We start from the raw sequence: 71855 nt of genomic DNA, 5'->3' as shown, positions 1-71855 counted from the left end.
CGACCTAGAGATGTTATATATATATATATATATATATATATATATATTATATATATATATATATATATATATATATTTATATATATTTATAAATATATATTATAAGTTTGCCCTCGATGGACTGGCGGCCTGTCCAGGGTGTCCCCTGCCTTCGCCCTATGTCAGCTGGGATAGGCTCCAGCGCCCCCGCGACCCTAATGAGGATAAGCGGTATTGAAAATGGATGGATGGATGGATGGATGGATATTCTAAGTTTGCAACAGGAAAGTAATGTGATGCCTCATCGACATAATGAGGTTCATCAGTAGGTGCTTCATTTGTATTCCCAGCAGTACCCGTTTGGGCAACTCAAGCAGGCTCGATGTCGTCGTGATTGGGTTCTGGGCGCTCGGAGCACCTGGTTGGGACGAAGGGAAGTAACTGGTACGTGTTCCAGACAACAAGTACCTCCTCCTTGCATATCAATGTGACTTCCTGTTCAGTAGAGCCAGACGTGCCTCGGTGTGCACGGGTCAGACACGGCTATGTTCTCTCAGCAGCATCTTTCCACACATTCTCATATCACCCCCCCCCCCCCCCCTCCCCTCGCTGTCCTCCAGATGCCCTCGGTGTGTCCCCGCCTCTCCGAAGCACTTCCTCTCCCCGCCCCTACGCACACCTGCTCCGCGTTACCCCATTAACTCCTGCGGTATAAATACCCGCTCCTTTGCCTCCATGTTTCTGTTGCTTCGATAGCTTTACGGTCACGCCTTTGTGCCTCGCTGGTTAAATCCCTTCAAAGGTGCAATAGCTGTTGGGTTTTCCTTCAGGGGGGGTTGCCACTATGACCTTTTAAATTTAATTGGCAAACATGTTAGCAAACAGGTGCCTATTTATTGGTCACTAAGCACATGTGGAACGACGTCAGCATGCATGTGGATGTTTCTGGCAACCTGATGACATTTTGACTGTAACTGTTTCAGTAATATCCGTCTCTGTAGCGGCTGGATGCTCCACTATCTTTACTAGACAATCACTAACTTTGTCTTTTTTGCCATTTGGTGCCCAACAGGTAGTGTAATCAACTGATATTAATCTTTATTGAACACACATTTAATACAGAGCTAGCATTTAAAACTAAAAACATTAAACCTTCTTTTTACAGAGCATGCTTTTTGTTAGATTTTAAGTTTAATTAAAACATGTCAACAGATGAATTAAAAACTGGAAAACATTTAACATTTAAAATGATAAATATTAAAGAAGAAAACAAACTTTCCTTTCTTTTTTCTTTTTTCTTTTTTTCCTCTTTTTGTCAATTCTGATATGTTGTCGCGTTTTTTGTTCAGTGAAACAGCAACTGAAAAAAAAAAAAAAAGATAAATAAAGATGTATTGACATGTGTTTGATTACATAAAAGATCATTTGAAAGACAGACGTGGGACTATGGGGAATGCACATAAAGTCCTTTTTTTTTTTTTAAGTAAAGGAAAAGAAAGGCTTATACAATGTCAAATGTTAAGATATTGATCCCAGCGTGTGTCCTCCCTCCATCTGCCTGTTCCTAAACTACCCAATGATGATTGTATGAATGTCCTCGTGATAATGGAACCCACTAAATCAATTCTCCGTATGTTTTGTCTTGTCTCTGGACATTAGTGCTTCACAACATTCAGTGCAAGGGGAGTCGTTATGTAGCGCTGCACATCTGAAGGTTTGCAGCCTTTCAACAGTGTTTAAAAAAATAGATAATAAACAAGGCCATCGAGAAAAGCTTTTTTTTCTTCTTTTTTTAAGCTTTGGGGTGGAGTCTTCAGGCTGAATGATGATTGAAGGCCAACTCTAAAATAATCATTAAAAAATGCACCCGCATTGTCGCGTACATGGCCATAGAGAGAGGTGTACTGTATTTGTGTCCGTTTGAAGGTGCATTACGGATCTATTGTCCATCAGTGTCCTCTCTGCTGCCTTCTCCTCCTTTGTCCTCCTCCTTTTGCTCCGCGTCCTCCTGAGCCACTTTCATCAGGGTCAAAGGGTCAAAGGGAGCAGCAGCTGCTTTGAGGCTGTTTAGGATCCTGAGGGTTTGACCTGTGACCTTTTTGTGCTACGGCACCGTGCCATCCATTTATGCTCAATTTAACACAGCAATACGAGAGAAGACGGAGGCGAGCGGCCGGGATCAATGAGTTCTGCAGCAGGGCTTCATCTCTGCACCATGAGGCCGGGGTCTGGTCGATGGGAGCGCTTTTATAGTCCCTTTTCATGTTTGAAAGACGGAAGCGCTCAATATCAATACATATTAGCCAATGTTTTATTCAGTGTCATTACTGATAATTAATTCATTATTTGTAATTCATCGAGCATCTCACATTTTTTTTAATTTGCAGTCTTTCTCTGTTTTGTATAATTGTGAATTCAATATCTTTAGGTTTGGGGCTGTTGGTTGGACACAATTACAACATTTCAAAGTGTAATTTTTCCCTGTTTTCTGACATTTTATACACTAAAAGATGAAACTATAGGGAAACCAAGAACAGCATGCTAACGGCTCTGTCTGGCCGTACTCAGGCCCGGTGATGCTTAAAGGTTAGCATGCTAACATTAGCTGATTAACACTAAACACAAAGTACAGCTGAGCCTGATGGGAATGGCATTAGTTCTGCAGGGGTTTGGTCATAAACCTAAGCAATAGATACATTTTACTTTGACCAGGTGATAAATGAGAAGTTATATATAACAAAGCCATCAGGATTCATCGTCTAGGAACCATGAATGTCTGTACAAAATGTTAATGTTGTGCAAGTTAATTTTGTAGATGTTGAGAAAGGACTGAAATCTTCCAAAATCACAAAAAAGCATCATTGTGGGGCGATCCATACAATAGTTGTTGTGATATATTTGGTCAGGACCAAAGTGATGGACCAACCAGCTGACCATCCCTAGAGCCCATTGTTATTTTCAACACCCCCCCCCCCCCCCCCCCCCCCCCCCCCCCCCTAATATCCTGGTCGAATATCAGGTGTGTTTATCCGTCCGACCCCAACCCTGACCTAACCCTAAAGGCTTTTTTTTTCCTAAAGCCCTTTAGATATTGATTTCCCAGCTGTTGGGCTCCTTTATAGTCAAGTAAGTAAGTTCTGTCAATCAAAGATGATTGTTCCCTTCTAAGATTCACCCATTTCATTTGTTTTTAGAGTCCTGAAGAGGTAACACGGCAATATTTAACAAACTGATTTGAGAAAGAAAAACAGACATGTTTTCATTTCAAAGAAAGCTTTTCCTTCATCTCTCCCGTCTCTAATCATCTCAAGGCCCGTCAGATTTATATCACAGGCCCTCAGAGGTTCCTGAGCCTCACGTTGGAACCCACTGGCCTTAGTATGTATGCCTCGGGCGGTGGTTTATTTTTGACTGCATCACACACCTCATCAGGGCCCAGACTGCATCACATATTGATTCATTTAAGAAATTAATCTCTCTGCATGGTCTTGAGATGTCAATGTTAAGGCGGCTAATTTAGAAATGTACTCAAAGGAGAACTGAGGACCTCTTGAGCGTTTTGACAAAGCTTCATCTGCCAGATTCAATAGAGAAACGAAGCCAGGTGTAAAGTGACGTTCTTTGTCAAGCCCACATTGTTTTGTGGTATTTCTCTGTCCAGTGCTGAAATAGAAGGAGAGATATGTGTGTGTGTGTGTGTGTGTGTGTGTGTGTGTGTGTGCGCGTCTGTGTGCTGCAGATCCTGTTAGAAATATAAAGTGTATTGATGTAGTCCAAAAGCAATATGACCTTTTGTACGTGCACTTGATCTCACTCACGCCACAGGATAATTGGGCCTTTCTTTACTTCTTTTTCTTTATTTTTGTTATTATTAGAAGGGGTGAAATATTTTGAGCACAGGCACAACATATTAGTTCGAAGCCAAGAATATTGCAATCTAAAATAATAATAATTTTTTTTGAAAAACAGTTCTGTGTCTGTGTGTAGGTGTGTTTGTGTGTGTGTGTGTGTGTGTGGGGGGGGGGGGGGGGGGGGGGGGGGGGGGGAGGGGGTTACCAGGTGTGAATCACACAGAGATGCAAGAAATGCACAAACACGCGCATATGGCCAAAATCTCCAGAGTCTTTCATATGCACATGTGTAAACAGACACCATGCAGCAGGAAATCCTACTTCCTGAGAAATGTTGAATTCGGGGGGGGGGGTAGTTGATTCTGTTTCTTGTTGAGGGACTCTTAAGAACCTTTCTTAATTTTTTTAGATGCGATAGCAGTTTTCTGTGTAAATGTATAAAACAGACAATCCATGATGAGCAGTGCAGTTACAGAGAAGTTGTTTATCCTGCTCATACTGTGGCCACTAGCCAGCGATCAATATTTATGTAATGTTTCAAGTTTTTGGGAATAATTATTACTGCGGCGAATGGAAGCCAGCAAAGAAAGCATTCAGAGCAATGATACAGAAGCACGGAGAATGATTTTACATTATTTATATCTCATTGGTTTGCTGGTGTCTGTTAAAATCTGACACAGGGACCTCACAGCCGTAGTCCTGGTGGACAGTTTCACCACAACTGCAAAGCATTGTGGGAAGAACATAACCTGAACACTGAATTATGCAGGTCAACTGTCAGGACTCAGCCAGCCGGACTCCCTCCTCAGCCCGTTCACACAGTGACACCCGGTACCTCAGAGCGCTGCCAGGGAGCTACGGGCTTGGAGGCGGGGCCAAGCCAGGTGAGCTCCAACTCACACCTGAAGCCACTCAGCTCGTCCCACAGCTGCAGCTCGTCAGCTCGTTGTCTACATAGAATAAAGATCAGGACTGTCTGTGCTGACGTTGCGAGTTCGTGCCATGATGTTTGTGGCCTTGCGCTCCTCGGGTCTTTGCTGTTTTTCCTTGTGTCTTTGCTGAGTATTTTCTTGGATTTTTTGTATAGATTATTTTCTGTTCGACTATCAAGTGGATTACCTTTTTTCCCTTCCCCTGGAGAAGAGGAGTTTTTTTGTGTTTCTTTTTTTGCTCAAATAAACTACGCCGTGTGTTCGGCTAAGACTAGAACCTTCCTGTTGTCGAGACAAACCATAACATCAACTTTGAACATTGGATTTGAATTGGTCATGGTGATTAGCCACAGTAAGGTGATGACAAAGCACTGACATGAAAGGTAATGGACTCAAAATGCTCGAAAATGTATCCCAATTTCGTAATTAAATAAAGGTTAGGGGTTGTATATATGTCAACTTACCTCCATTTGGAACAACGTATGCATTTAAAAGTCAAGACTCACTTGTTGTTGACATAACTTTGATTTTTATGCCGGAGGAATTATGTTTTCTGGATCATACGTTTGGTCCATTCTGGTGAAAGGTGATATCTCAGGAAGGCCTGGAGGGAATGTATTAAAATGTGGCCAAAATGAGGATGAACTGGTCATAGGTCACCGTGACCTCACACCTGACCCATATCTCAGTAAAAAGGCCTTGAGCTAATGTCTTTAAAGATGGCTCAAATGGTCACTTGCAATCAAGGATGAGCTGATTAGAATTTGGCGGTCAAAGGTCAGAGGTCACTGTGACCCCACAAAACAAATTGTCTGGCCGTAACTCAAGAACTGATATGCTAATTATGACAAACAAGTCAAACAAATGTGTAATAGGATGAAATGATGACATGATTTTACATTTTGACGTGATGTAAACCGCAACATGAGTGGTGGGCTGTAGTTTCTTTATGTGCTGATAATTCATATGTTTATGCCCCAACAACGTGTGCTGCTTATTTTTTCAAAAGAATGTCCATCCATCCATCCATTATCACCCGCTTATCCGGGGTCGGGTCGCGGTGGCAGCAGGTTCAGCAGGCCGACCCAGGCTTCCCTCTCACCCGCAACACTTTCCAGCTCATTCTGGGGGATCCCGAGGCGTTCCAAGGCCAGCCGGGAGATATAATCCCTCCAGCGTGTCCTCGGTCTTCCCCGGGGCCTCCTACCAGTTGGACGTGCCCGGAAAACCTCTAATGGGAGGCGTCCAGGAGGCATCCTGACTAGATGCCCGAACCACCTCAGCTGACTCCTTTCGACACGAAGGAGCAGCGACTCGACTCCAAGCTCCCCCCTGATGTCCGAGCTCCTTACCCTATCTCTAAGGCTGAGCCCGGCCACCCTACGGAGGAAGCTCATTTGGGCCGCTTGTATCCGAGATCTCGTTCTTTTGGTCACGACCCAGAGTTCGTGACCATAGGTGAGGGTTGGAACGTAGACCGACCAGTAAATGGAGAGCTTTGCCTTCCGGCTCAGCTCCCTCTTCACCAAGACGGACCGGTACAGCGCCTGTTTTACTGCTGCAGCCGCACCGATCCGCCTGTCGATCTCCCGCTCCACCTTACCCTCACTCGTGAACAAGACCCCGAGATACTTGAACTCCTTCGCTTGGGGTAGGCAGTTTGCCCCCACCTGGAGGGAGCAATCCGCCGGTTTCCGGCAGAGCACCATGGCCTCAGATTTGAAAGTGGATGAGATCCGCCCTGAGATGCTGAAAGCGCTGGACATTGTTGGGCTGTCTTGGTTGACACGCCTTTTCAGTGTCGCATGGGGGTCGGGAACAGTGCCCATGGACTGGCAGACCGGGGTGGTGGTTCCCATCTTCAAGAAGGGGGATCGGAGAGTGTGCTCGAACTATCGTGGTATCACACTGCTCAGCCTCCCGGGAAAAGCTCATGCCAGGGTGCTGGAGGGGTTTTTGTGGGGGGTGCTGCGGGAGTATGGGGTGCCGGACCCGTTGGCACGGGCCATCCGGTCTCTGTACGCCTGCAGTAGGAGCTGTGTTCGTCTCCTCGGTAGTAAGTCAGACACGTTCCCGGTGGGTGTTGGCCTCCGCCAGAGCTGCCCTTTATCACCGGTCCTGTTCGTGACCTTCATGGACAGGATATCTAGGCGCAGCCAGGGGGCGGAGAAGATCCGGTCGGGAGTCTCGGGATCGCCTCTCTGCTGTTTGCGGATGATGTGGTCCTGTTTGCCTCCTCGGACCGTGACCTCCAGCATTCACTGGGGCGTTTTGCAGCCGAGTGCGAAGCGGCAGGGATGAGAGTTAGCACCTCCAAATCAAAAGAATGTGAATTTACATTTTACAGAGGTTTGCCCGATAATAACACATTCACAAGGAATTCATGATAAAATTAATCACAATGTAGATGCTGCACAAAACACAGGAGGGTTTTCCTTTCTCTTGTTTTTTAATTCACTCACACACTTTACAGAAATCAATATAAAAATGTATGTATTGTCTGGTTGTAGGATAAGGCATTCTTTAATTAAAATTAACACTGTGTCTGACAGGAGCACAACGGGCTACAATGAGCTCAAAATGTGCTACAAAATAATTCAAAAATTCCCAAACTAATAAATATATAACAGAAACAAGCTGTGAGAAGAAGGAAACGCAACACCTACGTAAACAAATGAGAAAAACACAACAAATCCAGTCAAGTCACTTTTGAGGAGGAAAGAAAAGTGGAGTAAAGAGATGAGATTTTTAAAAATCTACATATTACTTTTTACATTTGGCATTAGTCTTTTACAACAATATTTAAGAGCAACAGATTTACACAAAACGCACAAACAAACGCACCCTTTCATCGGGTTTCTCTCTCTCTGTTGGGTCGAGCATCGAGCTGTCCCGCTTAGGGCTCCCCCTAGAGGCCTGGAGGACTTCAGTTGTGTTCACTGGATGCGCAGCGTTTTTTGCATTAGCTGTTAACGTATTGGTTTTCTTTTTCCCTTCCAGCATGTTGAAGCAGTTGTATTCGTTTTGGGATCATGTGTTTCTGAATTGACACTTGACATGATACGTCAACACAAACAAATGGAGAGTCGTGTTTGCTGTGAAAGTCAATAAGTTTGACTTCATCGCTTCATCATGAAAACAGGCCATTAACCGTCGACGGCAAGCCTGTGGTCTTTTAATTAACATGTCTGTGTGACAGTGGAGCATGTGTGTGTGTGTGTGTGTGTGTCTTTGTGTGTGTGTGTGTGTGTGTGTATGCTGGCAGACGAGTGTGAAATTGGCTAATTAGAGTGACCGCCCTTTGATCCGGGAAGAATATACATTATGACATCTACATTTGGGTGAGTCTGAGGGATGGGCGAAAATGTATAAAAGTGTGTGTGTGTGTGTGTGTGTGTGTGTGTGTGTGTGTGTTCCCAAGCTTGCCGCAGCTTTAAAAACGTGATTTAAACTTGTCTTGACTCTCGAGCTGCAAAACACTGAACGGGAGTGCGCATGAGTTGTTGTGTAAACCTAAAAGTTCAGCAACACAGAAGAGGAAAAGAAAAAAGAAAGAGTCCCCTTTGATGTCCTGAATGTTTTTATTGTAATTATTGCAAAAGAACAGAAAAACAAAAAGTCTAGTCATGGCAACCATTTATTATTCAAAGGCCTCGTTCTCCTATGATGAATACAGTCATGCGAGAATGGATCCTAAAACCAGCCAGTGAGTCAGAGGTTTTCCACTCGTCTTGAGCGTCAATTAGTTCAATGGTTCAATAGGAAATATTTAGCAATGACAACCTACAATTATCTGGGTTGCATTTGTACCAACAGCCAAACCTCTGCGTCATGACCGCGGTCAAAGTCAGAATAAAGAAATGCTTAAACATGTGTGGTGTTGTTTCACTGTAAAATGGATATTGGAGTGAAGCAACGTGGAATAAGAGGAAACAATGAATTAGGATAATATTCAGTGGAATCATTATTATTATCATCTCACTTAGATTTGAGATGGTGTAACATTTTTAATCCGACCGAGGCCAGTTGAGCAGGCATTAAGGGAAACGAATATGTTTGTGGTCATTTCTGAAGATGGCAAAAGCGAAAAGCGAGTGACTATCTGAGAGGAAATAAGAGGATGTTTGCCTTTGCTGTGTTATGTGGTTATGAGTATTACCTTTGTATTGACTCTTTGTAAAGGACAGTTAAAGATAGAACGGTGTGTAATAACAATAGTTTCAATGTTTCAAAGATGAATTTGGACTAATATCCAGGGGAAATAATTGCTGTTAAATATTTTTTTAGAGTAGTAACCGGAGATGACCTTCAGGCCTGAGAAGTGAAGCCAATGCCGAAGTCCCTTAAACTTGTATTCTTTCTAATGGCCAGCAGGGGGACACTTTCAGTTTATGAAAGTCAACTAAGGTCTTATTGGTCGGTTGTAAAGTAACCACAGACATAGAGAAGTGGGCGTCGTCGCTGTGACGTCAGTGATTGGTTTGTTCAGCGCAGTTTGGAAGCCTCAAGGTTTTTTTGTATTATTTGAAGCAGCTGCGAGCAAGGTTTCGTGGTCTGGTGTTATTCGTAACTATTACTCTCTTTTCTTTGGCATATGTCTACAGTTTAACTAGGCATACTGTGCAATAACAGGTTGCAGTTGTTTTTTATTTCTATATTTTCTTGTATTACATTGACTTTCAGCGTAACTCCTGTCACATTTCACAGTTTCCTGTCCTCTGCTTTTTGTATTTTTCGTGGGGCCACTCCGCTCACCCCTCTTTCCTCCTCCTCTACTTTCACTGTCCCTCGTCGCTCCTCTTCCATCCTGTCCTCTCCCTCACCGTCCACATGTCAGTCCGTCCGTTCTCATCCCGTCTCTCTGTCTCTGTCATTTCAGCTCTTTCCTGCAGTCTCTCAATGTCTCTTTCCGGTTTCTTCACCTGTGTCACACCGAGGTCTCTGATCTTTCTGTCTCTTTTCTTTTTCTGTTAATCTCTCCTGCTTTCTCTGAATCCCCCCCCCCCCCCACCCCCTCTTCACCCTCCCTCGTCTCTCTCTCTCCCTCCCTCCCTGTTCCCCTTCATCACCTCCTGGGTAATGACAGGGAGGACAGGTGGAGACCAGACCATCACTACCACCAGTGTGTGTGTGTGTGTGTGTGTGTGTGTGTGTGTGTTTGCCTGTGACATACACACAGATGGTGGACAGGGGTCCCTGCCGGCCAGCCTGTCTGTCTGGTGATGGGGTGTTGTTGTTGTTGAGTGCACTCAGCCACACATGATTAGCTAGACAAACACACACCCACACCCACACACACACATTCCCTTCTACGTAGCACATATGGGGCTCAGCACCAAAACAAGTCACCTGCTATTCTAGTCACACACACACACACACACACACACACACACACACAGACAGAAAAAGGATCAAAGCACTGTGGGACTGTCAGTACTGAGTATGCATCATTTTGTTTTGTGTGTCTCTGCTTTATATCACATTATCAGTAAACTGTTACTAGCATATAGTCATATTTTCCTCTTACATGGGAAAAAAAACCCACAGTAAAACAGTGTTCATAGTCCTTGTTTTTACCATAGCCCTTATTGTTTGGTGCTCTCTCTCTCTCATCACTGTGTTGGCATATTGTTGTAACAGAACACAGTTTCATGGACTGTGAGAGCGAGGACGTTGATTGGTCCTAATTAGGGAGGGAAACAGGGGAAGGCTGTGTTTATGAGTGTGTTTACATGTACTTCAGTAACCGGGTTACAGTCAGCCAGCTCCAGTAAGCTGATTAGCTTCTCCTGGAGAACGACAATTTCACTGCCATGTGTACAGGTGACAGGGTTTCTGGTTGTCTTTTTACAAACACGCGCAAATACAACAGTGATTTTGGGGATTAGGGTCTGGCTCAGTTCCGGTTCATCCCAGAGGGGCTCGATGGGGTTGAGGTCAGAGACAACTCACATGTAGTCAGTTAACGAGCTAGTTTAATACCGATAGAAAGCCAAATCATTGTCGGCCAAAAAGCCAATGGGTTCCCAGTTTGCATTCTGGCCCATAGACAGACCGTTTACCTGCGTTCAACCAAAGCCTGCTCGAACGTGATTGGTCAATTCTACTCGGACTGCAAACGGAAGCCGCGAACGTTTCAGATGCCAAACTCTTGTCCAGATTCTCCACGTGAATGCTGCAGCTGTTTATAGAAATCAAGCTCTTACAACCCGAACTGGACCTGGCTTTGAGCCAACACATTCTTACTCCCGGCTGGTCAAAACCAGAGGCTTGGTCAGTGCTCCTAAGCATCAACGTTTGAAGCCCTAGGTTACCCCCTCTTGTGTCCTTTCAGGGACGGCGTGTCAGTTTCCACTCATTACATGTCTTTTCAAAAATGAACTTCCATCTTCACAGGAAGTTAGTTCGAGGCAACAAAACCACTCAATTAGGTTTAGGAAAAGAGGTTAACGTGAACTTGACTGACTCGCGACTCGGGTGTCTGCCGACTGACTAACAAGGCACGAGACTAGCGAGTGACTAAAATAACCGGGGTTTCCTGGGTGAAGGTCCCTGTGTTTGTTTCACCCACTCACCACCGAGGTGAAAGTGGGGTATGTCGCACGTCGGTTCCTTCTGTACATCGGTATCGGCACTGACCAAGTGGATGTCATGTTGAAACAGGAAGGGGACAAACTGGTGACAGGAAGTGAAAAGGACTTCATCACGTGACACAGAAACCGATGCGTAGGATAAAACGGTCACTTTTGAAGGCATCGTCATTTTTCCTTCTTTCCAAGGGGGAAAAAAGGGAGACGCCACGGACGGTTTGTCGCCTTCATACAACAACGAGAGAGAAGAGAAGCCCGGCCTGACAAGAGCGGTGATGGGGACTGATGAAGATAGACTTCTGTGTGTCTGCTTCCCGCTCTGACGATCAGATCGAATGCATTTTTACAAGCATCGGTGACTGCAGCACGCTCATCAGTGAGCAGGTGCACGACACCCGACCGACGTGTCACCTTCACGTCATAACTGTTGTCATGGAGAGGTGAGAGCACCTTTGAGTAATGGACTTCAATCCACAACTCTGGAGGAGAGGCTCCGTGGACGAGAGATGAGAGTATGGATGTACTGGGAACTGGTTCTGAAAATTGTTCTTAGTTTTCTTGTTATGAATACTCCAATCCAATAGTGTTTCACTGAAGGGCTGATGTTGGTAAGTGGCGTATTAAAATCACTGCACAAGCCATGTAGTCATTGTTGCTTACATATATTTGCATTCTATGTGTAATTTGTTTTGTCATTTGGATTGTGTGAACTGTACTGTATTTCCTCTTGTTGGTTGTTATGCACAAATGACATCTACTGCAGAACTTATTACATTGTTTTTCTTTTACTTGTGTCGCATCATAAAACTTGTTTATTGTTCCAATAATTTACGACCGTTTTGATGCCACAGACGGATGATGTCGATTGAAAACGTTACAAATAACATATTTTGTCGTTTCGTGTGAAGGATTTTTCTTCTCAAACCACTGTGCGCCGTTCATTTAACCACATATCAATGCCCCTCCTGGATTTTAGTGAAACATCCCAGAAATCCTTAAAAAAAAAAACATCTGTGGGATTTGGGGGCGCTGCAACGAGACAGGAATGATGGTGTGTGTGTGTGTGTGTGTGTGTGTGTGTGTTTGTTTGTGTGTAGCTCCTATCTCTTCTCTCAACGGTGCATCAGCGGGAGCTGTCAGATCAGCATCAGGCCTTGCCAGTCAGATTAAGGATGTTACAGCAGCAGCATCCTGGCCAACAGCCGAACGGCTGCGGATAGATTTCACATAACCCCCCTTATCTCTCCTCCGTCTCTGCCTCAGTTTCTGCCTCGGTCTCTCGGTCTCTGTCCATTCGTTTCCGTCTCTTGGTCTCAGTCTCTCAACCTCAGTCTCTCGATCTCAGTCTCTCAATCTCAGTCTCTCGGTCTCTGTCCATTAGTTTCTGTCCCTCGTTTTCTGTCTCTCGGTCTCTCAGTCTTTGTCCTTCAGTCTCTGTCCCTCAGTATCTCAGTCTCTGTCCCTCAGTGTCTCTGTCCCTCAGTATCTTAGTCTCTGTCCCTCCGTATCTCAGTCTCTGTCCCTCAGTGTCTCTGTCCCTCAGTATCTCAGTCTTTGTCCCTCAGTATCTCAGTCTGTCCTTCAGTCTCTGTCTCTCAGTCTCTGTCCCTCAGTATCTCAGTCTCTGTCACTCAGTCTTTGTCCTTCAGTCTCTGTCCCTCAGTCTCTGTCTCTCAGTCTCTGAGTCTCTGTCTCTCAGTCTCTGTCTCTCAGTCTCTGTCTCTCAGTCTCTGTCTCTCAGTCTCTGTCCCTCAGTATCTGTCTCTCAGTCTCTGTCCCTCAGTCTCTGTCTCTCAGTCTCTGTCCCTCAGTATCTCAGTCTCTGTCACTCAGTCTTTGTCCTTCAGTCTCTGTCCCCCAGTCTCTGTCTCTCAGTCTCTGTCTCTCAGTCTCTGTCACTCAGTCTTTGTCCTTCAGTCTCTGTCCCTCAGTCTCTGTCTGTCAGTATCTGTCCCTCAGTCTCTCAGTATCTGTCCCTCAGTCTCTGTCTCTCAGTCTCTGTCTCTCAGTATCTGTCTCTCAGTATCTGTCTCTCAGTCTCTGTCTCTCAGTCTCTGTCCCTCAGTATCTGTCTCTCAGTCTCTGTCCCTCAGTCTCTGTCTCTCAGTATCTGTCTCTCAGTCTCTGTCTCTCAGTCTCTGTCTCTCAGTATCTGTCTCTCAGTATCTGTCTCTCAGTCTCTGTCTCTCAGTATCTGTCTCTCAGTATCTGTCTCTCAGTCTCTGTCTCTCAGTATCTGTCTCTCAGTCTCTGTCCCTCAGTATCTGTCTCTCAGTCTCTGTCCCTCAGTCTCTGTCTCTCAGTATCTGTCTCTCAGTCTCTGTCTCTCAGTCTCTGTCTCTCAGTATCTGTCTCTCAGTATCTGTCTCTCAGTCTCTGTCTCTCAGTATCTGTCTCTCAGTATCTGTCTCTCAGTCTCTGTCTCTCAGTATCTGTCCCTCAGTATCTGTCCCTCAGTATCTGTCTCTCAGTCTCTGTCTCTCAGTCTCTGAGTATCTGTCCCTCAGTCTCTGTCTCTCAGTATCTGTCTCTCAGTCTCTGTCTCTCAGTATCTGTCTCTCAGTATCTGTCTCTCAGTCTCTGTCTCTCAGTATCTGTCTCTCAGTATCTGTCTCTCAGTCTCTGTCCCTCAGTATCTGTCTCTCGGTCTCTGTCTCTCAGTCTCTGAGTATCTGTCCCTCAGTCTCTGTCTCTCAGTATCTGTCTCTCAGTATCTGTCTCTCAGTCTCTGTCCCTCAGTATCTGTCTCTCAGTCTCTGTCTCTCAGTCTCTGTCTCTCAGTATCTGTCTCTCAGTATCTGTCCCTCAGTCTCTGTCTCTCAGTATGTCTCTCAGTCTCTGTCTCTCAGTATCTGTCTCTCAGTCTCTGTCTCTCAGTATCTGTCTCTCAGTATCTGTCTCTCAGTCTCTGTCTCTCAGTCTCTGTCCCTCAGTCTCAGGATATCTGTCTCTCGGTCTCAGGGTCTCTGTCCCTCAGTCTCAGGGTCTCTGTCTTTCGGTCTCAGGGTCTCTGTCCCTCAGTCTCAGTCTCTGGGTCTCTGTCCCTCAGTCTCAGTCTCTGGGTCTCTGTCCCTCAGTCTCAGTCTCAGGGTCTCTGTCTTTCGGTCTCTGTCTTTCGGTCTCTGTCTCTCAGTCTCTGTCTCTCAGTCTCAGGGTCTCTGTCTTTCGGTCTCTGTCTTTCGGTCTCTGTCTCTCAGTCTCTGTCTCTCAGTCTCAGGGTCTCTGTCTTTCGGTCTCTGTCTCTCAGTCTCAGGGTCTCTGTCTTTCGGTCTCTGTCTCTCAGTCTCAGGGTCTCTGTCTTTCGGTCTCTGTCTCTCAGTCTCAGGGTCTGGGTCTCTGTCTTTCGGTCTCTGTCTCTCAGTCTCAGGGTCTCTGTCTTTCGGTCTCTGTCTCTCAATCTCTGGGTCTCTGTCTTTCGGTCTCTGTCTCTCAGTCTCTGTCTCTCAGTATCTGTCTCTCAGTATCTGTCTCTCAGTATCTGTCTCTCAGTCTCTGTCCCTCTGTCTCTCAGTCTCTGTCTCTCAGTCTCTGTCCCTCAGTCTCTGTCTCTCAGTCTCTCAGTCTCTGTCCCTCAGTCTCTGTCTCTCAGTCTCAGGATCTCTGTCTCTCGGTCTCAGGGTCTCTGTCTCTCGGTCTCAGGGTCTCTGTCTCAGGGTCTCTGTCTTTCGGTCTCAGGGTCTCTGTCCCTCAGTCTCAGTCCCTGGGTCTCAGTCCCTCAGTCTCAGGGTCTCTGTCCCTCAGTCTCAGTCTCTGGGTCTCTGTCTTTCAGTCTCTGTCTCTCAGTCTCTGGGTCTCTGTCCCTCAGTCTCTGTCTCTCAGTCTCTGGGTCTCTGTCTTTCGGTCTCTGTCTCTCAATCTCTGGGTCTCTGTCTTTCGGTCTCTGTCTCTCAGTCTCTGGGTCTCTGAGTCTCTGTCCCTCAGTCTCAGTCTCTGGGTCTCTGTCTTTCGGTTTCTGTCTCTCAGTCTCTGGGTCTCTGTCTCTCAGTCTCAGTCTCTGGGTCTCTGTCTTTCGGTTTCTGTCTCTCAGTCTCTGGGTCTCTGTCTCTCAGTCTCTGGGTCTCTGTCTTTCGGTCTCTGTCTCTCAGTCTCAGGGTCTCTGTCCCCCGGTCTTCAGAGTCTCCGCAGGACACTGCCGCCGCCAGCTTGGGTCCCAGGGTCAAATGGAGGTGAGCTGAGCTAAGTGGAGAGGTGACGGGACAGGTGGCGCAACGCCACGGTCTCACCACAGCCAGCGATGAATCATGAAAAGTCCCATTACAGGATAAAATAAATTCCTAACTCTGTGCCAGGTGGTGCAGGAGTGGAGGATGCTGATGAAGATGAACATGGCAAGGTGGAAAGGTCAAATTTCAAAAGCGTGTTTTGCAGGTTTATTACCACATGCCTTATGTTGGGAGTAATTGAATCTCTGACAGACACGCGTCATGGGTTTGAGTATCTTCAGAGTGAGTTGTATTGAGTTTTCCTTCCATAAGCTGTTTTCTACAGATCTCCAGAATTGTACAACTTGCAACGTTTCCTCACATTTTTCCTACAAAAGCCACCAACACATATGAATTTCCCCTTGTTGCATACATAAGGTATTAATAATAAACCTCCATATTCACAGGAAACAACGTGGTTTAGGCAACAAAACTACTGGGAAAAGATTGGCATTTTGAAGTCTCAAGTTTGTGATTTTGGCCGTCGCCATCTTGATTTTTTGCAACCAGTGAATGGAAGTGACCATATTTTCACTGCAGAGGAGTGACGGAGAGACGGCGTATACAGCTCTGGAAGTGGTCGAGACCTGTCAATCGCAGTAAGACCCACCCTAAAGCACACCATGCTCTATGGTCTGTTTGACTCTCAATGGGACCATAATTTACTAACATTATGCTGTATTGAAGAAGACATGAGGACGGCTTGGAACTAGTGATTGAGACCATAAACTGTGGGATATCCACGATTTACGGTGCATTCTTTTTTGTAGTCATAGCTACTAAGGCTGGATGAGAACAGCTTATATACAAATATATACCATAATAATAATTAGGACCTGATACCGTTCAGAAAACTTACCCGAAGATAATAAGTTTTTTCTCATCATATTAAAGGTCTTACTTTTACCCTGTGTCATTCCATTTTATTACACATAACCTAATTTGGTTTTCTTTGTATGTATGGATCACTTGGGTTGTTACTGACATCTGGTGAACATGTCATGTCAATAGCACCTTTAGAAATCTATTTACTGAGAAGAATTGTGTTATTTTACCCGCTGTATGTATGCATGTGTGTATATATATATATATATATATATATATATATATATATATATATATATATATATATATATATGTATATATATATATATATATATGTATATATATATATATATGTATATATATATATATGTATATATATATATATATATATATGTATATATATATATATATATATATATATATGTATATATATATATATATATATATATGTATATATATATATATACACACATGCATACATATATATATATATATATATATATATAGTCAATCTGCATAAAATGTAAAGTTTAAAAACGTTAAATCGCCTTATTACAATACAGGGGATTAGGCCCACATGTTCAAATTTAGTGTATGATGCCATTACCAGTAGAAGACTCGCTGTTTTCCAGGAAGATTTCATGAGTTATTTTCTTTTAAAGATACATCAGTAATCTTACCTCTGCAGTCTGGATAATGTCTCCCAGCTCTGTACTGTCCTTTTGTTTATTTTCATGACACCCTGGAGTATATTTAATACATCACAAGAGCAGACGGAGCCTATTTATACCACTCTGCTGAACCCTACTGTCATGTGAGTTTGTTAGACTTCAGCGTGTAACATAAAGCTGAGTCTTGGAGATCCGTCGCGAGGCAACATGATATTCTCGCCCGTCTGAAAGAGGGAGTGGAGGGATGAAAAACTGTGCCCCGATCCAGCACAGAGGGTTTTTACTGAGCGTGACACGACCCTGTGAAGGTCACTCATCCATGTAAATAATATGGCATCCATGAACAACCACGCGCTGAGGAACAAGCGCAGCGCAGGACAGTGATGCAAATACACACAAGGATATCAGAGTATTGGGGTATTAATATGAATAAATCCATAAACTTGATGTGTGTGAAATAGGAGATGCAGATGTGACCCAAGAGTGTCAAAAACACATTAAATCTAAATGAGGTACAAACACACATAAGTACACATTAATTTCAGAAGCGCAAAACAGCTTTTTAAACAGTAATCAGCACCAGGGGTGTTTACTAACATAAAATAAAATTAGTATACTCATAGTAAAATGAACTCAAGTACCACAATTGTTGTTCTGCTGTTTGTACTCATTTACTTCACTTGAAAAAGTTCCTGCACACTTGAATGTTGGTTTTAAGCCATAAACTAAAGAGCATGGCAGTACTTTGATCAAACACATCAATACTGGAATGCCACCTGGTGAATCAGTGTTCATGAGGGACTATCTGGTGATGGCAATGTGCTTTCCTACGCTGGGACAAGAGGAATGAAGCGTTAAGCAGTTTTACTCATTTAGCGGCTGGCTAGTTAGCTAGAAAACGTTAGCTTGCTGATTCCACCATGCTTGCATGCTACGCTGGTTCCAGCAAATGAGCGGAACAACGGGCTGGTTCCCTGCTTCCCGTTACCAGGAGACTACTTTGCCTGGAGGAGAACAGACAAGTCGGCCTCCGGACCCGGCTCTCCTCCCGGCAAAGCGCTCTCCCAGTGGCGGGGAGGGAGGCAGAGTGACGCAGAGAGACCGCAGGTTGCGCTTGCTAGCTGTTTCTTGTCTCGTTTCAGATCTTTTGAACCGTAAATGGATGACAATTTGTGCCACATATTGCTATTCCAAGCGACTGCAGCTGTCCTATTTGTCAACGCTACGTCGAAGCGTTCGTCGTGAAGGTGTGGTATCATCAGAATGGTACATTTTAAGGCTACACGCGTTATCAATATCCTACAACTTCAATTTCATTGTAAAATCACCGGACTGCTATGTCAGCTATATATAGGAAATATGTCACGTCGAAATTGTGTAATTGTTATTTACCCAGGCTTAAATTCACAGCTGTTTATTCATCTCACCGACATTACGACCAGTGCAGGGCAGTTTGGCATATCATCTCGCTCTTTCAATTGCATAATAATAGACCATTTTTTGCAGAAAACACACAAACCTGGCAACTCGGCATAAACGTTACCAGTAACACTATGTGGAGTTGAAAAGGCAAGGTTGTTTAAGATTGTAAAAAATATCGCTGTTTTAGCTTATTTGAAGGAAAGAAGGACTAAAAGTGCGTTCCACAAAGGCCAAAGTTAATTAGACGTTAATTGCCCACTTTTTTAAAAACATCACTGTTGAGGTTTACTGTATATGGAGGACATTATTTCACAGACTAGCTTTTACTCTTTACAATAAGAAATGCAAAGCTCCATTGAGCAGCCAACATTCTGACCTGTTGAGGGCAGACAAACTCAATTTATAATCCTGATATAATTTGTATATCTAAGAAATTATTGTTTTTGCATATGTTAACAAACTCGTATCAGCATAAGTATAGAACATTTTCAAATGTTACACAGCCTTACAACTACTGTAGTCCTGGTCTAGATTTAGCACTGTAACACGCCTTTAAATAATGAACTCACTCACAAAGTTGGAGATGGTCGACCTCCCTCTGTTCACCTCCCTCAGGCCTCAGGATTTTTTCCTGAGATAAGTATCCATCTCTTTAATTGCTAAATGTTCCACTTTCTTTCCTTTGTAAGCCAATTAGTTGCTGTAGTGGACACTATGTTTTTCAGATCTTATTTGAAAAAAACAGCTGCTGCTGGAAACAGCTGGTTTATGAAAGCACAAGACTACCGTTACCAAAACAACGAGCTGAAAGAGGCCAAAAGCTCAGTAGTGCTGCAGAGCAGGGGGTTTATTTGTGACCCCTTAAACGCGACGCATTAGATTGATTGTTCATATGTAATAAACTGATCTTTTACAAAGTACAATCAGTGAAATTGCACTTTGAGGCTACTGGCTAGGGAATGTTTTATGTCAACGAGGGTTCATGGGTATATGACCTGCATGTGTGTGTGTGTGTGTGTGTGTGTGTGGGGGGGGGGGGGGGGGGGGCTGTGAAAGGTGTCCCAGCTGCTGCCCATGCTCTTCTTCTGAGCCTATGAATAATGCAGAACTCCCATTTTCATACCACTTCCTCTTCCCCCCCTACACAACTGTGCTGTAGTAAAAATAGAAGCGCAGACTTTTGCTCCTGTGTTTACACCATCATGACCCTCCCCACTTCTCCCTCTCTCTCTCTCTCCTGACAGTGGTGTTATTACTCTCATTCATCTCAGTGTGTTCGCTCTATCCTCAGCGGGAGCCTGGAGAGCAGAAACAAGAGAGGAGGTTGCCAGGGCCAGACTGGGAGCAGGGAGAAGGTTCCTCAGGTAGCACATAGGTGCTTCATCTCCATATCTTTATTATGTGAGTCGTAAAAATAGCCCTGCTTAGGCCTCTCTCCGCCGCTCGCCTCCCACTCCTCCTCTGCATGCACTCAGTCTCCGCTCTGGGGAAATGAGGAGGCTGCACTGCTCAGACATTAAATGTAGAAACTGGGATGCACAGACAGGGAAAACAAGATGCCTGTTCCTTCTCTGCGGATGCAAAGCAGTAATAAAGCTTCTTGTCAGTACACAAATGAACTCGTAGGCTATGTAAGATGTGGTGAAACCAATATAAAGGCACTTTATTTGGATTTGCAGTTTGTTTTGAGCAGGATCCGCTTCATGGTAAGGAACATTATAGTATCGGTTAACTTTTCCCCTTTTTGTAGATAGTTTTTGAGGAGAGACAGTAAAACTTCAATATGTGCTAATTAATGTCGGTGATAAGTAGCTATTTGCTAAATCGTGTGTGTCTACATTATAATAATGTAACATAACGTGCAATGTCACGACTAAATAAATGAACCGATATATTTGTTGTACATTTTTCTTGTGACCACCAAACGGGAAGTGGACTTTGTTAAAGCAGTGTGCGCGGCGCTTTATTGAGACAAATATTCCAGTTAAAAGAGTGCGGACGCTCTTTTTGTTATCGCTTTTTCAAAATCACAAGAGCAAACGGAATTAACTTGACTGTGTGTTTATAAGCTCTAACATTAGCACGCCTGGCTAACTGGACAGGAGTATCCTAACGTTACTTCCGAGGCCAAGAGTTAGCATTTCATGAGCTGCCTACATTAGTATGTGTGGTTTAAGATTGCGCTGGAGAACGACCCTTGTTCACGATTGGCATATCAAGGTGTAATATGAGTGGACGAGGGCTCCCTCAAACCACATCAACAGAATAATAATAATGCATTTAATTTATATAGCGCTTTTCAAGGTACTCAAAGACACTTAACATAACATATTTAAAACATCCTAAAAGCTATACAATAAAATTAACTAAAATTACAATAAAAACAATAAATAAAAATAATAAGAACATAGAGCACACAATCACTCATTAAAAGCAGTTCTGAACAGGTGGGTTTATCAAGAGAAAAGCTGTGATTTATAGCTACATGCACTATCATAAAACAATAGACGCAAATCATTTTATTTCATACATATTTTATTCCTACAGCATAGCGACATATCGTCCTGTGTGTTTGTTTTGCCGTCCTAACATTGCGTCAGACTGTTTGATTTTTTCCACGCTATCCAGAATGTGTTTTCTGTCTACATGCCTTCCTTCCGTTTGAATAAAGCATAACCGCCTCATTGTGTGATTATAATTCTGCACAAGCTGTCCTCCTAGGGCAAAACCGGTCTGCTAAATGTTACGTTAGCATACAACTAAACTGCACGCAATTACAGTTTGCTGTTTTTCACAGATTGCGGTTGTAAATGTAAATAAAACAAAACCCCAACAAAACGACTGGGGTTATAACTTACTATCGTTACTTTAGTGTCGTTTTTTCCTGTTACGTTGTTTCTTTTCATATTTTAAGCCCATCCATGATGTTCTTCCTAAACCTAACTCAGTGGTGTTGTTGCCTAAAGCTAACTGCAGACGTTAGTTGGCTAAACATAATGATGTGGCGGTAAATGATACATAAAAAAACACCTAAAATGCGTAATAATGACCCACGGAAATGTCACGCTATTTATATGTCTTCCTATGTTGACTAAATGGACTTCTGCAGGCTATGATTTAGTGACGTAGTACAATTAGTCTGTGTAGAGAAGAGGTAGAGATGCATGTAGGTCTAAAAACAAAGGACATTCAACGACCAAAGAATGTTATCATTTCATATGATGCTTGTGTCCCACTTGAAGAAATACACAGGGTGAACATTGCAAAACGATTGGTTTAGGGTTCAGGGCACCAAAACTGGTTCAGGTTAGAAAAAAGATCATGGTTTGGGTTAAAACAGTAGCGGAAAAAATGTAACGTAACAACTTTTAAAGCAGAAGTGCCGTGAATAAATAAATAACAACCTGCGCACGCTTTTTTAGGTAACGTTAGGGTAACTTTGCACACGTAGGAACCGTAAGGTCAACCTTTACGGCTACCGTAGTCAGGAGCGTCGCGGAGTAATACATACTGTGCTTCGCCATAATATTACAGTGTGTGTGTATAAGGACCCCACAATGGCACCTGTCAAGAGACACGCTTACGACGCGGACTTCAAACTCAAGGCTTCAGTCACGCAGTAGAACATGGGAATAGAGCAGCTGAGAGAGAATTCAACATTAATGAATCAATGGTACGGAAGTGGAGGAAGCAAGAAGATGACCTGCGCCAAGTAAAGAAGACCACACAGAGTTACGCTAACGTTTGATTTAACGGTATCAGACTGTTTTTTACGTGTTACAACTGAACAAGGTTGGGAGTTATTGTGAATACGCTCATTAACGTTTTAACAATGTTGAGAGTTATTGTGAACACGTTTAATAAAGTTTGACTGACTGACTGTTTTGTTTCGCTTAATGCGCCTTATAGTTGGGTGCGCTTTATATATGAAAAAAGATCGAAAATTGACAGTGCGCCTTATAATCCAGTGCGCCTTATAATCCAGTGCGCCTTATAGTGCGGAAAATACGATACTTTCGGTTCTACATGGGACGCGAACGGTGGTCTCTTGTGTGAAAGTCCTGTGCTTGTTTGACACATTAACGGTCACTCGTTGCATCGCGTCACTTTCTCTGACACATTTCAAAAACGTCCACGTTCAACGTATCCGTGGTTTGCAGAAACATACCAAAAAAAATCCAACCGACTGAGCTGGATTTACCTCACATCTCTGACTTCATCATAAATGATGACCTACACTATGAATGGTATACAACTGCTTTTACACAGCAGGGAACAGCACTGTAGTTAGTGAACACCGGCAGCAGAAAATCACTCCGCTGATAAAGGTCTCCTCTTGCCTCTTCTCGTGTCTCCTCCTGCACTCTATTAAAGGGGACGGTGGAAACAAGGAGAAGATAGATGGAGCCGACAAAACAGCAGTATTTGAACACGGTCCATGTGCCTCGAATGGTAGCGTGTTTGAAGAACTGCACTGACGCTCCTCCCACACAGGGTTCCTTCAACACACATCACTCAGGTTCTCTCTGACAAAGAGAGAAACTGTGACTTCAGGTATGTTGGAAGGAGTTGAGTAGATGTGTGTGTGCTGTGCTGATAGAGGAGTGTTAACTGAAAAGATTCTGACATGCATCAGTCAGAGAGGGGGGCGGGGTTGATCTATGGCTCAAAGACCCACATTTCACGGTATGGTACCCTTCAAGGTGACAACATTTTGAAAAGATGCACAGTATGTCATATATGATTATGATTGGTGTGTTAGGTATCGCTGAGTAGGGTTTTTGTCTCTGCTCGTGAAGTCAACCGCCCCTTTACTCGTTTCGGGGCAATTTTTATGATATTTATTATTGCTTTGATTGTACGGTTCTGACGATATCTTATGAAAGGTTACTCCTCGTTTTTTGGGCGTTGTCCCACGAAAGCCGGCAACATGTGTCAATCTCCGTCTTCCCAGAAAACAACTTGGTTAGGTTTAGGTTTAGGCAACAGAAGTACTTGGTTAAGTTTAGGTTTAGACAATAGAAGTACTTGGTTAAGTTTAGGTATAGGCAATAGAAGTACTTGGTTAAGTTTAGGTCTAAGCAACAGAAGTACTTGGTTAGGTTTAAGTTGAAGCAACGGAAGTATTTGGTTAGGTTTAGGCAACAGAAGTATTTGGTTAGGTTTAAGTTGAAGCAACAGAAGTACTTGGTTAGATTTAAGCAACAGAACATACTTGGCTTTCATTAGTTGTGAGTCTATAAACGGGACCCTTGCGCTCTTTCAGCTGTCACCAGCAAGTCATTTTCTACATTAAAAAATAAGAATTTTCAGCTCGGAATATCACATACACAGTACTATAAGGTCAAATAATACATTGCATACCCGCATAGTCGTAAAGGTCTGTGTGAGGTAAAATACACTGGGAAGAATCAAGAAGATGACTACGGTAACTGGCAAAACGCCATAAGCCAACCTCCACAATGCCCCGGGGGGGATTGTAATTCCGTTCATTCATATCTCATATTCATGAGCTACTGTATTGCCTTTGTACAAGTCCTGTAAAGAAAGATATTAAGTATTAAATGCATTGTAATTATATTTTTTTAAACAACGGTTGAATATCCTGTAAACAATTTGATTTGGCTGGAAAGAAATTGACTCAAATTAAGATGTTTAAGGCGGATTGTTACAGATTCATTATTCAATTTGTTTCAGCGATTGAACAACAGTTTGAACTTCAAATAAAAAGGGACGACCGCCACCTGCACATTAACTATGGTACATATATTATGGTACTGAGGAAAGTACTCATGTCTGTTTTGCAAAATAGGTTGATGACAAAAGTCAAAAGTTCTCCACACGATGAACAAAGACTACTTATTCCCTTTCATGCCAGCGTGGAACGTACAGGCACGTCTGCGAATGGTTTCTTCTTTTATTGCGAGGGGAGGTTGAAGTCAAACATGTATTTACCAGACTTGTTTAACTACTATATGATGTACTATCAGGCTTTTACACTTCTGGCAGATGATACTTTAAACTGCAGTTGGCAACTATATTAATAAATACATTTTTTTCCACCACATCGCTCAAGCTGTAATCATATCATGACATGTAGTGCTCCTAGTGGATTCCACTGCTCCCAAAGTTAAACAACAAAATATGATTAATGTTTTTATTAAAGTTACCAAATGCTGTGCTTTGGAGCTGAAAGGCGCTACTGCCTCGTGGGGTTGTGTTGCTGAAAAGCAAGAATTATTTCACAAAAGCTTGAGATCTTTCGGGTCGTTTGGTGCATCAGGTCCGTTTCATTCAACACCTTTCAGTGCTTTTACCAATGACTGTGACCACTTGAAGGATTCCACTGTCGTTGTGAAGGGAAATATGCCATCATTTGATGTTTATGCTTCCTTAACTTGCCTCCCTCCTTCTCTGAACCATGTGGTGTTTAGGTGAAGGATGCAGCGGAAAAGAATGACGGACCCAGGTTCAAACTTGGGGGGGGGGGGTTGAGTTCACCTCCACCCAGCTCGAGAAGGTAAAAAGTGAAGCGGCAAACAAACACGGCGTGAAGACTCCACGTCCGTGGCGCCGTTTGAAAGGACGGCGGAACAAAAGCAAATCAGGTGAAAGAAAAACACAGGCGGGAACACGCTGATACGTGCCGCCGGGGGGGAATCAAAGCGCCGTTTTCGGACCCTTTGTGAATATGAATCATATCGCAGACAGACTGTCACACCTTCTTCTTTGACCGTTTTCTGTGGCAGGTTTTTTTAAATTACCCCCCTCCCCCGGACACCCTGCAGTCTCCTAAGCTTTTCAAAGAGCTTTTAGCTTGCCATTTGATTCCCTGCTCTCCTTTTCTTTAGACGTGTCTGTTTTTTCTTTTTTCTTTTTTCTTCGTCTTCTTCTTATTCTCTTTCATGCAGAGCACTTTGGCAGCTGAAAGGGCTTGTTGGAGGAGTCCATCGTTATTCAATGGGGAGAGGAGAGAAGGATGGGAGTAAGGAAGGAAACAAGAAGAGGAGAGAAGGGAAGGGACGAGAGGGGCACAGTGGTAAAGGAGGGGAGGAAAGGGAACAAGGAGAAAAGGGGAACAGAGCAGAGATAGGAGAGGAAGACGGGAAAGTAGAGGAAAGGAGACAGGGAGACTGGGAAAGGTGAGGACATAAAGGAGGAGAGGAGAGAAAGCAAGGTGAGGAAATTAAAGAGTGGAAAGAGGAGGAGAAGCAACAGAAGAAGAAGAAGAAGGGTGAACGAGACAACGTGAAAAGAGAGGGGACAGTGGGAAAGGGGAGGACATAAGGGAGGAGAGGAAACAAGGTGCAAGGTCAGGTTAAGGAAATGAAAGGTTAAAGAAACAGGAGAGAGGGGAAAAAAGAAGGGAACAAGCACATGAAAGGAGACCCGGGAGATAGGGGAGAGAAAAGAAATGGATAGGAGATGGGAGAAGAAGAAAAGAGAGGACGGGAGGAGGATGAGAGGCCAGTCGTTCTTTACCCGGGTGGGAGGGGGAGGGGGGCACAGCGGGGGTGGGGGGGTGGGGGGGGGGTGAAGGGGGGAAGGTGGACTCCTCATCCCTCTCCTCTCCAACTGAGCCTCCTTCCTCAAGGTCAGTATCACACACATACACACTCATGTGCACACACATGTACACGTTCACACACAGGCAGGCAGGTTGGCAGACATGGCACACACACACACACACACACACACACACTCAGACAGACACACACACATTTAGCCGAGCTCAAGTAGAAAAGACGCCTTCTGCCTGCTTTTCTCTCTCCGACTCTCTGTACCAACCAGCCAAGTCTCAGTCAACCATCTGGAGATAAAAACACCATTCTTCCCACACAGAGACACACACACACACACACACACACACTCACTCTCTGTGTGTTTATGATAATAGACCAAATGCCTCTATTGATTCTTTCTCTTTCTGTGTCTGCATGTAAAATGTAGAAAATGTCCTTGAACGCTTGTATTTGGCCAAAATAAATCCACTTCTCCATCTTTAGAAGTCATTCACTCTCTATTATTGAGCGGTAGTAACATATATTCATCATGATGATTTCCTTTTTTTCTTTTCTTTTTTATTACAATCATCTGCAATGACATAAATTAAATGGTTAAAGCTGCTGAGCTTCGCTGAATAGACACAAACCAGATTGTGTCAGATGATGCCGTGAAGAAGACCCGCCGTCCAGAAAACACAGCAGACATATTAAAATGCAGATACAGACACCGCGCAACACCTCTAGTCATAAGTGATGTTTTTTGTATGAGTCTATACATGTTGTTTTAGGAACCATTGCTATCAACCATTGCAGATCATTAAATAGTTTTAGTTCTGCAACTAACCTTTTATTTTCTAAAGGTGGATGGTGACACCAGATCAGAAGACGTCTGTTTCTCCAGGGATGTTACAAGTATTCTGTCGGACATTCGTCCAACAGGTATTCTGCGCTGTTCTTGTATACGTTCTGTTGTCCCTGATCCCTGAAAGTATCTTAAAGGACCTGCACTTTGTCAAAATTCAGCTCCAGCAACAGCAGCGGATGTCAGGATCTGTAGTGTTGTGTCGTGTTTCCTCTTTTATTTTGAAGTCCTTGTCTCTCGCGTCCTCTGTTTCTCTGCACTTCCTGTCCCTGTGATTGTCTGCCCTGTCCCTGATTGTTTCCTCCTGTGTCCAATCACCTGCACCAGCCCTCTGTATTTAAGTCCTGTTTGTGTCATTCCCCTTTGTCGGTTCGTCTTGTCTAGATCGTGGAAGAGCTTGTGTTTTGAGACCAAGTTCTCCAGTGTGTATTGGTCATATCTTGTCCTGAAAATATTCTGTTCAGTAAAGGACTATTTCTTACTACCTCCGTTTCGTCCATTGTGCTTGGGTCCCTGGTCTTCGATCCGTGACAGCGGAGAGCGGCAGCGGCGGCGACAAAGTTGCGGAGCCCCGTGGCGACGGCTCACGCATCAGGTTGTGGTGCTCCTGCAGTGAGAGGGCTGTTAGCTCGCCGGGTTCGCCAAGAGATATTCCCTTATTTGTTTTTTTGGGGGGCTGAGCGCTGTCTGACATGATGCTCTGAAATGATGTCGTCGTTCGGTTGGTCGGAGGCCCGAAAGCGTTGGATTGGCGTCATGTTCAGAAGCCTCCGTGTTCATCAGTTTCTCATTATTCAGGTTTTCCCTTTTATTTCTTGCCTTTTTTGTACATTTCTATTTATTCCTATCGCTTATATTAATTTGAATATATATATACTGTATATTGCTAAATGGCACTCAAGCAGTGGCATTAAACATGTGGAGCTGTTGGGTTTTTTGTAGCTGTTGAATGTGAAATAAAAATCAGCCGTGTTGAAACCCCTAATGGGACGTGCTTCTTCCTCCCCAGTCTCGTAAAATATTCCTCCTCTCCTCTTTGGGTCAAAATTGCCCCCTCCTCCCCCCACCCCTCCCTCCACACCTTCAGCCCCTTAACCCTCCTTTACATTTTTTTTTTTATTCCTGTTTTTTTTTTGTAACTGGCTGCAAATTCCCGGCTGTTCCCCAAACAATGTGTTCGGTGTCACAATAAAAAGGGGGTTCTTTACGGCGCGTCGCAGTAAAATGCTATTAAACAGATAAAACACCGGCAACGAGCATCAGGAGGATTATAAAAGGAATTGCCTTGATAAACTCTGCGTATCTGCACCATGACACGCCAGCAGCTCTCTCTCCTCTCTGTCGCTGGGGAGGAGGAGGAGGAGGGGAGGCAGACTTGAGGAGCACATGGCTGGCTAGGGAGGAGGGGGAGGAGGAGGAGGAGGGGGGGGGGGGGGGGGATTACATGGCACTGCGGCGCCGCCATCTGGGGAGATTGGAGAACAAAAAGAAGAAGAAGAAAAAAAAAATGTCTCCCTCTGTGTCCCGTTCTGAGGCTTGAAAGGAAAAGATGGAAGAAAAAAAAAACATCAAATTAAATTAAATGAATTCAAATGGCAAAATGTTGTTCCTGCTTGTGGAGGCTTCTGCATTTTCCGAATCGGAACCTTTTATTGCCAAGTATGTTTTCATTCATTTCATTCAATTTGTCATGGCGGGTGGAGCAACATTGGACAGTAACATTCAACACAGTGCAAGAATTAAATATATAATTAAATATAAAATACAGTGTTTTCAGGAATTAATTGATTTTTCAGTATTAGTGCAAGTATTAGTGCACGTAGTAGGTATCATTTTGGGTTTATGTTGTTTTTCCCCCCACATCACAGCACTGTGTCACACCTGAATCAGTGTATTTCTATAAAGACGTGGCCTCAGGTGTGTATTCATCATTCGGTGGTGGAGAGTCTTGTACCAGTGGTTTCATGAACTATCCCATCCTGAGACATGCTGCTGCTCAGAATCCTGACTCAGGAAGGATTGGGTATAGCAGTAAACAAAAAGAAAACCGGGGTTTCGAGACCCTGGTTGGTTGGAGGCGCTAACTCGGTCCAATGAAGCTCAATCTCACAATGATGCATGATGCTTGTGTTTGTTATACGAGATATGTATTCCAGACTACCTGCAGATCAACGCCGCTGTCTGCATTCAAATGGTCTCCTGCTTCCATCTGCTGGTCGGCGAAAAATGTTCCTCTCAGCAGACATCTAGCATGAAGAGCACACAAGTCAATAATGACAGTAACAATGGATCTCTGTCTTCTCTCTTTAAGTGTCCCCGTAAGCCACGACAGGGTGCAATACCAGGACCCCGAAACTGAAGCAGCTAAATGGAATTCAGCCATCGTTCATTTTATTATTCACACCCGTGCTTTTGACACGTCAAAACATGTCTTCTAGTAAAAAGACCTATTTGCAGTCGTATCCATCCATGCAATGTGGAGGTGAGTGGATGGATACTGTCGAGCACAGCATCCGTGTTGCGTCACGGTGATGCGCAGCAGCCAGATGGTGGCACAGTGGAGCTGCGGAGAGTCTTATTTTTGTATACTTTGTGTACTCTCGCTGGTTGAGTACTACCTTGCCCTTATTATTGTAAGTGATCAGTCCACCCAATCACAAAACATGTATTTCCCCCCTTGTGGTGTGTCTCATCTAGATAGGTACCATTAGCATACATATATATACATATATATATATATATATATATATATATATATATGCTAATGTGACCTATCTGTATATATATATATATATATATATATGTGTATATATATACACATATATATATTATATATATATGTATGCCAATACACCTATCTGCATGAAACATATATATATATATATATAGGTGTATATATATACATATATATATATATATATATACAGAGGTCCCAATAGCATACATATATATATTATATGTATATACATATGTGTATATATATATATGTACAAATATACATATATATATATGTGTATATATATATGTATATATACAAATATGTATATATATACACATATGTGTATATATACACACACACATATATATATATATACACATATATATATATATATATATATATATATATATACAAATGTGTATATATATACACACACATATATATATATATATATATATATATTAGTGCTAGGCAAAAGATGAAAAAATGTAATCGATTAATCGCATGTTTTTCTGTGATTAACTGCGATTAATTGCATTATGCGCAAAAAGAATGAATTAAAAACTATTGTATTGCACACTTTTATTTTAAAGTAATATTATCAGAACAATATTTTTTTTTTAAATTCTGAACAGGTCTAGCACCCAAAAAAAAACACCGTTGGAATTTACTGTGCAGGGGACTTTTAGTCTGTAAAGCCTCTGAAAAAATAAAGCAGTTACACTAACCCCGCCGCCATCTTTGTAGTCCTTTTTATACAAATCGACGGAGCGTCTTGAGGCTCATCTGCGCCGTCTTTCGTTGTGTTTCTAATGCTGCGTTCACACCAAACGCGTTGCGAATATTCCGACTTCACTGTAAATTGTCCAGCGGTGGAAGAAGTACTCTGACTTTTAACTTAAGTATCAATACCACAGTGTGAAAGTACTCGTTCAAACTCTTCAAGTAAAACTAAAGTAACGATATACTTTAAGTACACAAAGTAAAACTACTTCAAGATTAAGCTATAGTAAAAAAAAAATCACAAGTCATTACTTAATAACTAGTATTATTAATAAAAGGTCAAATGTACAATATTTGCCTCCAAAATGAGTAGAAGTAGCAAGTAGAATAAAAATGAAAGTACCTCAGGACTGTAGAACTTAAGTACAGAAAATGTATTTAGTTATTAACCCCTTACTGAAATCGTCTACACTTATCTTTAGCTTACTCCAACCAAAACTCTATTTACAACTAATATATTAGATCAAACCAGTTTAAGTGCTAGTGAATAACACGCCTTTATGTTAATCGTGTTCACCTAACATGATATTGTTGTTTCGTTACATAATCATTAAGCCGCTTACTGTAAAATGTCATTTTGCCGAACGCTTCACGAGGCGGGAGGGTGTCGTTAAGTTCCGCTCCTCTTCGGTATTTTCCGCCCTATTCCGTCGCCGCGTCGGGCATTTCCGGCCAGCATTGCCGTCCGTTTTCTCGTCCTTCTCCAATCTCCGTGTTGTTGTTCCCAGTGACGCGGCGGAGGTGTAGCCTGACGCGGGCTCTTACGTGTCGGCCAGAATAAAAGTGGAGCTCCGGAGGCCCGGGAGTGACGAAGGGAGTCCGTATCGGTAAGAGGACGGAGCGGTGTCCGGGGCTCAGGGAGAGACGGCGCGAGGCCGCGAGAAAGCGTCGGTCTGTTCGTGTTCGGCCCGAAGGAAACAAAGAGATCATGGCGCCGCTGTGTGTTTGTAGCAGGATGGAGGGAGGGGGAGGCTGCGGCGGTTTGGAAGAAACGGAGCAAACTGTGCGGCTTTTAGTCGCGAACCAGCCAGCAGGGACCGTTCGTGTGTTAACGCGGCAGAAACTGTGATGGGACTTTAGCGAGGGGGGAGGGGGGGAGTTGTGTTTTCCATTTTTTGGGATATAAGCTCCTGTCAAATTATGCTTTGACAGACAGACTTATGCGCACATGTTTTGCGCCGTTTCCCCGTTAAACGGCTCAGTGAACCCCATCAGCAGCGATGTGTTTATTTATTTCTGCCACTTGCTCGATTTAAATTCGATGTTTGCAGATCTCGGCTTTCACACCCGCTAACCCGGTCGATGGCCACCTCGTTCGGGGTTACCATTCATTCGGGCTTCATAGAAACCGGCCCGGTTTTGCAGGCCGTCGCGTTTGGCCACACGTTGGGGGGAAAAAACCGTCAAAAGAGCCTGTAGATTTTTATTTTATTTTTTCAACACGCTTCTTGTATTTTTTTAAAAAAATGTTTAAAAAATAATAATATTCCCTAAGTTGTAACTAGTTTCCTCGTCTCCCGGTGCGCGCGCCTCGGAGAGGGGGGGGCGTTGCCGCGGCCATGTGGCTCCGCTGTCACACACGAGTGATGTTTTGAAAAGCAGAGGGAGAAAAGTGTGAAGCCAATCATGCGGCGAGAGAGAAGCGACGCGCCGCGTGAGATCACCGAGCACCGCGTCCCCCGAAGTCCGATCTGTGGCCCCGGAAGCTCCTGCTGGTGTTGGTCGTGGTGGATGGATGGATGGAGTAGAGATTCAGAGAGAGAGAGAGAGAGAGAGAGTGTGTGTGGGGGGGGGGGGTAGTTTCTACCAGACGTTACTATCGGTGGAGAGTACATTTACTCGAGTACTGCGCAATGTTGAGGTACTTTGATTGAGTATTTACATTATCTGCTACTTCTTGTGTATTTTGTTTTTGTTACATGGTCTATTTGTTATTTTACAACACATGGGTTGCACACTGATGTAAGCTGTGGCCCCTAAACACACACACTCGCACAATATATATATTTATACATACACACACACACACACACAAATATTCTATTAGAATAGATTATGATGTATACAGTTACTTATATCCAAAAATGTATACACATACAAATGTAATGAGATGTTGGTTTACAGTGGGGAATGAGGGTATTCAATCTGCAAAACCGTATAAAAAGAAATTTATTTAAACTTCTACACTACAACATATTGGGGGCAAATTTATTTGATATTAATCTGAAACAGGCCGTTCAGCATAATGTGTACTTGCTTGACATCTACATTTTTAACACAGTATTACTACACACTGGTATTGCTACCTTTTGTTAAAGTATATACTTCTTCCAACACTGATTATTAAAATATAATTCATGATTACGCCAATCACGGAGGATCTTTCACACTGCGAAAAAGATTGTTGTGTTTTTTTTAACTCTCGCTGGCTTCCTTTGTTCAACTGTATGACATTTAGAAAGGGTTCCGGTACACAGAGGTGTTTCGTCATGAAACTCATCTCAATTGTACAATCGTCTGTCATTTTATTTTTTTGAGACTTTTGCCTTCAATGAAACCCCGTTACCAACAAGGAATACATCTATTATAAGAAAACCAAATATGTCAATGTCCTTAAACATTAGTTTATGACTAAGCTGTAACAATTCAGAGGAACGTGTAACAACTCCTCGCCTCATTTTAGACCCTCAGGGGCTTTTCTGCCTGTTTTCCTCATATTTTCCACACAGTGCATTCAATAACATGCCTTTTTAAGATAAATTTGACACCACAAACAGCAGAAAAATGACTAGAGCAGAATCAACGCCTCTCAACAAAAACTGAGGTTCATAAATGTAGATTCCGTCCTGATTAGCGCCATTTACATTACTTTTATTTCATTGGACATTTTCAGCAGTGTACTGGAATTAATATAAATATATACACATTTTTAAAAATCTTGTAATGCATAAGAGCCCATTTATTATTATTTTAAAACATAATTTAATACCAAATCACTCTTATTCCCTATATCCCCTGTGAAATATTGTTTCCGCAAGGTACCCCATAACCGATGTAAAGCATTTTGGAAAAAAATGAAGCTTATTTGAAGGGCGATTCAGAGAAACCACCATCACTGATACTTTCACGTTTCACATTCTGCCTCCTTTGATGATTTTAACGTACCATCTGTTAACAGTTTACTGACCTGCTGTAAATATCTTCTAAAAGTGAACATTCATATTACAACACACACAGAGAGATCTTCTGGGAATGTTCTTGCAAAATGTTTGTTAAATTTTGTTTTTAAACAGCCTCTTCTCACATGTTCATCCTCAGCTCAGCCGATGAAGATGGAGTCCGTGGAGGTTCAGCAGGCAATGGAGATTGCTGTGACGGAGGCCGAGACCCAGCACATCACCCAGGCACAGATCGCTACTTTGGCACAGGTAAGGGGAGGCGTGGACACCGTCTGGGGATTGAACAGGTGGCCTTTGGCCGCGAGGCTCGGGAAGTGCAGCTGGTTTGGCCAAACAATATTTAAAAAATGCAAGATTTAACCCAGTTTTGGCAATAAAAAGCGCACATGGCAGACAGCACGGATCACGTCGCCTCTGAATTTTCAGGTAACCATGTCATCGGGGCACAACTCAGCAACAGGTCCCACGGTGACGCTGGTCCAGCTTCCCAACGGACAGACGGTCCAGGTCCACGGCGTGATCCAGGCCGCACAGCCGTCTGTTATCCAGTCTCCGCAGATCCAGGCTGTGCAGGTAAAACACACACACACACACACACACCATGTTTTAGCCACCGGGAAAAGAACATTACATCAGAGGTTTCGTTGGTTTGTTCCAGATCTCCGCCATAGCAGAGAGTGAGGATTCACAGGAGTCCGTCGACAGTGTCACTGACTGTCAGAAGCGCAGAGAGATTCTGTCGCGGCGCCCCTCATACAGGTAGTGTGTGTGTGTGTGCGTGTGTGTGAAAAACTTTCAGGAGACTGACAAAAACTATTAAAATACCTCAAAACTAAATCAAACTCTTCCTGAAAAGACTTTATTTTTATTTTTGACACTTTTTTTTTAAAGGCATCTAGCTGTATATGAATAATTTCATATCGTAGTAACTTCTGTTACTGTCCCCGACAGGAAAATCCTGAACGACCTTTCGTCCGACGCACCGGCCGTCCCTCGTATCGAGGAGGAGGAGGATGTCTCCGCTGTCGCCGCCACACATTCCATCACCACCGTCACGGTGCCCACGCCCATCTACCAGACCAGCAGCGGCCAATACAGTAGGTGATGGTCGGCTCGGCTGAGGCCGGGGACGCATTATGATGACATTCCCTGGTCAAACGTTACGGCTCGGGCCACAATTATGGGGAGCGTTAGGATTTAGCGATTCTATTCCTCCTTTTTATATATAAAAAAATATATATATATTATTATTATTATTATAATTGACATTATTATTATTACTATCATTATTTTAATTAATAATAATAATACAAAATAATGAATTCAGAACAGGATTGTAAGTCTTTTATATATCAACAGAGATGTAATAAATACAAAAAATACACTTATTAATCACAAGCCCTCACATAAGCTATAGCAATAGTTAATTGTTCACTAACTTGTTGCCACAACTACTTCATACGGTTTTCTCTCTCTCATCATTTCATTCCCTCTCGCCAAAACACTCAGTCGCAATCACACAGGGTGGAGCCATTCAGCTGGCCAACAACTGCACAGACGGAGTCCAGGGCATCCAGACCCTCACCATGACCAACGCAGCAGCGGCCGCCCAGCCGGGAACCACCATCCTCCAGTACGCGCAGACCAGCGACGGCCAGCAGATACTGGTTCCTAGCAACCAGGTGGTGGTCCAAGGTGAGCGCGGTGTGTCAAAGGGCTGATCTCTGGTGTTTTCGGTGCCTCGGTGGTCCATTACTTTTTGAATGCACGCGTTTGGTTTACGATGTATGCCATCAGGAGATGTTGGTCGTTTTTCTGCTGTTCAACAAGCAAACTATTCTCTAAAATGTGACACCTCTCAGCCGCCTCCGGTGACGTCCAGGCCTACCAGATCCGAGCGGCCCCCACCAGCACCATCGCCCCGGGGTTGGTTATGGCCTCATCCCCTGCCCTGCCCACCCAGGGCGCCACAGAGCAGGTCACCCGCAAACGGGAGGTCCGTCTTATGAAGAACAGGTATGAAATTCCCCCAAAAAAACAAAACAGGCCAGGTCGGTGATAGATGTAATGAAAACCTGAGAGCAGGATGACAGTAGCTCAATAATTATGCCCCTCGACATGAATAAGAAAGGCGACGTGTTTTCTCATCCTTCCTACAGAGAGGCAGCGCGTGAGTGCCGCAGGAAGAAGAAGGAGTACGTTAAGTGTCTGGAGAACCGAGTGGCCGTCCTGGAGAACCAGAACAAGACCCTGATCGAAGAACTGAAAGCCCTCAAAGACCTTTACTGCCATAAATCCGAGTAGTTCACGATACCGAAACGCCGATCCGGGCCAAGTCGCGTTTCACTCCTCTTCACAGACTGCCCGGCCTTCCACTTTGCACACGACTGGCTGATCCAGTCCCACCTTCTACTACCTTCTCCTCAGTAGGCTGTCGATGATTATCCATTTAAAAAGTCACACACACTCTTTCCGATATCGATACACCTGAAAGGAACACCGTGCTCCTCCCGACCATCGTAGAGATACGACACTGGATAACGTTTGACAGCTGAGTCCAACGGGGGCAAATACTATCCTTTAAAAAAAATATTGATATTCTACTTGGTCTCTTTTTGTCATCCGAGGCAGTTGCTTGCTTGCTCTTAATTAATGGACTCCTTGGACTGTATGGAAGCAATAACCCCTGACAAATTGCCCTTAGAGCATCACCGGTGTTGCTGTGGTTACCCGCAGCTCCGATGTAGATCAGCCTGACACAATATATTTCTAAATGTGTCTTTTCACTGTTCAACTTTACAGTCGCCGTGGTGAGTTCGCTGTCAAACAGTCGACCGGCCAGAATGATGAGACCCAACAACAACAACACAGATTATGAATACCAATGTACACATTGTTTCAGGATGTGAAGTAATTATGATTCTCAACCTAATCCACATCAACTTTTTCTAGCAACATGGCCCCCAGCGTCCAACGAATTGGACAAGTAAAAAAAAAAAAGAAGAAGGTGCGGTTACAAGGAGACCATTCGCACGCTGAGGCTCAGATTCATAGGAAGAGTAATGTTTTAACAACTTAGGGTTCCACATTTATAGCTTTATTAGCGTTAAACTCGCTGGCTGCAGGGAAGCAGCTCGACCATAATGAAGTGAAAACTAATCTGAATGTTAAAGTTATTACGCAACCTGGTTGCTTTGACTGACGGCACTCAAATCGGTTTTGCACACAGACACAAAGCAACATTTTAATGATGAATATAATATGTATACAAATATAGACCCAATGTATGTGACAGACACAGGATGTTTGTCTCGTAAAAAAATTAGCGTCTAAAAAGATAATAATAACCAGGTCAACACCAGAGACCTAAATGTTCGGTAACTACAGTAAATGGTGGTAAAACGTGGACCGAGACATACATTATCTTTTTTAATGTGTAGCAGATTCTTTGCGACGTCTACAGAAGGTATCGGCTACGACTACATGAGTTTAACACCAACGATCCGTGTTATGTTTTGTAGGGCTGTGTGTGCGTGCGTTTTTTTTCCGAGAAGATCCGTGTACGTGTTTGTCCGTTTTTATTTTTTTATATAACTGTACATAGACTCTACGGCATGTGTAGACCTGGTGTTTTTCCGTTTATTCGGTATGGAAAATGTTCTTACGGCTTGTATATGGAACCGACTTTTGCATATTTGTAACATGCATCAATGTATAGTAGAAGATGATGTAATCATGTGATCCACCAGGCCGACCAGTCATGGCAGCTAAGTGTGAGAAAAGGCCTTTGCTGGTTACAGTGTGGAGCGCTGGGCTGCGATCGTTAGTAGCGAGCAGGCAGGGTCCACCACATATATCAGTTCATTTTATTGTTGTTAATTTGAAAACTGCACAGAACATTGGGTGGTTTCAGACTCGTCCACACATGTGTTTTGAACTGGAAATGTGCTTTTATCTCAGCAAGAATGTCTCCATTAAGAGCTGCTTTTTGTTTTAATATCTTCCGGTTCATCAAATGAAAGCACAACTTTTCCTTCAGCTGTTTATTTTAAACGATACTCAGCATTTATTTTTAAGTTACACTCGGTTTTCATAATACAATAACCCAGTTTTTTTTTTGCTGATTTTAAACTGGAAATTTCCAAATTCTTCAAGTTGGGGGGGGCCCAACGTGCTCCTTAGTTTCGTTTCTTTTACATAAAGATCATCAGTTGGCGGGAGCTCTCTGTCCGTTTTATTTTTCTAGTTCACAACATGTTGATATTGTACAGTATATGTATTTGTTGTGTATAGAGGACTTAAAGGGGTCGAATCAGCTGAAGATGCCACAGCAGCACCATCAGGAGGATTTGAATGAATCGTCTCAAATATCGATCCACAAGACACGCTGCAGAGCACTCAAAACGTTTCAAAACCGGTGCCATTATGATACCTGAGATGCCAGAAGACTTTTGTACGTGTTTTCTGGCACAACTAAAAATAAGAATTTCCACCTATTGCAATTCACACATCTCGTGCTGGTGCTGAAAACAACAAAAACAGAGTAATAATCTTTTTTTAATTTGTTGTTTGATTACACTTTGCTTTCCAACAAAACCAAAAGTGTTTTCATGTCTGTGCCAGAACGGTTTCAATCCACAGGCCTCACTTGTGCATGAAACAGATTGATATCCATGTGTGTAAAAGTATATATATATATATACAGAGACTTTCTAGAACAGTGATAATGTTTTTTCTAACTTTTAATGTCATCAGTTTCTATATTGCCACTTTTACAGGTTATCAATTTTAAAAAAAAAACGCCATGTATTGTATAGTATCTTGTAGACGAGGTCACCAGATGATGCGTCATGTAGCGTTCGTTTCAACGTTGTCGCAGTATAAAACTATACCAGCCCGTTAATGGAAAGTGCTGTTACTCTGACATTACATCCCTCTTTTGTAAACACTTGCTACGTCGCAATAAACTTCTCTTGAAGATTGCTATGTATTGTGAATTAATGAAACAATCAGCAATCCTTTCATGACAAACACTGATGGACCATGATGGGGTCATTTGTTCACATAAAAAGACATTTAGTTAAAATACTCGTTTAGGTGTTGTTGAAGAGAAAGAAAAGGAGTATTACCAGTAAAATGAAGTATGAAAAGTAAAATACTCATCATGCAGACGTGATTAAAAAAGTGCATACAGTAAATATATTGCATAATGCATTCATGTGTACGCAGCATTTTAACGTTGCAGCCGGTCCTGGTGGAGCTACTTTGAACTATATTCATTCGTTTGGGTAATTAAATATATAGCAATGCATCATTTTTATTTTTAAAAAGTGATGTGTTTTACCTGTAAAATCTTCTCTTCCCAGTCAAATGAATGCATGCTATTGAAAAGGTAATATTAAGCTCAGCAAAATGTGACGTTGCTTGAATGAGGGATGCCGATTGGTGCAATAGATTAGAGGACGTGCATCAGTTTCCACTGTCAAAAAAGGGTGTGGGTCGGTGACAATACAAAAATAGTAGCGGCGAAACACACAGTTCATCCGTTTTAAATCGTCTTTAACAGACAGCTCTGTCGATCAATGGGCTGCTCCAAAAGGCCATTGTTTTGATATCTCAGCCAATGGGACTGAATGGGATTTCTAAGTAGGCGGGCGACAACATCCCGGTGCCAAGTGGTGCCGTATGTGAGCTCCGGCAACAGATGGCGGCGGTGGGGGAGTACACCCAGCATAGATCAGACAGGGTGGAGGCGCTAATGGGGGTCCGGACCAGCAACTAGACTGGGTTACCTAATGAAGAACTGGAACACGGCCTAGTCAATCTGACCTCATTGAGAATTTCTTGCCCACAGTCTTGGAGTTTTTCTTTTTTTCCACCATAATTTCCCACAGAAGGCCGCAGAAACCTCGGACTAGATTTGGCTACACGCCGACACAGAGTGGCGTGACGTCTGCGGGATTGTTCGGAAAATCTCGTGAAATGTTTTTCCCCAGAATTTAGCGGTTTTGAATACTCTTTATTTTTGAAAGTACATTGTGTTCTCTCGACATCCGTTATTTACGTAGAGTAGAAATAAAGTTGAGGACACAAGCTAACTTGTTAGCCCGCTGTAATGCTAGTTAGCTTCCTAGCAGCAAAACTTTTAGCATGTCGGAAGAATGAATTGTCGACTCTCCGTTTAACGAACAGCTGTCGATTTGTAGCTACATGAGAGAGGACGCTCGTTTCCAACGACAGGGTGAGCCTGCGTGGCTAACTCCTCTTTGGCTACAACCTACACAACGTAACGTCACCCTCAAATGGACAGGAATGCGATGCCGGGGAGTCGGCGGACATCGGCGATCTAGCAGGCACAGATAGTATCGAGCCAATACAGTCAAAAAAGCCCGGTGATGTTCATGAAGCCGGGGGGAGCTCATTTTAGCTAGCTACAACCCTTTACGCGACTCGGCCGCAAAAGCGTGAAGCTGCCCGCTCCGGGATGGGGAACACCGTGTCGTGCTGCGGCTCTCCCGAGTCGAGCCCACAACTACCGTCGAGGCAACCCACGGAGCGGCTGGAGGAGCTCCAGACCAGCACCGAAGTGAGCGACGACAACACCGTGCCCTACCTGCAGCACATCAGCGACAGGGAGGTCCCAGACGGTAGGCGTGCACTTGATCACCCAGCGCGCACCTGTGCTGGATTTAAACTGCTCTACGCTGTGTTAGGAGCACAATGTACTTCACGTCCATGCTGTTTGTTTGTTTAAAGGAGGGTTAATCGCGATATTGGCTCCTTCTTCACGTGATTCTTAAGCATACCGACTTTAATGACGGATAAAGCAAATATATCCGCCACATATGTGCACGCACACCCAGTTGCGTTCTAGTATAAGGGGGGGCACTAATACAGGCGCACGAACAAGAGCCATCTTTAGTGCAATAACTTGATGGTGCGTCCTCTTTAGCTAGTATCAGCGATGATGATTATGATATTCTTCTCACAATTTAGTTGCACTGCAGCATCATGTTGATCACACTGACGTCACATCACCCAGTCAGACATCAACGATGAAAACAAATCCCCCATATCTTCTTGGCGCCATATTTAACCACTTGGTAGATGAGCAATAATAAACAAACCCCTTATCATTTATTTATTATTGTCTTTTACCAACATCGGTTTTTATTTCCGTGTCCTGTTATTAAGTGGGTGTTGGGTGAGAAATTAACTAGAAATAGAGAGATCACCCCTTTTAAAATAAATAAACAATAAGAAATATATATACATACATACATACATAAATACATACATCTGTGCACAAACTGAGTCTTGTAATGTGCTACTCGGTGACAATCACTTTGCAGCAATATGCCCACTGTTCCAAAGACAAAGTTTTAACTAAGGTTAGCAAATAGGACTGCCCTCCCACTCTCAGTTTCTTTGCTGACACGCTGTGATACAGGCCCCTGATGGGGAAAGCATCTCAGAAATGTCCAAGTGAAGTAGGCCCAAGCTCAGTTTTGTGCTGTAAGTCCCAGTGTCGCCGTTCATACCACTCGTGTGTGTGTGTGTGCTGTTTGCTGAGAGCAGCTGTCGGCAGGGCGAGGGTCAGAATCTGTCGAGCGGTCCTCCCCGCATTCCTCGTGTCTCCTCATGCTGTCCTCGCCTAATCCCCCCCAGTCTTTTATGTAACATGCTGTCTGCTCGGATTTAGATAAAGAACACAATTCTCAAAGTCATGCTTGTGTACGAAACAGCTCTGTCTGTAAAGTATCTCAATGTTGGCCTAAACATTTTTTTTAAACAATACGATTCTAAACACTTCCATTTATATTTGGGACAAAAGACTGTTTGTCTGTTCTCCCTTTAAATACAGTTGCCTGCTGGGTGATGGGAATATTGGTACGTAAAGCATATGTGGTTCTGGTAGAAGTTCAGTGTTTGCTTTTCATGATAACACAGAGTGAGTGAAATATGAAAGTAATAGGAGCCCACGTCAATATGAGAGATACCGACTTTGATCAGAAAGTAAACTGTGAAGGAATCTGGCCTACGTTACAACACAAGCGTGATACAAAATTTGTGTTGAGTCTCTCGCAGTCTCCAACCCAAAGACGTAATCAGATACGCAATATCTTCCCTGGTCGAACCAAATCTGCACCTGCTCGTCTCGGCTGCTTTTATAAATCCAGAGGCTCGTGTTGCATTATGTCCTGACGGGGGATGAAGACAACACACAGAATCGCACTGCTACACTACTGTGTTTGAATCGTTGCGTCAGCTAATGGCTTTCTGTCCTCTCCGTTGGCTTCATCGCTGCCCACAAGTGAGAGCCAAGCTGCACACAGGGCGCCTTTTGTTTACAGATTGTCATTATGAAGCACTTATGTACACTTTATTGTTTTTTTCCTCAGAGCTGGCCTCGGAGTCCAACCCCTCTGACCACGCCCGGGCAGGCACCATCTTCCTTAGCAAGTCCCAGACAGACGGTGAACAATACACGCACGCACGCACGCGCGGGCGCAACTGTAGAGCTTGATTAAGTTGGGAGTGCGTCACATACCCACTGGAGCCACAGGCATCTCTAACAATTCAGTCAATAACTGATTAAAACAGGTCTTTTCTATCAGACTGCTGTAGATGTCTTTAATTCGCGTGCAATGCCACATCTGATTCTTTACAGGGTGCAGAATCTGAACGCTGCTGCCCGCTTCATAGCTCGGCTCTGTTGAACATTTCTCTTCTTTTTACAGTTCAAGACAAGAGGAAAAGCAACCACATCAATCATATCAGCCATGTAAGTGTCACAATCTGCGTGTCGATCCTCTGCTTATTTGAATTGATTGCATGTGCTGAGCTGTAGTGCGTTCGCTGACCTGCAGGGGGGGTTTACTCTGTGGATTCTATAGAACTAGAAGTTCCTGGGCCTGTGACGAGTTCAATGTGTTGACTGTGCGATTTCCAACTTCTCAAGGTATCGCCCGGTCCCCTGTCGAAGAAATACAGCTCCTGCTCCACGATCTTCATAGACGACAACACCGTCAGCCAGCCAAACCTCAAAAGCACAATCAAATGGTGGGAGAATTTCACACACACAGAGAAAACACACACACAGCCGTGTTGTCCAATATTCGCTCATCTCGCATGATAAAATCCCGTTGCATCACAGCGTGGTAATCCTCGAGTAATACTGAATGGTTGCGTGACTAAAGCAGATGCTCTCACGGCTAATTTAGGACCGTCCTCTGTGAGGATGTTTCTGTTAATTTGAAAAAACACATTTCATCGGGATTATCTCGGTGTGTTTTTAAATGGGGCCTCCCTGCTGAATGGGTGCAGATGTTTTGGTGTGACACACACACACACACAGGTTATTATTCTCCAATTGAGATGTTTTTTTTAATTGAAGCTTGTAAAGGCAAAAACTGCAACACCGTTTTTATCGTGCTCCTTTTTTTTCCCCCCTCTTTCTCCAGTGTGACGTTAGCAATATACTACCACATCAAAAACAGGTAGGTGTACACGCTCTATATGATCTCCATCATATCATTTGTATAAGCATGAATGTGTGTTGACAAACGTGCCCGTGTGTTCCTTAGGGACTCAGGCAGGTCGCTGGACATCTTTGATGAGAAGTTGCACCCCTTATCGGTGAGTATGTCAGTGAGACACTCGGCAAGACTTGAACGTTGAGTCTGAAACAGATTCTCAGTCAGACATGCTGGTAGAACAAAGGGGAAGACGCTGTCGAACCTTCTTCAAACTCGCGGTCATTATTTACCCCCGATGTGTCTACGGTGTATGAATTTAAGTCTCTTTGCTTGTTGTGTGTCAGGCTACACAACAAGCTGAGCTGAGCTCCCAGTAGGCCACAAACACTTCGAACACTTTGGACTTCGCACTGAACAGCACTTTAGCCCACCCACTGGTGCAATACTAATACGTTTAAGTACTTTTTAATTTTTTTTATTTTATACACTTTATCCACTTTATTCTATTTCTACTCCGTCTGTATATATAATATTCTTCTTGTTTTTTTACTCTTTTATCTTATTTCTGTTATTATACTACTTGTTTTTTACTTATTACTGTGAGCAATGCTGCCGTAATCCTGTAATTTCCCCACTGAGGGACTAATAAAGGATTATCTTATCTTATCTTATCTTAAAAGCGTCAGCTAAATTAAATGTAATGTAAAGTAACATGCATATCAGTGGGTCACCTCTGGTGGCTTTCCTAGTATACAAGATTTATTTACACGAATCACTGGAAACTTGCCTCTGATCCGACCAAAAATAAACACGCCGAGCAGCAAGCATTCTCCACTTTTTTCTTGGCCAAAACTTCATTTTATTGGGCATCACAGATAGAAAAGAAAGAGAACACACGCGTATGAGAAAGCAAACCAAACAAGACTTAAGAAAATAGGCAAAAACTAACAGAATTGGTCCCCCGTGAGAAACTCAAATACTCTTGCATGCGTGTCATTTAAATAGACATGACAAGGACACTGAAAGAGGGTCGAAGGGTTTGTCAGTCGGCGACGGCGTTAATGGGTTTTAACACCAGAACCACTCTGGTTCTCAGGTATCACTTCTATTCATACACGCAAAGACGAAGCTACCGCCTCTGACCTGTCGTTTGTGGTCTATTTTCAATGTTTATGTTGGCTTTTATTTCTAAGAATTAAAAAGGTGAATCGGTCTAGATGGACCGACCGCCTCGCGGCCGACTTGCTTCCTCCGGTCGTGTGAACTGTTTGTCCCCCCCCCCCCCCCCAGAGAGAGCCGGTGCCAGAGGACTACGCCGACGTCGACCCAGAACACAAACTGATCTACCGCTTCGTCCGAACGCTCTTCAGCGCCGCGCAGCTCACTGCAGAGTGTGCCATCGTCACTCTCGTAAGTCACACGGACACTTGTGTTTTTATTATTGCAGAGTTTAATGGACGCTTAGTTGAGTGCCAAATTCTTGGCACACCAGGCACGTCTACATTTTTTTGGCGTGAAGAGTTGTTGTACAAACTAAGACGGTTCTAATCCAATCAGACACTCTAGTCTATGAAATATTATATATGTCATTGGGTACCTTCAGAATCCAGTGTGAGTCTGCGGCCATTTGTAAAGAGGCTTCATTCAGTATTCTGTTGACTGGTATTAAAGTTGTTCTAAAATCTAGTGAGACATACATTACTCACAACTACAGCTGATGAAGTGTATGACAGACTTGTAGAAGAACGCAGAAGCAAAGTTGTGGTTAAAACAACGCGTTATTACCATAAACCGGTCACCAGAGGGCAGTAAACTCCCACAAACGGAGACGAGTGAGAGTCTGTGTTCTGATCCCACATCCACGGCTCTCCACCAGAGACCAGCGGGAGCATCACATCCGACATTTTACTGTGAAAGAATGAGCGGCTTTGCATTTAGATTGTGACGAGGAAAGAGCAAAGTAAAACAACTACGCCATCGCCCTCAAAGGTGGGCCCATTATACAACATTCCTGAAGTAGTGGGTATAATAGAGCTAACTGTGTATTACCAATGAACACAGGTAGAGGGGACCTGGCTATTCTCGCCGGTACATACAGGGAACCAATAAGGGAATTATTAAGGACTCAAATGCCAACTTTCAAATGTAAACCTTCCCCTGACTCAAGGTGTACTTGGAGCGCCTGCTGACGTACGCCGAGCTGGATATCTGCCCCGCCAACTGGAAGCGCATCGTCTTGGGGGCCATCTTGTTGGCTTCCAAAGTCTGGGATGACCAGGCTGTGTGGAACGTCGACTACTGCCAGATCCTGAAAGACATCACCGTGGAGGACATGTGAGTTGTTTTTTATTCCTCACGTCGCCACCACGAAGCTGAAGGCGGACTTGGTGACTCGGTGGCGTTTCGTGGTCTCAATCAGCCACACGTTAGCTGCCGCCTTTAGTTAAAACGAGACAAGAGCAGGATCGAGTGGCCTTTTGCTCGTAAAGTACCCCGTGCCATATAGCGGCTTCTCCTTTTGTTGTGTTTCACCATTTGTTCCCAGTCGACTGGTACATTTTAAGTCAATTATTGAAATGTTTAAATTGAATAATGTAAACGTCAGGGCATAGCACCAATGATCTGTCACTCGTAACGAATCAAGACTCGATAGTCTAACAACAACATAGCCGTCGGTGCTGTGAACAAGTTTTAATTGAATCATGGATTTGGAGACACCCTCTAGTAATGGCGTAGCGTTGCATTTGTCAAGCTTGTTTGGTTAATAGTTGTCATTTTTATAGCTAAATTAAAACGATGCTCGATAAATTCTTGTCGAGGCTGACGTTTCATATTCATCCCTTAATGTGGCCGTTTCAGTTTTTTGAGCTGCAGATTTATACATTTATTTATTTTTTAAACAAAAGGCGAGACTTCAAGTAATGCAACGTGGTTCTTATTCTGGCCACGACATATTGCTCGCCCCTCTGCATGAAAACACAACATGGAACAAAGATGCACTCGGAGCAGACGGAGGAAGAGAAGCGCTGGGGTTGGATGGGCTGCTGTCGTTCGGGGGCTATAAGCCGGTGAAGAGGCCCGAGGCACTCGGAGCACCCTGGCTTTATTTCCTATAATTGCTTGATTTGTGTGTGAGTGCGTGTGTGTGTCTGTGTGTGATTTGGAAAGGTGTGTGCATCGCCTGCATGCCTGTGAGCCGCCCCCATCTCTCTCTCTCTCTCTCTCTCTCTCTCTCTCTCTCTCTCTCTCTCCTTCCTTATCTCTCCTCTCATGTATAGGTCTGACCCGCACTCTCTGCTCTGTTTTTCATTGCCGTCATTGAAGTGTCTTTGTGAGCCTGCTCGGGTTCGGATGGGAAGAAGGGGCAGAGAGGGAGAGAGATAGACGGGGGAGAACGCGCACAGGAGGGTTTCTCAAGTGCTCTCACGGCTTCTACATAATGGCCCCCGGCTCTCGTCCACTCCATTAGTTGCCCCGGGAGACCAGACATCACACGCACACTCGCGCTCACTCCCCACCACCTTTGCTGACCAACAAAGCATCCTAGATGCCGTCTCCTTGGCGACCACCGTGTGCGTGTGTGCGTGTGTGCGTGTGTGTGTGTGTGTGTGTGTGTGTGTGTGTGTGTGTGTGTGTGTGTGTGTGTGTGTGTGTGTGTGTGTGTGTGTGTGTGTGTGTGTGTGTGTGTGTGTGTGTGTGTGTGTGTGTGTGTGTGTGTGTGTGTGTGTGTGTGTGTGTGACAAGTTCCTTCCGCTGACTTTACAGAGTAACCATTTCTTCACCTAACTACAGGTGGAGCAACATGTTTTCTTCTATTGAAACACTCATTGTGTGTCTTTTTAAAACACGATGAATCTGTCAAATACATTTTACAACATTTAATGCGCCCGCTCCTATTGATTGGGCAACACACCGCCACAGAAGATGGAGTAACCCTCAGGTGTCTCTCCACCCGTCAGGAACGAGATGGAGCGCCAATTCCTGGAACTGCTCCAGTTTAATATCAACGTGCCAGCCAGTGTCTATGCCAAGTACTACTTTGATCTGCGGCAGCTGGCTGATGACAACAACCTCAACTTCCCCCTGGAGCCTCTCAACAACCAACGCGCCCAGAAACTTGAGGTGAGCGGTCCTTCCTGTTTTTCCCAGTTGGCCCTGTAATTTTTGCCTTTTCTGGCCCGCTGCTCCAGAGCGGGTTCAGCACGTTCTGGTGGTGCAGAGGTCTCCTCAGTGACGGTGTGTTTTTGTCCGTGCAGGCCATTTCAAGACTATGCGAAGACAAGTACAAGGACCTGAGTCGGGCATCGATGAGGCGATCCATCAGCGCCGACAACCTGATAGGTATACGGCGCTCCAACGCCGTGCTGTCATAGGTCAGAGCGCCGCCCCCAAAGCCCAGCTCACCCCATAGCCAGGAACCCCGGAGACGCGTCGCCAACTCGCGGGGTTCCACGCAGCAGCATTCAGACTTGAACCGCCACTGTGTGACCCGGCCAGGCGGTAATCAGTGTCACGGCCGTACAGCGGCGCCATCGGAAACTCCGCCACACAACAATAATTTTTTTCTTCTACAAATACCTTATTTATTTCTTACTAGTCCCTTATTTCCTGGAGCGAGTGTCCGGCAGGAGTTGCTCTACTGCAGTCATCTACGAAAAATGTAATCCCCACAAATTTTTTTTTTTAATTATCCCGTTCAGCCTGGCGTTATTCCATATTGTAGTTGTTGTCAACAACTCCCACGAGACTACCAAAATCAACCGTGTTAGACTGTACTTTCTGACTTTGGCATCATTGGTTTTTACTGAACACAGATAATTCACTTGGCTCATCTGTCTGATTATTGAACGCTCAGTAGTTTCCTGTAGTTTCTCATCAAACAGGTCTAGAGTGCTACCTGCAAGTTACGACGACCTCCAGGTGGTTCGGGTTTGGGGGAAAGAGAGTAACCTTTTTCTTTATATGAATGTCTAATCAAGTGCTGATGGTAAATGTAGCGGGCGAGTTCTGTTGAAGACAAACTCCCAAATTGTCAGTGAAGAAAATATCCTTCCACCTAAACAGAAAAACCAAACCACCTCACAACTTCTGGATTCTTTTTAGACTAATACACATGTGGTGCTTCTAGTGAGGATCAGCTCTAAATAAACAGTTTACCGTCTACTACTACTACTACTACTACTATTACTACTACTGCTACTACTACTACTACGACTCCTTATACTACTACTGCTACTACTACAATGCATTCAGTAGTGACAAAGGCCTCGAGTACACAGACGATTCACTTCAATGTTGGTTTTGGTCTCTTTTTGTGGGATTTGTTGGCCATTAGAAAATATAGAAATCAAATCGAATGCAAACACTCCTCCTCGTTAATTGGAGTTACTTTTATGAGTGTAAAAAAAGTCAAACAAGAAGAACACGTGTTTACCGTTAATTCCAGTGTTGTTGGATTCTGATGCAGTAAATGATGGACGACCTTGGATTTGGATGGAGCACACGGCATGTCGGGCCCTTGAATTCATATTCCACGGGAGTTGTCAAACCCATCTGGGGTCAGTTTCACTCTCCAGATGCCCCTTCTAGTGGTCCAAAATAGATTCACAGATTCTGGATCAGTATTGCTTCGGAGCGGCTCGCTATAGCAGTTGAGTGACAGGAAGTAGGTGGGGTCCACCCTCAGTATTGTGCCCCTCAAACTCTTGCCACCCCGACCCTCAAAGAGCCCGTCGTCCGTTTACCGACCCTGTGCTTGTCCCCCCGACCAGAGCTTTCGAAACATACTCCATGGATACCGAGGGGGGTAAGAGAGGCCGGCGGATACTCCCCTCCTCTTTGCTTACTATGTAGGCTACTTAGCTGTGAATCTGTCTTGTTTTTAATTGAAAAAAAAAAAAAAAGTATTTTAAATAAACACTAATCATGTATAACAAAGGACATGTTGTGTGTTTGATCTGTGGCCTTTTTAGGGGAATCAATATGTGGTGGTGTTGTTGTTGTTGTTGTTGTTGTGGTGTCTGGCTAGCTGCGCTGTCTTGGCACAAAGCTAATGTAACCAGTACAACCAGTCTGGTGCCCTGAACCCTAATTAAGTCATGAAATGTAATGTTAGCCTTTCACAAAGAAAATATGTTTATGGCCTCATCTGCTATTTCACACAGACAATATTATTATTATTATTATTATTATTATTATTATTATTATGGTATATCATCTGCTAGCTAAACTGATCATAAGGCGAGTGACATCAGGTGTTGAGTTTTAGCCTTTTCAGCTGTCATGATGCTAACTTCTGTTCTTTATTGTTTAGGATGCAAACACACACACCCTGTTGGTTTAAGTAAAGGAAGTACAAGAAAATGACGAATGCAGAAATTCGTACGGTCCTTCTGAGTAACTGATGTTTTTATCATCAATGGATCAGCGGCGATTTGGAACGCATTTAATTAGCAGGATTAGCCAAAAACATGACGTCTACCCATAGTGTGAAATCATCTGTCTACATATCTGAAAACAATTGATCCGTCATTATTGATTCCTGAATGAATGTGCTGCTTGTTGACGTACACAACAGAATGTTTCATTGTATTCTGGCAACCGCCTTAAAAGATGGAGGACGCCGACCAGTGGGCCGACCAGTGGGCCGTCTCACGGGCGGCGGGACAACAAGAGCCTCATGGAAGTGTGTGAGATGTTGATTTTAATTTGTATTAGTATTGTTTGGGGCTGCACGGTGGTGTAGTGGCTAGCACTGTCGCCTCACAGCAAGAGGGCCGCGGGTTCAATTCCCGGTCGGAGCGGTCCTTCTGTGTGGAGTTTGCATGTTCTCCCCGTGGCAGCGTGGGTTCTCTCCGGGCTCTCCGGCTTCCTCCCACAGTCCAAAGACATGCTGCAGGTTAATTGATCTCTAAATGTCCCATAGGTGTGAATGTGAGAGTGAATGGTTGTATGTCCCTACATGTGCCCTCGATGGACTGGCGGCCTGTCCAGGGTGTCCCCTGCCTTCGCCCTATGTCAGCTGGGATAGGCTCCGCGACCCTAATGAGGATAAGCGGTATTGAAAATGGATGGATGGATTATTATTTTTATTTTCCAGCTCGTCTTACTGGCCTAGCACAAGAAATATCCGTAGTAATGTATCTCCGGACATTTGAATGGAAACGGTTAAACGGTCCCTTTGTGGAGAGATTCTGAAGCGCTCTTTGACTGTGACACCAAGTTATTTAGCAATTATTAATTTCTGGTAGAATATTGGCACGAATTCCAGTGTTCAGATACATCGAACAAAAAAACCACCAAATATACAGAAACACACCGAGTTTATCTCAAGTTCAGAGCGCCTCTGTTTTAATTCCACAATATGAATCAAAATCTACAACACTTTCTTTTTTGTCATATCCTTCCAGGAACTCAAACCAATATGAGAGCAGATTTACACGGAGACGCACAAAAAAAAGTGTTTGCATCATCATCATCATCATCACTCGTACAGTCCCGTACACACGCACATCGGCCTAATAAATTATTGATCTCTAGCACGTTGTCTAAACAACACAGATTCAGACGATGGAATAAACTCTGATGAGGAACTCTGAGGCAGCGCGCCTTTTTTTAATACTTAGTTTCTTTCAAAGACGAATAAGGAAAACAACCCTGAACGTTGACCTCTGAGTGACCTCTGTCAGTCCACGTTGGACCACAGAGCCCTGCTGTGAATCCAGTCCTGCAGAACGTTGGTAAACACAGCGCTGGACAGATTCACGTAATGGACTTAAACGGTGTGAATATAGTCAATTGTGATTTTATTTTTTTTCAAAAGTATCTTCCAAAAGTGCATTTTGATGCTAAAAGATGTCAAAAGTAATGACAAATATGTTCATGGTCCACTTTTCTCAAACCAGCAAATATTGAACTTAAAATGGTACATATGTTTGTTTCTTCCTTTTTAAAAAATGTAAATGATGATCAATTAGTACTTTTGATTAATTAATGAAGCAAACTGATTAAATATCTAAGCTAACATTTACGGTCAAAATGTCCCTATTAAAACATATTAAAGCGACATAAGGGGAAGAAATAATATGTTTATTAGGTTTTTTTTGTCTTGCTTGTGGCCAGTCACCATGGGGATATCTTTAAATAGTTAATATATTTGCCCTGTTGGCTGGAAGAAACTAATCTGCAGTGTTAATAAACATGAGAAAGTTAGGATTTGAGAAACTTGACCATTTCTACTTTAAATTACATTATAATTGGAAGATTATTAAAATTGTTGCCGGTTAGCTTTCTTTGTTGATCGTCTTGTCCACTAGTCGACTCCATCACTAGAAAAGAAGAGCAATGGTGGACAAAGTGAGGTCCAGGGACATTTTACAGGTCCTTGAGTTGGTATCAGGGAGTCCACAGCAGCATTGTCAAAACAGAAATCATTAAAAAAATGTGAATAAATAATTAATCCAATAGCAGAATTGACTTTAGCCACTATTTTATTGAGTCATAGTTGTTGTGAGTTTTGGTACAAAATCTTAAGTGACTGAGGGTCTGTAGTCTAATGTTAATCTCTCTGGGGGGGGCACTGCTACTGTCAACCAGCAGATGGGGGTAGAGGCCAAGTTCAGTTTCATCCTGCAGCTTTAACCTGATCGCTGTCAGTTCCAGTCAGTTCTCAGGACTCAACCAACTACGGAGCTGGAGGTCATAACGCCAACCGTTAACGAAGGGAATCCGGCGGTTGGACATCATATCAAACACCAGATATCAAACACTGACATGAAACATTTATGTACAAGTTCATACAACTCAAATTGGCCAAAGATTGGCTGCTCTGGCGTCCGACACTTTAGCTTGTGGCATCGGTTGGTTACAAACTAGACATATCACATTAGACACCTTTTTTTTTCTTTTTTTTTACAGCAACTTTATACAATATATACATCAATAAATAAAGTTTGTTTTTTCTCTCTCTCTCAGTGCTCAGGATAAACAGACAGGAAGAAGCGTGTGTGTGGTTCCATCATGGAGCCATGTTGTTTTTTTAGTGTCAAGTTTGGTCATCAGCTCGACTGCTGAGAGAAGCAGTTTGAGTCACTTGTCTCAAAAGTCAGACTCTTTATTTTAATATTCTGTCGTGCTTAAATTACCCAGGTTGGTTGTTTCAATGTTCCCCTTTTCACGCTGGTTCTTTGTATTTTTTTTTTTCTCACAATCGTCAAATTTTTGTGAGCGCTCAAACGTCCGCTCTCTCTTGACGTTTGGATTCTTAAGTTCCGGTACCTCCTAACCGCGCCGGTCCCTTCATATATGCGACGGAGCAGCCTTGTGGTAGATCCCCGATGTCAGCCCGGTCCCAGTGTGTCCGGTCAAAGCGGTGCTGGCCTCACTGTACATGGAGGGTGGAGCGGTGGCTTTCTGCGGCCAGCAGGGGAAGCATCGAGCCACAAACCTCCTCCAGGACTCCAGAGTTTTCCCGGACCAGATCCAGACCCCCGAGGTGATGCCCACCACCAAGCACATCAGGTACTTGAGCATGAAGATGGCGTAGTCTGGACCCACGCCTAAGCGCTGGCGCTCCGATGGGCAGGAGCACGCCAGGGCTCGCTCCCAGCCGGGCCGGTAGTGCTGCTCGTAGACCAGGCAGGCCACCACGATGGTGGCGGGCACGGTGTACAGCACCGTGAAGAGCCCGATGCGGATCATCAGCCGCTCCAGTTTGTCCGTCTTGGTGCCGCCCTGCTTGATGATGCTCCTGATGCGGAAGAGCGAGACGAAGCCGGCGAGTAAGAAAAGTGAGCCGGTGAAGAGGTAAACCACGAGAGGCGCGAGCACAAACCCCCTGAGATTCTCCAGACTCTGGTTCCCCACGTAGCAGATTCCGGCCACGGGGTCCCCGTCCACCGAGCTGAGGGCCAGGACCGCGATGGTCTTGACACTGGGGATGAGCCAGGCGGCGAGGTGGAAGTACTGGGAGTAACCTGCAATGGCCTCGCTGCCCCACTTCATCCCCGCAGCCAGGAACCAGGAGAAGGACAGCACCACCCACCAGATGGAGCTGGCCATGCCGAAGAAGTACACCAGCAGGAAGACAAGGGTGCAGAGGGCTGGGCCGGTGGTGTCGTAGAGGATGTGCAGTTGGTCGCTGCCGACGCTGCCGCCGGTGCCGCACGCCACCCGCTCGTGGCCTGCCACCAGTCGGATGATGTAACCCAAAGACACAAAGAGGTAGCAAGCGGCCAGGAAGATGATGGGCCTCTCCGGGTACTTGAAGCGCTCCATGTCAATGAGGAAGGTGGCGACGGTGGTCAGGGTGGAGATGAAGCACAGCACCGACCAGAGGCCCACCCAGAAGGTGGTGAAGGCGCGTTCGTCGGTGGAGAAGTAGGGCTGGTGGCAGGGCTGGGCGCAGTTGGGGAGGGGGCCCGTCTGGACCTGGCCGTACAGAGTGTTGGACTCTCTCTTGATGGGGACCAGCGGGTCCCGGCAGTGGCACGCCCTATCGCACTGCAGGGGGATGGGGGGTCTGGTCCGGCCCTTCGAGGTGGGCTTGGGGAACGGCGGCGCCAGGGTGGTGGCCTCACTGCTGTTCTGGTCCATGCACAGGGTCTCGTCGCCCAGCTGGGGAAGCTGCTCGCAGCTCATCCTCTCGGGCCACTCGAAGCCGTACTGGCTCATCAGAGGGGAGCAGCCCCGCTTGGCCCGTTCGCACACGGACCGGCAGGGGGGCAGCGGCTTGCGGTAGTCCGGCAGGCAGATGGGGGTGTACATGCTGCACAGGAAGAAGAGCAGGTCCGGGGAGCAGCGGATCCGGACCAGGGGCCAGAACTGGTGCACCTCCAGCCCCACCTCCTCCTGGGTGTCGTGGTTGAACTGGTTGGGCATGTAGGTCAGGTTGTAGCCGATGCCCCTGCACATGGGCACAGTTATGGATTCGCACACCAGGTCCTTGGAGGCTCCGAACGCCAGACCAGGACACCGGAACAGCAGCAGCAGCACGAGGAGCCGTGGGAATGCCGGGCCGTGCCGCACGTGAGATGACATAGAGAACATGTTTCAGAATGATTGATTTCGAGTATTAAAACAAGAAGGACACAGTTGAATAGAGGGCTTCAGTTCATCCCAGAAAAGTGTGTGTGGTGTTCTTCTGCTGGATCGATCAGGACCAGAGGTGATCTCCTGGAGGTGATCCAGATTATTAGTTGTCCGTAAAGGTCCACAGAGCGCCGGACGAGCCTCCGCTGTCAATCATTCACCGGAGCTCCCGCAATCATTCCGGAGAAAGTTCATCTCCGGCGGTCACGTTTTTTTTATTTGTATTTTTTTTTTTTTTTTACCAGCCCTGGTTGTTCCCGACAGGTCGGAAGCGCTCGAGGAAAACTCTCATCGTGAGACTCGGTGGTTGGCGAAAAAAAGAAAACAAGAAAAAGAGTTTTTTAAATAAAAAAAATAATAAAAAAGAAGCTGTCCGAGAAAGTGAGATTAAAAAACGAATGAGTGTTTTAAAGTGAGCGTAAAAGAAAGGAAACTCCAGCCTCTGCGTCCGGAGTGTAAAATCCACTTGACGTTTATTCCCTCAGTTAACATGAACTATTTTTGTTGTTGTTTCTTATCAAAGTTACACCGGTGCCATCTATGCTGCTTCTAAAAGAAAATAAAAATAAAAAGCAAGAATAATCCGTAGCGTCCTTCTGGGTAAAAAAATAAAAATAAAATAAAGAAAAGAAGGAAAGACAGGCAACTTGTCCCGTGTGTATTAAGTGCAGCGGCGTGCGGCTGCAGCCTTCACTGAGCCCCAGGACGGAATAAAGTCCGCCCGGAGCTGCAGCACCTCCTCATCCCACACACACGGGGGCTGCGGCGTTCAGGGGCTGTCGGAAATGTTACAGTCGACCGTGAACGCGCAGAGGAGATTTCAAGCGAAGTCAGTGTGGAAAAGAAGATTAATGTTTTTCTTGTGTGACGTCAGCTCTGTAAACCGCATTTGTTTGTAATGAATTAGATAGACCTTCATTTGTTTAAAGGGAAAGTGTTCAAAGTAAGAACACGTGCACACATATAAAAGTGTAAACAAGATTAATGAGTATGGGCATACTTTGCTCAAAAGTGGATCATTTGTTTCATAGCAACAGTCACCAAACAGAAACAAATCAGATGCTATTAATATCTGACCACACATTATTTTTCTACTCTGTGTTTACCAATAATAAGCACGTTTTTGTATAAAGTGGTTCATACAAGCCGAAAAGTATGGCAATTCAATTAAACTTTTAGATTAAATTAAAATAAAGCTGGATAAAACAACAACAAACAGATGATGAAATTGTATTGCAGTTCTACTGTAGTGATCAATTTACCTCAAGTGTCCTTGTAAATGTGCTTTATGGCAAAAGTAGGCCTACAATTTTGAGGAACTTGCGCTTAAGTTTATGCATTTAATGTTTCCATTCCACAGCTTTAACAATTTGAAATTGACGACTTAAACAATTTATCTACAATTAAACTTTTGTGGCTGCTCATTTTCTGCAGATTGAAAAATGTGTTATTCAACCATCTGTTTAAGTATGTTTTTTATATTAATTTTAAGTTAAGAAGAGGTCCAGCTCAACTAACTGCAACATTAAAAGGCCAATAATATTATTGTTCTAAAGGGTATTTACTATCATTACATGCGTCTAATTACTTTAAACATTGTTCAATCTTTTGTTCTCCAGTATGAACCATTTCCCAGTGAGAAGTGTGTCCCAGTTCATTTCCTGTTGCTGTGTTTACATTTATTCTGCAGCGAAGTGAAGCCCGATAACTGCTTTTGGCCCCACTGAGCCTGAACGCCTCAGTGAGTTGTAGTTGTGACTTCCTGCATTAGGAGGTAGGAGTTTACCTGGAGAGCCTGAAGGTATCAGATGATGGAAGAGGTCTCTTTACCCACTGACACCCGGAACCCCCCCCCCCCCCCCCACACACACACACACACACACACACACACACACACACAATAGTGGACTATTGTCCAATGACCGGTATAGTTATGTGGCATTTCAGTAATTTCTCTTTTTCACATCCTTGCAGGCTGGTTATCACGGCCCTTTCCATTTCTATTTACTTCTGTCTTTTTGCTCTTAAATATCACGAAACATGCCCAGGTGTGTGTCGAGAGGTCAGCTCACACACACTCCCCCAGTCATTTCCTGTTGGCTCTGATTACGCTGAAGACGACGTCAGGACACGGAAGACTGACGCACTTTAATGCAACGCGTGCAACGGACATCAACCCGCGCACACCCAAAGCAGAATAAATGCTAATGATTAGTTATTAGTTTAAAGCCGGCATACTCTATTCCAACCCTTGTGTTTGGTGTTTGCCGAAGTTAAAGGATTTTACCATCTGGCTTTGTTTAGTTCTAGTAAAGTTGCCAAAGCAATTGTTAAAATCTGTGGTGCTCGGTAACTGATCGTAGGCTGACTCTCAACGCTGCATACACACACACACACACACACACACACACACACACACACACACACACACACACACAGAGAGCCATGTCCCACGTCGGACAAAGGTCACAATGCTCTCTGGGGGACAAAGGTCTCAGAGGGTGTGTTTGTGTGTGTGTGTGTGTGTGTGTGTGTGTGTTTGTGTGTGTGCGCTCAACATATCAGCCAAGACGAGTTTTTCTCAGTCTGATTTACCTTCACTCAAGTTACTTTGACAAATGAAAGCAAACAGCGAGGAGTTCATGTGTAGAGCCTGGACGGCATCAATCTCTCATGTGCACACACACAAACACACACACACACACACACACACAAACACACACACTCACACACATATACACACACACACACACCTTACTTGTGGTGATTTTCCTAGCTTTAGATGAGAACACAAGGAGGCTTGCATCAATTGTTGATCGGGTCAAGAGACACACGAGACGCACACACACATGTGTGTGCGTCTCTGAGGAGCCGCGTTGACGTGGTGTATTACTTTGCCACCTGTAACCTTTAACCTTCTCATTTTCATCCCAAACAAACATTTGAAGGAGACTAAAACACCAGCAATAGACCACCTGAAAATGTCCTCACAATCCAGTCTAACACTCACACCGGTCCTCACAAAGACGGAATCATAGGAACGCAGACACACACAAGGCGCTTGGTAAAAAGTAAAACTCGTTTTGTTTAAACTCATCCTACTTTGTTGATTTGATGAGATTAAAATAATTTCGGACAATGACAATGGGTCAGCTGATGCTTATTTTCAATGGGAATTCTTACTGTTAAAAATAAAGATGAAAACAGGTTAATGGGATCAAAATTCATGTATGTTTTGAAAACTGTACAAATGTTAGCTGTTAGCTGGATAGCATTCCCCCGTTTCTCTCTCTGTAATCAATCAGCTTTGGGGTTTTCCAGTTTTTTAAATTCTTTTTTGAACTCTCATGTTCTGGCTTTTGGCCTCCTTGAGTACTTGAGTACCTTCCTCATGCTTTTATTTGATAGTTGCCGTAGAGAACACACGGGCATCAATCTATTGATTGGATTGGAGTCTTTCTGCCTCTGAACCTCTCCTTGTGTTTAGTCTGCACACACCTCGACAACATTTACTCTGGAAAAGATGCAAACCGCAACACAGAACATTTCAATTTCCAAAGCATCCTGCAGCGACTTGTACGAGTGAAGTGATCCGTCACAGTGAACAAACATCACGCTGCTTTTTTGTGGCCGGTGACTTGACTTCTCTTTGTCAACTTTTGGGGGCTGCGGATTATTTATTCTCTTTTTGCTCTGTTTTTGGTCTTCATCAACTCCTGAGAGAAGTACCGGTGTCTCTAGCTGCTAAACGCTGCACGATGTTTACCAGCTATTCGCTACCCGTCGGTCTGCTGCCGGGCAGCCGGGACGCAGACAGCTTTTAGAGCTTTTCGCTGTAAACAACGCTCCTGAGAGCGTGAGAGGAAACAAACAGGTAAAAAGGGAGCTGCAAGTTTGGTTATTTCGTCCCCTTTCACATTGTTATGTGATGCATTGTTATGTGATGCATTGTTATGTGATGCATTGCTATTTGATACATTATTATTGATTATGGTCCCCTCAAGGACTTACTGTGCATGTTATTGACCCTCAAGTCCAAATTGCATTCTCGGTTTGTCAATGAATGTGTGACATATATATATATATATATATATATATATATATATATATATATATATATATATATATATATTCATTTATATATATTTATATATATGCGTGCTATGTTTAATATATAAGATATTGTTTATTTCAATGATTTGTAAACATTTTTTGTTGATGTAGTCTATATATATATATATATATATATATATATATATATATATATATATATATATATATATATACATATACACACACAGTGCTAACAAACAAAAAATGTATATGTACATATATGGACGTGTTTTAACATCAGCAGAAAAAAATCTGCTGCCTTTTTTAAACAACATCTGTTCCGCTGTGGGTTCATTTCTCCTCCCTGTTGGCTCATACAGGTGTCTGCACAAAGCCTCAGTCCTGCCACACACACACACACACACACACACACACACACACACACACACACACACACAATCTCTGTTGATAACACTGTGACAAATGTTTAATTGTAGTTGATGTAATCTCTCATTAATAATTCACAGTTATCAATTCTAGTATATTGTTTTATGTTTCATTTTTCTGCAGGTGGAGCTCCAGTATATCGACATCAGCGATAAGTGAAACATTCTGTTTAAATACGGTCTGTTTTTTCCGTGAAATATAATCTGACACCATTTTGTCCATTGATTTGAAGGCCAATCAGTAATTTGTATATTCCTCTAGAGGCTACAGGTATATTTACATAACCGGTAATGATTGAGTTCTTAATCATTGATCTGGGGCTTCAGAAATCCAGATAAAGCTCATAATAAACTCACGTGTGTCCCTAAAACACTTTAAATAAATACAAATTCAAAGCGTGATTATTTTCTAGTTGTACTGGCATTATGTCCACTGACTACGGCTTCAACCAATTAATACTTATTCTTTTCTACTTTAATTGTTTGCTCAATTAAATGTAAAAGCGGTGAAAAATATAAATACATCTTTAAATTGTCTTCAGTGCCTCGTCAAAGTTGTTCTAAATCTCCAAACCCAAAGATATTCATCACGATATAGAAATCACAACAAAATGGAGAAGAGTGAAGCTGAAACCAGCAACTGTTTGGCTCTGATTGACTAATCAATTGTTGAAATAGTGATTGACTTGAATAATTATTAGGTTTCTGTTTAATCTGCCAACAGATTATGTGATCAGGAGCACAGAATGAGGGTCATATTTCAGGTAATTTATGGGTTCAAGGACACGGAGAGGAGCCAACATTATGCGATTACACGGTTGTTGTTTATTAAGGTTGATTATATGTTTTTGGACTAAATATCTTATAATTTGACTGTTTATAGACTAAATCTAAATATATTTAAGTAGGATTACTTATAGTGCCAGTGTAAAGAGAACCGTGTCGGGAGAAATGAACAAATATAACATGTAATTGTGTGATTTTCCTATCCTAAGAAAGATTGTACAGAGCTCGTTGGGCGTTGTGGTTCTCCTGGGCGCATTTGGATTCATGACCTCCGTATTTGTAGATGTCCCTGGTCTGACCCCTGCACCGCAAACCTAAAAACAAATAAACACTGTTTCTTCCTTCGAGGAGGTGGACAGTGTTAAAGCTTGGTGAGGAAGTCGTTTTGTGTTTTTTTTTAAATCTTAATTGCGAACACATTTGTTGAGGATTTGACGGGGTAAAAAAAAACAGAAAGAAACAGAAAGAAACAGAAAGAAACAGAAAGAAACAGTGGGTCTACCCTTTAACATTTACCAAAGCACACGAACAATCGGCTGAAACCTGCTGAAAGCTTGGACGTGGCCAAACGAGCCTCTGAACAACCGGGTCACTGGGAACACTGGGGCCCTGCCAGCTTTTGTGTAGCAGCTCGCTAAATGTCAGGGGGGGGGGGCACCATGTGTGTGTGTGTGTGTGTGTGTGTGCCATTCACCCTCCTCTCATGTTGGGAGAGCAGAGGCCCAGTCCTTCACTCCCCTGTGACCGTTGCCCCCCCCCCCGCCCTCCCTCTTTTTCTCCCCTCCGTCCTCCTGTTCTCCTTAAACTGTCTTTTGTTTTCATTTTCGTTGGCATTTCTGCTCCGTCGTTGTCCGGGCCCTAAATGAGTCTTGACTGGCCCGCGGGCCAATGGAGAAGCACAAAGGACTTCGTTCTACTCGCTACAGTTGATCCATTGTGGGCGTCCCACAATGCACTAATTGGCGATGACAATTAAGCGTGGTCGACACTCAGCTTCAATTTGCCCACTGCTGCGACATACATCACAGGCAAATGATTCAGTCTCTCTCTCTCTCTCTCTCTCAATTCAATAGGCTTTATTGGCATGAATGTTGCAACAATATTGCCAAAGCACGACACATAGCAACACAAAAAATATACAATTCATACGGATAATAATAACAATAATATAACAGAAGAAGAGCAGAAATAATTACATCGAAAGAAAATACAGTGTTTCTTGGGACACAATAAAAGGTGTGTGTGTGCGTGTGTGTTGGTGTGTGTGTGTACGTTGGTGTGTGTGTGTGTGTTGCTCACTCACTGTCCCTCAGGTTGTATCATGACAGGACATAAGGTGCAACAAGGTGGGCTGTGTTTCCTTCTCCTAGGAGGATTCTTAGTTGGGAGGATTCTCCCAGTTCTCTGAACCTTTGATCTGGGAGTCCAGCCGGTCCAATAAAGTCTGTGTTCTGTATATTTGTCACACTTGAGGAGGAAGTGCATCTCTGTCTCAACCTCACCTGGAGAACGAGGACCACATATTCGGTTTGCTTTTGGTTGCCAAGATTTCTTCTGTCGGCCTTTTTCGATTGCCAATTGGTCACCGAGCTGTCTGTCTGTCTGTCTGTGGTGGTCACTGAGCCTGTACCTGTCTGTCTGTCTGTCTGTGGTGGTCACTGAGCCTGTACCTGTCTGTCTGTCTGTGTGTCTGTAGTGGTCACTGAGCCTGTACCTGTCTGTCTGTCTGTCTGTCTGTAGTGGTCACTGAGCCTGTACCTGTCTGTCTGTGTGTCTGTAGTGGTCACGGAGCCTGTACCTGTCTGTCTGTCTGTAGTGGTCACTGAGCCTGTACCTGTCTGTCTGTCTGTCTGTAGTGGTCACTGAGCCTGTACCTGTCTGTCTGTCTGTCTGTAGTGGTCACTGAGCCTGTACCTGTCTGTCTGTCTGTGGTGGTCACTGAGCCTGTACCTGTCTGTCTGTGTGTCTGTAGTGGTCACTGAGCCTGTACCTGTCTGTCTGTCTGTAGTGGTCACTGAGCCTGTACCTGTCTGTCTGTCTGTAGTGGTCACTGAGCCTGTACCTGTCTGTCTGTCTGTGGTGGTCACTGAGCCTGTACCTGTCTGTCTGTCTGTCTGTGGTGGTCACTGAGCCTGTACCTGTCTGTCTGTGTGTCTGTAGTGGTCACTGAGCCTGTACCTGTCTGTCTGTCTGTAGTGGTCACTGAGCCTGTACCTGTCTGTCTGTCTGTCTGTCTGTAGTGGTCACTGAGCCTGTACCTGTCTGTCTGTCTGTCTGTAGTGGTCACTGAGCCTGTACCTGTCTGTCTGTAGTGGTCACTGAGCCTGTACCTGTCTGTCTGTCTGTCTGTAGTGGTCACTGAGCCTGTACCTGTCTGTCTGCCTGTCTGTCTGTAGTGGTCACTGAGCCTGTACCTGTCTGTCTGTCTGTAGTGGTCACTGAGCCTGTACCTGTCTGTCTGTCTGTGGTGGTCACTGAGCCTGTACCTGTCTGTCTGTCTGTCTGTGGTGGTCACTGAGCCTGTACCTGTCTGTCTGTCTGTCTGTGGTGGTCACTGAGCCTGTACCTGTCTGTCTGTCTGTCTGTGGTGGTCACTGAGCCTGTACCTGTCTGTCTGTCTGTCTGTCTGTCTGTGGTGGTCACTGAGCCTGTACCTGTCTGTCTGTCTGTCTGTCTGTAGTGGTCACTGAGCCTGTACCTGTCTGTCTGTCTGTCTGTCTGTAGTGGTCACTGAGCCTGTACCTGTCTGTCTGTCTGTCTGTCTGTCTGTAGTGGTCACTGAGCCTGTACCTGTCTGTCTGTCTGTCTGTAGTGGTCACTGAGCCTGTACCTGTCTGTCTGTCTGTGTGTCTGTAGTGGTCACTGAGCCTGTACCTGTCTGTCTGTCTGTCTGTCTGTAGTGGTCACTGAGCCTGTACCTGTCTGTCTGTCTGTAGTGGTCACTGAGCCTGTACCTGTCTGTCTGTCTGTCTGTGGTGGTCACTGAGCCTGTACCTGTCTGTCTGTCTGTGGTGGTCACTGAGCCTGTACCTGTCTGTCTGTCTGTAGTGGTCACTGAGCCTGTACCTGTCTGTCTGTCTGTGGTGGTCACTGAGCCTGTACCTGTCTGTCTGTCTGTCTGTCTGTGGTGGTCACTGAGCCTGTACCTGGTCAGGATCTGTCTCTGCTTCTTACCTCTGACAGAAAAGAGATATTCTGCCAGTTCATAATCTATTTTTAGGTTCAGATAACATTCTAATCTACTTTGACTTTCAGTTTCTTTTTTCCAATGTTCCAAATATGTTTCTTTGCTTTGCTTTATAATGGTGTTTACTGGTATTTGTAAAGGAGGGTGGAAGAAGAGTAAACTGAGTGGGGTCTCAGGACCACCTCTCAGGGACACAAAGGGTGTAGAGGGTTTTTGTTGTTGTGTTTAGTTAGTTAATGTGTCTGTATGTTCGTATTGTTCTAGTAAGTAAGTTTTTGTAAAATCAAAAAAAAAAAATCTCTCTCTCTCTCTCTCCCTCCAGTACGGTTCATCCTTCTTGTCATGAAATGGCAGTGGAAGAAAAACGTCTTCACTGCCATTTGAGTATCCGTGTTGGGTCGCTAGCAGCTCGCCGAGGCTGATGGTGGAATGCCATTGGGTTAGTCGCCTATCAAAACGGTCTTTGGCCTGAGGATGGCGCGAGAAGAAAAGGTCAGAGGATCCTCGACGTTGTTACATTTCCTCCCGAGGGCGACATTCATATGTGTACCATGTGTACATAATGTGATAGTTGTTGAGACATTTGATTCAAAAGCCACGAATGCACCAAAGGTCCTTACAAAATTCACAAAGTAATTAGGATCCAGGGGGCTCGTGAGTTCATCCGAATCCATTACATAGCTGGAGCGATATTTCAGTGGACCGACCGAATCCGTTGTAAAAACATGGAGCAAAAGTCTAGTGAATAAAGTCTTCCTTTCTGCACGTCCAGTCCGACCAGACTCTTGTTCCAACAGGAGACGCTTCACACCGAGGGCGTAATGGTACCCGTTTCATGGGACCTTTTTAAACGTACCGGGGCGTCAGCGGTACTCCGATTCATTCAGTCAAGCGAGAGCCAAGGGTGTCAAAAGACCGGCTGCTTGTGTTCATCGTGGAAGCAGGAAGCTGTGGGTCAGTGGTTAGTAGTTCCGTCTTTCAATCAGGGGGTTGCCCTAGTCGATGTGTCCTTGAGCAAGACACTTAACCCTGAATTGTTCCCTGTAGCTGTGTATGAATGTAACATGATTGTAAGTCGCTTTGGTATAAAAGCGTCAGCTAAATGACGTGTAATGTCATGAAGCGAACTGGAACGTTTGATCCTAACATAAGAGCTTCTTCTTCAGCAGAGTTTGCCGTAGAACTCTAGATGTTCACGCTTCTAAACATTCTTAGAACTTGAATGTATACCTTCAGAAACTAGCGTAGCATAGACCTATTAAAGCTACTTCACAACGTGCTAACGTACGAGCTAATGTTAGCTCCACAGGTACAACGTTTAACCACGACCACAAAACCAGGAAGTGCGGAAAATCGGAAAGTACTGCACGAGAGTCTCCGGAGCTGGCCGACGCTACGCTGTGATTGGTCGATTGAAGGGAGTCGAAACCCAAATGTCCTCGGGAAAACAATAGGAACATTTCTCCACGAAATATTCAAACACTATTTACTATTAAGAAGTTTGTCTTTATTGGCATCAGTGGCTAGTGGACACATTTGAACAAAACCAGACGGGAGGATTAATTCAGGAAATCAACTCCCTGTATTTGCATAAGAAGTTTCAATTAAAAGGATAAAAAAGAAAAGAAGAGCAATAACTTAAAAAGTGCAAAAGAGAGAAGAGTTTCAGTGCAGTTGTTCTACTTAAATACTGTACAATATATTCTTCTCCAAACACGTCAAGTAAAACATACTGCAGTGATGGATGTGTGCCTGCAACATAAACAGACATCTTCGTTACCGTGGCAACCTGTGTTCACTGTAACAGGTCAACTTCATTCACAACAGGTTGTCCAACATTTTCATATGTGTGATTTCCAAATCACCAGGTGGAAAGGGAAATTGGCAATATTTTAGGAACAAAACAAAAAAACACTAAACACAAACCTGCACAAGTGAAGTGATCAGATACACAGAGGCAGACTACAGAGCCCAGACGGTATTTCGGGTAATTTTCTGCATAAATGTAAAAACCCATACTCTTGAATATGCATCAATATTATGTATTTTTCCAACTATATTTGGATATAGTTCAATATGATATTTTCTTCAGTTTGATGTACCTTATAAACCAAACATTTACTGACAAATTAGCCTAACAATGTCTAATCTGATGTCTAGATCTAGGTCTGAATATGTGTACAACATAAACTCAAATGGCAAATTCCATTCAGAAAACTATATTTCAAAACAAAAAATTAAACATACATAGAGTTTATCCAGGTTATCAAAAACGGTCAATTTGGAGGTAAAACTGAACATATCTAGATTCATATTTTAACTTCAACATATTTTACTATCTACCAGTTTGTCACGTTGGCAAAAATAACAAAAACTACAATCTAACAATCCCTGAAACATGCCGGGCTCCGTAAGTCGTAAATGAACAACATGATTTTAAAACAAAAAGACATTCTGTCAAAAATATATCAAATGTCAACAAAAGGCTTTGCATTCCTTTTAAGCAGCAGTCACAAATCAGTCAAACGTAACTTACATTACATTTGTAATACCAAAGACAAATAAAAACAAAAGAAATCAAGTAAACTGACACATCAGTGCACTTTTCCTGCCATATTTTAAACTACACTATTATTTAGTTTCAGTCTACAGTATCCAACATGCTTCATAAACAGGAATAACTGTCAGTTTGATCTAAAAAAATAACTATTCATAACCCTGCTGCTGATTACGGCCGATTATTCACACGTGAATCCTCTTCAAAGTGATCATGTTTTATGGCTCAAAGAAACGAATAAAGACAGACGAGCAACACAAAAACAGTCGGCAGTGAGAATGAAAGACGACAAGCAGCAGGAATAAATATCAGCTACGTTTCAATCAGATTATTCAAAGTTAGACTCGTGGCAACAGAACATGGAGGGCAGCTCTAAAAGATCGAGGGAGGCAGCCATTACGAAAGGTGCTTCATTTCCAAAAAAACAATTAAAATCTCACTGTACTGACTTTAAAAATGTACTTTGGTGGATTAACCACGCCATTCGTTTTGGAAATCCACCCAAAAACTGAAAAAAAAGAAGAAGAAAAAAACAGGGCACAAAAAAAGAAAGAAATTGCAGTAAAAAAAAGAAAAAAAGAAAAACATTAAATTTTTGGGCATCAGTTAGATGATTTATTAGCTTCAAACCTGACTGCTTGTTTAAGGTTTGCCTGACAACAGGAACGCAGTGAGTCAGAAAGGCCGTCTAAGTTGCATAGAGACTAGAAGCTAAAGCCGCTATCGTGTTGGACCGATTCTGCACCAATAAAGCAGGAAGTAGAATCGGAGGAAGAGGGGGAGGGAAAAGGTGACAGGGAAAGAATAGGTTACAGTAGATTATTGCCCTCGTTCATTTACAGGAAGAGAATGTGCTCACACGGACCGACGTCTGTTTGCAGTTGAACATTTAAAGAATACCGATTTTTAAATGAGCGGCTCAAAGATCATCTTCCATTCCACGGTTACAAGTTAAATAACTCAGCTTAAGGAGGTCTGATAGAAGACGGATTTCTATACTTCAATCACAGCTATTATTTGTAACTTCTACTATTAATATGTTGTAGTTATTATCAATGGGTAAAACTCCAGTTACATCCCAAATGAACCCAAACTGTGATCAAGTGTGTTTGGATTAGTTCACAGGCGACACGTCGTCACGGTTGGAGAGAAACTTATGAAACGTCACCTGCAGCATAACCCACTTCCTGCTGTTGATCCACATTTTAGTAGTGAATGATAACTGTTAACCAACTCTTATTTTCATTATCGATACTTTTCCTTGGTCTGTAAAACTTCAGAAAAAAGTGAAATCCCCATCACAAGTTTTTTATTGAACTTTTTTGTCTCACCAAAGAAATTCAGTTTATTGTGATGTAAGTTTTCATCTTTTCTCCCGAGTATCCAAATCCTCTTTGAGACTCCATGAAGACAGGAAACACACTCTTGTGTTTGGTACCTGCGCAGGCTTTCAGTGAAGTGTGTTCAACGATATTATAGCAACCATAACTAGGGAATAATGAATTATGCTGCATGGTGGTCTGAGAAGCCTCGACTGATGCTCTGAAAACTGATTAAAGGAGGTGCACATTGAGTCTGTCTTAAAGGAATCCTCACATACCCTGATGGGCAGTTGTTGCCTGCTATGTCTATATCTATATCTATATATATATAGATATATATATATCTGCAAATACAATGCAAGTGATGGGGGACAAAACTCCAGTCCGTTTTGTACAAAAGTATATTTCAGAGTTTATTTAAAGTCCATATGAGGCTTGGATTGATGTGTTGTGTTAGATGTTTGTATTAAACAGACCATAACTTTTGTAAATACCCACTTGATTTCAATAAGTCTGCTAACAGCCTGATATTAACTCGCATTGAAATTGATTTAGACGGGGATCTTTTTAATTGCTACTATGAAGAGGAGGAATTGTTATCATCATTTTCATCTATAAAAACCTGTCCCGTGAGCATGTGACTACTGTTCTAAGACAGACATGGAACAAGTGTGCACCTCCACTTTAATATGTCATTTCATAGCAACGGACATGAGTCAAAGTGGACCACGACTGCTTTCCTCTGAAGGGAAGGAACCTGGTTGCCTCTCCAGACTCCAGTGGGACAGTAAATGAAGACAGAAAAAACAAAAAAAGATCACACGTTCCCAAAAGAAGGAAAACAGCAAATCTTCACATTTGAGAGGCTGGAACCAGAGAATGTTTTCCCGACTTGACAAATTATTAATCAGTTGCTAAACTTGTTAATCATCTTCCGTCCATTTCCTGATGGTTTCCTCACTGAACTGGTGCCGGAGGTTAGAACAAACCACCGACTATTAGTTTGAAGGTCTCTAGTTTATCAGCTGTGATTTGGGATTAAGTGAAAGTGAAAGTGGTGAAAGGAGGACGATGGCGAGTACAAAATACGAGGAAGTTCAGTCTGTAACAACCGGTGTGTGTGTGTGTGTGTGTGTGTGTGCGTGTGCGTGTGTGTGTGCGTGTCTCTCTCAGGTGTCATGGTAGGGCAGGTGAAAGCACCCGGGGCCGTCGTCGTCAGGTGACCAGAAGGAGGACGGCCTCATGTGGTGGAGCTCTCTGCGGACGCAGCGAGGGCACGGCTGTGCTTTCTGTCGGCACTCGGCGTGGAACACGGCGCCGCAGCCGTCGCACCTGCAAGGAGAGCACGGCGGTCACCACGAGGTGTTCGGGTGAGGGAGAGACCGTCGGCATGTCACAATTTCACGTTACAACTGTTTCCATTTCTTCCACAAAAGTACTTAGAAGTAAGTTATAGATTCTGAAAAAAAAACGTTACATTCCATTCTAAAAAAAATAGTTTTTTTTTTTCACTAGATGAAAAAAAAAAATGTACCTTTGCATGACGGAATGTATAACAAAATCTAAATGATGCTTAACTTGTAAAAAGTTTAAATACATATATATATACATATATATATATATATACATATATATACATATATATATATATATATATGTATACATATATATATATATGTGTATATATATATATATATGTATACATATATATGTATACATATATATATATATATATATATATGTATACATATATATATGTATATATATATATATATGTATACATATATATATATGTGTATATATATATATATATATATATATATATATATGTATACATATATATATATATATATATGTATACATATATATATATATATGTATACATATATATATGTATGTATATATATATATATATATATGTATACATATATATATATGTATATATATATATATATATATATGTATACATATATATATGTATACATATATATATATATATATATGTATATGTATACATATATATATATGTATATATATATATATATATATATATGTATACATATATATGTATACATATATATATATATATATATATATATGTATACATATATATATATATATATATATATATGTATACATATATATATATGTATATATATATATATATATATGTATACATATATATATATATATGTATACATATATATATGTATATATATATATATATATATATATATATATATATATATATATATATATATATATATATGTATTTAAACTTTTTACAAGTTAAGCATCATTTAGATTTTGGGTAATCTTTCAAGCATTAATTTTGTCGATGACAAATATTAATTGACCTCCTCTTTTTCATGACAAACACTAATTAAACATCAACCCTCAATCCATCCTCTTAAAACTATGAGACCACGTATTACAGATTTACGCACTAATAACTGTTTTACTGCCTTCACCTGCTGCACGGTGCTGCCGGCTGATTGCAGCCCAGTTATTGCTCATTTCCTGTCTGAGTAACTGAGTCAACAGCTCCACTCAGTTCCGGTGAGTACAGTAGACAGAGCTGTTATCACACTTCCAGGTCACACAACTCACACGGGGTGTGTGTGTGTGTTTCTTGGAGGAATCCGTCCTGATCGTCTCTCTTTAAAACATTTTTTAGAGCAACATCTCTTTCCAGAAACAGTCATTTGTTGAATGTGATTAAATTAATTTACTCACGTACTTTACTGTAGTACAATCTTGAGGTATTTCTACTAGAGTATTTTACTGTGCTGCTACGTTATACTTCCACTGCACTAATGTTCATAGTGAACTTTATTATGACTTTTTGTATGATATTGTATTGACATACCATGTTTATTTGACATTTTTATAGCATATTATAGTCTCACTTTTTATGAAATACTATCATTTTACAGATGAAGAACTAAACTGTGACTTTCTTCATGACACACTACGACTTCTTTTTTACATTTTAATGACAAAATGCAAAATATAATCAGCAAATACATTATGATACACAGTAATTATATAAAGTAGACTTTATTGATCCCCAAGGGACATTTATAAACTACACAAAAAATCAGCATTCTATGCCAGAAAAAAATGTCGTTTTGAAAATTACAGTATGTCACAAAAACATCTAAAATCAAAGTCATGGTACCATAGTTTCATAGTATAATATGAAGTAAAAAATGTCCCAAAGAAGTAACAGAAACACCAAAATATGGTTTAAATTTCGTAGTACCGTGTTATTTGCATTTGTTTGAAGAACCTCACCAGAAGTGCCCATTGCTGCCCTTTTATTCATCATTTTATTCATATAGGAACATTATCTGAGGATGCGTACCTCTTGGTGACGCTCTCCTGGAAGGGGTAGAGGACCTGTCCGTCGTGGCACAGCTCACAGATGAAGCCTTTCTCTCGACACAAACTGCAGCTGAAAACGTGCGCGCTGGCAAACTTGATCACCTTGGACAGGAAGGGAGCCAGTTTCCCATCGATCACCTGGAGGGTGGGGAGGGAGAACGGAAGGAAGCGTGCGGTCAACAACGACAACAACAACACAACTTAAAAATAAACCGGCAGTGACAAGTCTACGGGGGTCTCAGTGAGGAGGAAATATGGGAAACTGAAGTGCCAATCAAGGAATATAGTTTGGAGTTCAAAAGTCCTGACAGGAAGGAGTACAAACTGCTGCAAAAGGGGGAGGGCCTTCAAAGTGTTCCCCCGTCTCTAGGTTAACCAGTAGAATGAGAAGCAGAGCATGCGTCAGAATGGCCATGACGGATATAATCATGTTTAATATCTAGAGAGCAACTCATTAAAAGAGCCAGTGCCAGTGGCTCATGTAGTATCTATCAAGGTTTTTATCAAATCTCTAGGTTTTCTATTTTTTGTTCTTCTTTATACTTAAATGTAACATTTGCATATGCTTTATTCAACGTTTGACATATACCACCCTCTTTATTTCAGAATATATATACACACATATTACATCTATTACTCTTCATGAAAGTGCTGGGGGGTGGGGGGGGAGACTTCACGGTCGCTTTTGAGATCAGTAAAGTGCAAGAGAGGAAGGAAGGAAGGAAGGAAGGAAGGAAGGAAGGAAGGAAGGAAGGAAGGAAGGAAGGAAGGAAGGAAGGAAGGAAGGGAGGAAGGAAGACAGTAAATGAGGAACGCCTTTTAATGGCAACGCTTGGCAAGTTCCTTTAAGAGCTGAGGGTGGGGGGGGGGTGGGGGGTGGGTTGGTGGGGGGGTGGGGCTGCAGTTGTATTGTAGTGAATAGACAGTGGACGACTTAAGAGGGGGAAGAAAACAGTTAGTGAAAGGAAACGCTGTGCAGAATCTTGCAGAAATACAAACGTGAATATGGTGGATTTTGTCGCATCGTGTCAATAATGCATCATCGTATGTGAGACCCGGAGGTATACGGTTGGAGAAAGACCCGCGTGGAGATACAATATACAAGAGCGATCTTGAGCGAGAGGGAGAGAGAGAGCCTGTATTCAGATATAAGTGGTTCCACCTGGCAGAGCTCTGGACCTCCCAATTATAACCTCCTTCATGCTGTTTGTTACACGACGAGGAGAAGAGGAGGACGGGATGGAGAGAGGAAGAAGAAACCACACACACACACACAGGAAACATGGAGGAACACGGATCATAGACTGAGATAAATGGCCGACACCGAAGGCCTTTGCTGGAACGTGATATGAAATGATCCTCCTCAGACCAGCATGGGGGGGGGGGGGGGGGGGGGGGGGATCAGCTTCCATGTTGAGAGTCTCATGTTTGAGGATGTTTTCATGTTATTTCAGTGTTTTAAAGCAACAAATAAAGTTTACTGGGTGCATCTCTTGATGAAACAACAGTTAAGTCGCTCTCTGCTTGTACGAAAGCCTCGCTGTGTGGCGGCGAACACGACATTTACGGTTGTGAACACATTATACAAATAAGAATTTACCCGTTCATTTGTGAGCTTTATGGAGGCTGGTGTGGCATATTTCTGTCTAGCTGTTTCTCTGTGTTTTCAGTCGTTACGCTATGCTAAGCTAGGCTAGGCTAGGCTAGCTTGGTAACCTATGCACATTTCGATACAGGCTTCTGGTGTGCAACGAGATATGAACTTTCATTCAAACATGGTCTCCACAGATGTTTGATGAGAAGAAGGAAATGCATCCAACATCACGTCTTAAGCATGAATGTGTCGTTTAAAAAAAAAGGAACATTCCACAGTGTACCTCTAATTCAATGTTTTGTCTGTATGCGAGTACAAATGATAAATGTTACACGTGTCCACACGCTAAACCTAAGCAGTCCGGGTCCAGCCCGGTCCACATGACGAATGGCTCTCCTGATGGAGGCTGACAGGCTCGGTAAATTAAGGCCCGCTA

The 71855-nt window shown here is 43.3% G+C and overlaps 4 protein-coding genes across 7 annotated transcripts in view; 2 read left to right on the top strand and 2 right to left on the bottom strand.

Moving 5' to 3' along the window:
• The first annotated feature begins 30973 nt into the window (after positions 1 to 30973).
• Positions 30974 to 38503, top strand: creb1b (cAMP responsive element binding protein 1b). Of its 2 annotated transcripts, none has more exons than XM_034561455.1 (8): positions 30974 to 31168; positions 33660 to 33769; positions 33947 to 34093; positions 34179 to 34279; positions 34472 to 34617; positions 35030 to 35215; positions 35383 to 35536; positions 35680 to 38503. In XM_034561455.1, the coding sequence occupies exons 2-8, from the start codon at positions 33668 to 33670 to the stop codon at positions 35822 to 35824; spliced, it is 981 nt and encodes a 326-aa protein (XP_034417346.1). In that variant the 5' UTR covers positions 30974 to 31168; positions 33660 to 33667; the 3' UTR covers positions 35825 to 38503. The 2 variants fall into 2 exon arrangements, with proteins under 2 accessions (XP_034417346.1, XP_034417345.1); XM_034561454.1 differs by having other exon boundaries at positions 30974 to 32202.
• Positions 38504 to 39024: 521 nt separating this feature from the next.
• Positions 39025 to 48884, top strand: ccnyl1 (cyclin Y-like 1). Its single transcript, XM_034561655.1, has 10 exons — positions 39025 to 40167; positions 41923 to 41997; positions 42262 to 42305; positions 42483 to 42583; positions 42985 to 43020; positions 43108 to 43159; positions 44290 to 44409; positions 45167 to 45333; positions 46959 to 47121; positions 47256 to 48884. Exons 1-10 carry the CDS (start codon positions 40005 to 40007, stop codon positions 47370 to 47372), a joined length of 1038 nt encoding a protein of 345 aa, XP_034417546.1. The 5' UTR covers positions 39025 to 40004; the 3' UTR covers positions 47373 to 48884.
• Positions 48885 to 52296: 3412 nt separating this feature from the next.
• Positions 52297 to 54045, bottom strand: fzd5 (frizzled class receptor 5). The gene has a single exon (XM_034561846.1). It carries the CDS (start codon positions 54043 to 54045, stop codon positions 52297 to 52299), a length of 1749 nt encoding a protein of 582 aa, XP_034417737.1.
• A 12744-nt stretch (positions 54046 to 66789) lies between these two features.
• The window catches only part of plekhm3 (pleckstrin homology domain containing, family M, member 3), a 34593-nt gene continuing 29527 nt past the window's right edge, over positions 66790 to 71855 (bottom strand). For all 3 annotated transcript variants that reach the window (XM_034562057.1, XM_034562056.1, XM_034562058.1), the window contains exons 7-8: positions 69806 to 69963; positions 66790 to 67770 (exon numbers count right to left, since the gene is read on the bottom strand). In XM_034562057.1, coding sequence (XP_034417948.1) covers positions 67608 to 67770; positions 69806 to 69963 — 321 coding nt within the window. In that variant the 3' untranslated portion in view covers positions 66790 to 67607. The remainder of the gene's footprint in view (positions 67771 to 69805; positions 69964 to 71855) is intronic.

Source organism: Cyclopterus lumpus, chromosome 21 (assembly GCF_009769545.1).
Source record: "Cyclopterus lumpus isolate fCycLum1 chromosome 21, fCycLum1.pri, whole genome shotgun sequence".
Lineage (NCBI taxonomy): Eukaryota > Metazoa > Chordata > Actinopteri > Perciformes > Cyclopteridae > Cyclopterus > Cyclopterus lumpus.
Note: the sequence above shows the minus strand (reverse complement) of the source record. Positions and strands in the feature narration are given on the sequence as shown.

Bases quoted from the DNA above. Each gene is read 5' to 3' on its own strand.
- creb1b (XM_034561455.1), top strand. From the start codon at position 33,668: ATGAAGATGGAGTCCGTGGAGGTTCAGCAGGCAATGGAGATTGCTGTG. The intron at 34,618-35,029 runs GTAGGTGATGGT...CAAAACACTCAG, and splicing joins GACCAGCAGCGGCCAATACA to TCGCAATCACACAGGGTGGA. The intron at 35,216-35,382 runs GTGAGCGCGGTG...GACACCTCTCAG, and splicing joins CAACCAGGTGGTGGTCCAAG to CCGCCTCCGGTGACGTCCAG.
- ccnyl1 (XM_034561655.1), top strand. From the start codon at position 40,005: ATGGGGAACACCGTGTCGTGCTGCGGCTCTCCCGAGTCGAGCCCACAA. The intron at 41,998-42,261 runs GTGAACAATACA...TTCTTTTTACAG, and splicing joins TAGCAAGTCCCAGACAGACG to TTCAAGACAAGAGGAAAAGC. The intron at 42,306-42,482 runs GTAAGTGTCACA...CAACTTCTCAAG, and splicing joins ACATCAATCATATCAGCCAT to GTATCGCCCGGTCCCCTGTC.
- fzd5 (XM_034561846.1), bottom strand. From the start codon at position 54,045: ATGTTCTCTATGTCATCTCACGTGCGGCACGGCCCGGCATTCCCACGG.